The sequence below is a fragment of the Mustela nivalis genome (genome assembly GCF_964662115.1).
Source record: "Mustela nivalis genome assembly, chromosome: 18".
Classification (NCBI taxonomy): domain Eukaryota; kingdom Metazoa; phylum Chordata; class Mammalia; order Carnivora; family Mustelidae; genus Mustela; species Mustela nivalis.
This window is the reverse complement of record NC_139037.1, coordinates 60,075,872-60,147,960: the sequence shown is the minus strand read 5'-3', so window position 1 is coordinate 60,147,960 and position 72,089 is coordinate 60,075,872. Positions and strand designations below refer to the sequence as shown.

Sequence of the window (72,089 nt, the reverse complement as noted above, 5' to 3'; positions counted from 1 at the left end):
CCCCCTGAGATGCCAAAACGCACTTGGCAGTCAAATAGGTCCTTCCCACAGCCCACCTACATGATTCTTGAGGGCCTTCCTGGTGCTGGGGATGGGTGAAGGCAACACAGGCCCCTGGTCTTGTGCTCTGATGTCACTGGCTCTTGAGCAAAGGAAGGAAAATGAGAGGGTCCAGGAGACTGCACACAACACCATGTTCTCAGAACATCTCCCTGGCCCCCAAGATCACCTTGTCATGGCAATGTCAGCAGAGCATGGCAAGTGCTACCTCAGAAGTCCCTCTGACACCTCGGCAACAGAGAGAGAGCCCACCCATAAACATAATCCCTAGAACCAGCATCCTTTAGGAACCAAAACCCCTATAAGTCAATTACTTTGGTATATGTTAGTGTATTTTTACCTATGTAAAATATAAGAAAAAGAGAAATGACATACCTGTATGATTTGGGGCAGTACAGCAACTCAATTTTGAGTGTTTTGGATTATAGCTAGATACTTTTTTCCCAAAAAGAATTTTATAATCCATTTAATAAAAACAATGTGAATTGCCATGTATGGAATTTTTATACTATAAATGTTTTCATTGTCTTGAGTGGTAGTAATGTACATACACTGGCGCTGGTCTCAAATGGGGGATGTCTGGAAGGAAACAGAATACATGATTAGGGGAGTGAGTGTAACCCACCACCCTAAACAGTTCAAATTCTCACAAACATATACCTCAGCTATATATTTGGTTGGATGAATATCAACTAAAACTTTAAAATTAAAGTACCAGAAATTATTAGGGATGACATATTTTGGTAGACTTGTTTCTGATTCTGCCTTGTGACCTGACAAAGGTGTGATGGTGGCTCCTGTTACTGCTTGCTTATTACAGCTATGGCATACAGCGGTGGAAGTACTAAGCCACTAAAAAATTTGAGAAAGGATAAGCAATTCTAATAGTAAGGATATTTTCACATACATTATAACTAATTTAATATTTTAGGACTGAAACAAATCTAGAAGAATGTACAGACATTCTTCATCATTTCAGGTACTTTAACATCCAATACTACCCTAATCAAATCCATGGGACTTTAGTTTTATATAGCCTTTTCCTTGTAGATGAATCTGAAGAATAGAATCAGTATAAACTACTTTATGTCTGAAGGAATTAATCTTTGAGTATCATACTTGACCAGCTCCACAGAATTAATAACAAGTCCCTTTTTTGGTGCAGCCACATTGGGAAACAGTGTGGAAATTCCTCAAAAAAATTAAAATGGAGCTGCCCTATGACCCTGCAACTGCACTCTGTATATACCAAGAAGATACAGATGTAGTGAAAAGAAGGGCACATCTGTACACCAATGTTCATAGCAGCAATGGCCAAAGTCACTAAAGTGTGGAAAGAACCAAGATGCCCTTCAATGGATGAATGGATAAAGATGTGGTCCATATACAATATGGATTATTATGCCTCCATCAGAAAGAATGAATACCCAACTTTTGTATCAACATGAACTGGACTGGAAGAGATTATGCTGAGTGAAATAAGTCACCAGAGTCAATTATCATATGGTTTCTTACTTCTGGACCATAAGGAGTAACACAGAGGACATTGGGAGATGGAGGGGAGAAGTGAGTTGAGGGAAATTGGTGGGAGAGACAAACCATGAGAGACTGTGGACTCTGAGAAGCAAACTGAGGGCTTTGGAAGGGAGGCAGGTAGAGGGTTGGGTGAGCCTGGTGATGGGTATTATGGAGGGCACCTATTGCATGAAGCACTGGGTGTGGTACATAAACAATGAATTCTGGAACACTGAAAAGAAATAGAATAATAAAAAAAAAAGTCCCTTTCTCCTTCTTTAAATTTCATAATCAATACAAAATGTTACATGGTATTGGACTTGAGCTACTACTTGCTGTATGTCCAGATCTCTTACTGACTTTCTTTTTTTTTTTTATTTTCAGCATAACAGTATTCATTGTTTTTGTACCACACCCAGTGCTCCATGCAATCCGTGCCCTCTATAATACCCACCACCTGGTACCCCGACCTCCCACCTTTTATATACCTGGAGGCACTTGCATGAGGCAGACAAGTTCTCAATAAAGAACTTTAATTTCAATATATTAAAGTATACTATGTTTTCCACAGTGAATATAGACTATTTATCAAATCAGAAACAAGTTCTGAAAAAAATACCCATATACAGATAGCTAACAAATACACAGCCCGGTACCTCTAAAGGTTAGTACTTCCACATATTTCAAAAGGCATCAAGTTTCTGCTGTTTTCCCCTGATCCAAGCATGCACATTTGTGTGTATGTAAGTAAACACCCAAAGACAACTGAATTAGTAGTCCACATTCACCACATGGATTAATGCCTGTTGTGATCTCTTTCCCTCCCAAATTGTTTCTGATTATTCACTTTAACTAATTTTGCCTGCTTTCCAATAATAGGGAGAAGAAAATTTGCTTCCCCACCCCAGCACCAATCAAAGGGATACTTCTGTCCTGTGAGCCTTCATTTTTCATAGGGGAAAACAAACAAACAAACAAACATCCAAAACACCCTGAGCAGTGAAACTAGAAATTCCCTCATGTTTCCTTCCTTTCTGGAGCTTACTGCCCTTAGGTTGCACAGTTGCCCAAATATTGGCCCCTCCATAAGAAGCTGTAAGTAGCACCTAGTGGATGAAAGATCCAGGATATAAGGAAGGGCTACTCTGGGCAGTTGCATGGCCTGGGATGGTCTGCCTCACCACTGGGCAAGGTCTGGGGTCTGGGGTCACCATACCTCAACACCGTTAAGAGAAGACTTCAACAAGAATGTATATTTCATCATCTTTGCCTGAGAAAATAAACACTGCCTTCAATAAACAGTTTCAATAAAAAATTAAAATTTTAAAACTTAATTTTAAATATAATTATACCAAGAAGAATCATGACACATGTTGAATTATTTTAGGAGCCACAGTCTTCCTGAGGTACAAATAAATAGTTTGTACAAATAGGTAAAATCATTTATTAGGAACCTTTAAACCTCTTACAATAAAGTTACCATTAAATATAAGAATAAAGTGACTATTTTGCTTAAAAATAAACAAAGGTCACTTTGAACGAGAATGGCAGCTTCCCTGTGGACATCCTCTATACCCAGCCCAATCAGTACTTACCAAGTACAAGTTTGTAGATTTTGCTAACATGGTAAATGATGGAAATAAATGAGGAAGACAATATTTTCAAAACAGTGTAAAAAGAACTTTAAAACTAGTATCTTGGGGGCGCCTGGGTGGCTCAGTGGATTAAGCTGCTGCCTTCGGCTCAGGTCATGATCTCAGAGTCCTGGGATCGAGTCCCGCATCGGGCTCTCTGCTCAGCAGGGAGCCTGCTTCCTCCTCTCTCTCTGCCTGCCTCTCTGCCTACTCTCTGTTAAATAAATAAATAAATAAATCTTAAAAAAAAAAAAAACTAGTATCTTGATTCTCCTTATTCTTCCACTCTAATTTGTAGCCTTTGGATAATATGTGGGAAAGAACATATATACATTTAAATTTTAACTTAAATGTCTACTGAAATAAAATGCTATCTTATTAAAATTCCTATCCAAAATTAAAAAAAAAAAGTCATGGTGACAAATAATGTTGACAATCATGTAATGTTATCCTATCTTAAAACTCAAAACATGCTAAGAATGAATATTTCAAAACTAAATGGTTCACTTTGTTAAAAATATTCTTACTGAGTATTAAAAAAAATCACCCAATGGTATCATGTTTTTAAACTCATTCTACTCATCATGCCTGTATTTTATCCCACCAGTTTTCTCTAATGACTTAGCATTCTTTCTTGTCTGCTCTCCTCTCTCATTTCCTTTCGCCAGCACCAAAAACACAAAGACTCCAAAGTCCTGAGAGCAGATTGGAGTATCCCTTTGTCTTCTAGAAGCTGTGCATTTTGACCCTACTGGTCCATTCCACCTGCCCATTAAGCAAAATTGCCCAATAGGACAGTGCAGTCAAAAAGGGAGGCAAGGACAGAATCTTGAGGGATAGCAGAGAGAAAGAATCACCTTAAGAAAACTGGCAAGAATTCCTATCTTACATTGAGGTCTTTCATCCATTTTGAGTTTAGTATTTTGTTCTAATAACACAACTCTGGGTGGGCTCCCAGATGGCTCCTCAGTGGGGACACATCACCAGGAAGACCACACCATGATTAGAATTTAGAATCTTCGGCACCCCCACCCCAACCCCTACATTCCCCCAGAGAGGGGAGGGGGCTAAAAGCAGAGCACATCTATGTAAGGAAGCCTCCATAAAAATCCTCATAGCAGGGAGGCCTGGGTGGCTCAGTTGGTGAAGCAGCTGCCTTTGGCTCAGGTCATGATCCCAGCGTCCTGGGATGGAGTCCCACATCGGGCTCCTTGCTCATCAGGGATCCTGCTTCTCCCTCTGCCTCTGCCTGTGCTCGCTCTCTCCCCACCTCTCTCTCTGATAAATAAATAAAATCTTAAAGAAAAATCCTCAAAGCAGGGGTTTCAGGAAACTTCCAGGTAAGTAAACATATCCAGGTACCAGGCGGGGGATGAAACCCAGCTCCACAGGAATACATTCCTGTGCTTGCGACCCTCCCAGACTGTGCCCTTTGTGTCCCTGCATCTGACTGTTCATCTGTATCCTTTATAATACCTTTCATAAATTGTAAATGAAAACAAATGTTTCCCAGAGTTCTGCAAGCCACTCAGTTGAACCGGAGGAGGAGTTGAAGAAATCTCTGATTTGTAGCCAAGTTGTAGAGAAGTTGTGGGTAACATGGGCCCCTCCTACTTGTGACTGGCACCTGAATGTGATGGAATAGTCTCACGGGACTGAGACCTTAAGCTGTGGGATCAGATGCCATATCAAGGCAGACAGTGTCAAAGCTGAGTGAAACTACAGGACACCCAGCTGGTGTTGCAGAGTTGCCTGGTGAGGGAAAAATCCACAGCCTCAGCCTCAGTGTTAGAAGTGAAGTGTTCTGTGTGAATATGGTAATATGAAAGCAGATAGGAGAACTGAAATGTTTGCTTGACATACACTCTCACACAAAATATTATGTATGCCAGGTCTTTGCTGATGTGATATAGCACATATTCAAGTTCTAGTGAAATATCATAAAGAGTCAACTCAAAAAACAAACAAACAGACAAACAAGCAAACATACAAAATATGGATGAGCTGGGAGAAAATAAGTAATGTTTCCTCTTTCCTATCAAGAGAAAGACCATTCCTGAATTATCCAAGATTTTGCTTTTACCTGAATAACCATACAGTTCAATAGTACTTGAAGGAAAAAGCATGTTTGCTCCTCAGCGATCCTTTCCCCTGATATGGCCGGCAAGAGTGGAGTGATTCTTGTGGATATATCTTTGCTCCAGAGTGGGGAAAAAAAGGAGTTCTTTCACCAACGTTCAAAGGGTTTTTAAAAAATGGCCTTTATTAAAATACATTTGCCCCTCCTTTGGAACCTGCTCACACTACACTCCAGGCCAGCAAGCATCAAGGGGTTGGAAATAGGGTACAAAGTCCCATGAAGCCACCTCTCCCTCTAAACTATTCTTCTCTCTGCCAAATTCTGCTTCGGTCAGCCTAAGGATCAAATACCTGTCTTTGGGCAATAAAATGATGTGCATTAATCAATCATTGGCCCTAACTGGCAAGTTCCTTAAAAACTCATGGGACACAGATGGTTGCCATGACTTTCCCAGGAAGCAGCTACTGTCTTTCCATGAATGCGGCATAAAAATAAAGGGCTGGGTGAGCAGATGAATGTCCACTCGTGAAACAATCATGCTGAGGACAATAAACAGTAGTTTTGGATGGCAGATTTAAATTTCATTCACAGCCAAGAAAACACTCCAGATACATGATGTGTATCCACTTCCTTCTGTTTCCAACATCTGAGTCCTCCCTTCCATTCCTGTTTCCACCACTTCAGTAAATGTCTCCCGTCCTCACTGCATATGAAAAAGGCTCTGATTCTTTCTATTCTAATGTCTGTAAGACATTACTGTGAACAAGAGCAGGGGATAATTCCTCCTCCAAACCCATCTACGAAATAAAGGGTTCTATTCAGGATCATGACAAGCTGAGGAATCCCTCAAGAGAACTTCCAGAGTCATTTCAACCTGTAAGGATGGCTAAACTGTTCCTCACCATCCGCCACACCAGGGCTAGGACTGATGAGTGTCTCCACCATGCAGGTCCCTCTGGATGACATGATCGCTGGGAAACCAGGCACGAGGCAAGCAAAAATCAGCACCTGCTCTTCTGCAAAGTTTGTCTGAAGTGCTTGAAGCCACAGAAGAAACAGATTGACTCCTTCAGATCTTACCTAAAAACAAAATTAAAGGTGACAAAATTAAACACATGTTTATGCAGAGATGCACTGCAATGCAGATTCAGTTCTGAGAAAGAAAAACTAGAAGTTAAAGGTACTGTTAAACTCCTGCACCAAGTTCTTAATGACAAGGAAGCAGGCGTGCTGCAAGAAGCCCAAGGGTGAAGAGTTGGGGTCTGGAGCCACAGTGCCTGGTTCCAATGCAGGCTCTGCTTTTTGCTTTTTGCTAGCTTAGCTGTGGCCAGTGGAGAACCACCAAACTTCTCCCTTTGCATCAGTCTCTACCTCTGAAAAATAAGGATGATAAAAGAATTTACCACAAAGTGCTGGCACAGGGATAAGTGACTTACAACAGTGCCTGTATCAACAACTGTCATTTAATCACAAAAATAATGCAAAGACAATCGTCCTCCAAATTTACAGTGTGCTTTGAATAGTGTTTTTTTCTATAATATGCATATGTATCATGGAAAGTTCTTGAAAAATCTCAGAGCTAAATAAGACCTTAAAGACCTGGTTCAGTTATTTGACCTTGAAGCCCATTCATCAGGCATTTCTACCCCAGCCCTCCTTTTTTTTTTTTTGCCTGTGCAGGTAGCTACCTCGAGGGCTGCCACCAAATCATCACTTCCACAAAGAACCATTCAGAAATTTCTGGAACTCATATCATTGCTGGACTTCTGGCATAAGTCCATTGTTCCTGGTGGATGCTTCCAGTAGTAGGAAATGGAACATGCTCAATGAGGGCAGGGGGTTGTGTTTGACTTGCCCACTGCCATATCTCCAGCACCTAGAAAGGTGCCTGAAACACATAGCTGGCATCCAGTAAATGTGTGCAATAAATGAGTGAACTAGACAAGAATAGATATGCACTGGTAGATGTGGCCTGTGGAGTACAGCTTCAAAAGCAGGAGAGTATTGAGACTCCTACATGGTAGGTTGCATGGCACTGAGTTAAAGAAAATGGGTCCTACAGTCAGACCAAAGGTTAAACCTCGAAAGCTGTGCGATCTTGGACAAGTCACCTACAAGAACAAAGACCCCTGTCTTCTATTGATAACAGCTGGGAAGAGAGAATCCATTTCAGAAGGAAAGGGGACACAGGACGGCTATGTACGACACTTATATTGTGGTCAAGATGGCAGTGTAAATTCACTTCATGGGGTCCCACACCATCATCCCCCACTACCATTTGAAATACATGGTAATGATAGAAGAAATATATATATATATTTTTTTTCAGTGTAACAGTATTCGTTGTTTTTGCACCACACCCAGTGCTCCATGCAATCCGTGCCCTCTCTAATACCCACCACCTGGTTCCCCCAACCTCCCACCCCCTACCCCTTCAAAACCCTCAGATTATTTTTCAGAGTCCATAGTCTGTCATGGTTCACCTCCCCTTCCAGTTTCCCTCAACTCCCTTCTCTCCATCTCCCCTTGTCCACCATGCTATTTCTAATGCTCCACAAATAAGTGAAACCATATGATAATTGACTCTCTCTGCTTGACTTTTTTCACTCAGCATAATCTCTTCCTGGAAGAGATTATATATATATTTTTTAAAGATTTATTTACTTACTTATTTATTTGACAGAGAGAGATCACAAGTAGGCAGAGAGGCAGAGAGAGAGAGAGAGAGAGAGGAGGAGGAGGAAGAGGGCTCCCTGCTGATGCAGGACTCAATCCCAGGACCCTGAGATCATAACCTGAGCTGAAGAGACAGGCTTAACCCACCCACTTAGCCACCCAGGTGCCCCTAGATTAAACACATATATATTTTAAAGATTTTATTTATTTATTTGGCAGACAGAGATCACAAATAGGCAGAGAGGCAGGCAGAGAGAGAGGAAGGGAAGCAGGCTCCCTGCTGAGCAGAGAGCCTGATGTGGGGCTCAATCCCAGGACCCTGGGATCATGCCTTCGAGCCTAGCCTAAGGCAGAGGCTTTAACCCACTGAGCCACCCAGGCACCCCTAGATTAAATATATTTTTTTTAAGAGAAGAGAAAAGTTAGCAAGTGAACCTCGGTAAAAAACAAAACAAAACAAACAAAACCCCAAACTGACAAACATCTCCATGAAGCAGCAACCGCAGAAATTCTCAGTGATGCACAGATGTGTAGCGACAGGAAAAGATGTCTGGAGGCTGACTTCAAGGAGGACAAGTCGCTCCCACTGGAGATAAAGGCAGACAGAAAGGACTGCTCACTTGCTGCCTGAAGCCACAACTTCAACTGGGCTGGCGGAATTGATTGCACACCACTTGCTTCACCAGAACACTGTGAGGTTTCCAGTAGCTCATTACATCTAAACACTACTGCCTCCTTTCACAAGGTTTCCCTTCCGGATTGCCCCTGACTTACAGGGATAGGCAGTAGGTGTCCCTACACATGCTCCTTCCAAATTCTCTCCTCCCTTTGCGTTCTTCTGACCCACTTTTTATTTATGGGCTAGCTTTACAGGATATCCCTTCTGTGATTAAACAGATCTTAATAATTCTATCTTTTGTAAAGGAAGCCTTCCCCAATTATTTAGATGTTGATAAATATTTACCTCTGAATCTCCATAAATCATCACTTTATATGGCACCAACATGTAGAAAAAAAGAATGAAGTTACCCAATTTTCAGAATGAACCATACAAATTACAACCTACCATCTAGAGCCAGAGACAGAAAGAGAACATCTGCATAAACTAAAGTAATGCGGGCTCCTTATTCATTCATATTTATTATGCAAAATGGAAGTTTTAGGAAGATTAGAATAATGCATACTTGTTCTATTATATAGGCAACTAATCCTCTGTAGATGGTAATGTATCCATAACTCCATCTCCAATCTAGAATTTCTGAACACGAGGAGAGGGTATTAAAATCTCCTCTGTGGGAGGTAGAGCATTACAGTGTCTGGCTCTGGCCTTCCTGCTGCAGGATGAGACTTGCAATTAGTGATGGCAAATGGAATTCACAAAACATTTCTGGGCTTTAGAGGACATCGGAAAACTAACAAAGGACTTAGAAAACGGTAGGAAAAAAAGCAGGAAGAGGGAGGTGGCAGAAACAAGTGAGCCAAAACCTGATCTGTAAGCAACAAGCTCAGGAGAAACAAACCAGGGTGCCAGAGAACAAATGCCATTTTCACTGCAGGATCTCTACAGGCCTGTGCCCTCCAGACCCCGTTCCCACCACATGGTAAGTTGGGGGAACTGAACCTGAGATTTCCTTAATAAACCAGGACCCTCAAATGGGACCAAAGTGATCCCAACCAAGAACACTCCCAGCCTCCTGGCAAAGGAAAGACAAACCCTCCAGGAAAAAACAAACAAACAAAAAAACCACCAAAAAAACAGAATTAAAAGAGATTACATCTATGTTCCAATAAATCTGGTCTCAAAATCCCTTCCCAGAGCATGCAAGAAATGAGGCCACTGTGAGAGACAGAAGACTGAGGGAAAATGAAGACTTCAGACACTGGAATGATCAGATACAGAATAGAAAATATTACATGTTAATTGTTTAAGAACACAAAAGAGATTTAAAAATGAAGAAGGATCAAGAGCCTATCAAAAGCAACAGGCCAAGTGTGAACATGGAACTGAAGGAAGTTAAACAGGGACCAAAAATCACTGAGACGTAAAACACAACAGAAAACACACCAGAATGGTGGGGCAGTAGATGAGCCCCGAATGAAGGACTTCACAACACTGCACCAAGAAGTGAAGACATTCCCCAGAATGCAACACAAGGAGGCAGGAGAAGAGGATGAACGCCAGCTTGAGAGACACGAACAACAGACGGGAGGTTTAAATAAGAATCCTGGGAAGTACAGCAGAAGGACAGAGTCAACATTTCAGAAGAAAACAGCTGAGGATATTACAGAAATGATAAATCCAGAAATACAGGAAATGCACAGATACCAAGCAAGATGAGAAATCTTCAATTAAACATTTTGTGGTAAAGCTATAGAACACCAAAAACTAAGAAAAGGTTTTAAGGAAAGCCAGAGAGAAAAGGCATTTAAAGGAATGAACAGGGTGGAAACAGGGTTTAAAGCTGCTACAGTGGTAAGGCGATGCTAGTAAAATGGTACCTGTAAAGGGTGACAGGAGTATTTTTACTGCCACTACTGCTAATACTGTGTCTAATGCACATAACAACTGAAGACTGCGAAGGTTAAGCTGGAGCAGAAAAAAATTAAACGAATTATGACCCTCAAAAGAAGGATCATTTCAGGGCGCCTGGGTGGCTCAGTGGGTTAAGCCTCTGCCCTCAGCTCAGGTCATGATCCCAAGGTCCTGGGATTGAGCCCCGCATCGGGCTTTCTGCTCTGCAGGGAGCCTGCTTCCTCCTCTCTCTGCCTGCCTCTCTGCCTACTTGTGATCTCTGTCTGTCAAATAAATAAATAAAATCTTAAAAAAAAAAAAAAGAAGGATCATGCCAATGAATTTCACAACTCTGGTGATCACTTTAAAAGCATCTCCTCTTTTTATCATAGCATTTGTATCATGTCCAGGATGAGATATTACAGCACACATGATAGAATATTTTAAAACAATAGTCCATTTTGCTCAAACTCCATGTTGAAAGCAAACGACTCTGTCAAACACGTTGAAGAAGGTAAAAGTAGTGGAACCATGTTTTGTCAAGAAAGCCCAGGGAGAAAAGCAGGTAGTAAAACCAAGTAGCAGTATCGAGGAAGGGCAGCCTCAGGAAGAAAATGAACACCGTTTTCTTCTGCTTTGTTCTCTTGTTGTTGGTATCTTTTTTTTTGGGGGGGGGGGGTCTTTCCCAGAAATCACTTCATATATATACATTTATCTGTTCAACTTCAGTGAAAGTTGGGAGGAAAAGGTGCCAGAACTTTTGAATGGTTGTCTTCAGCTGAGTGCTTATTTTCTTCCTTCAGTTTCTCTGGGGTTTCCCACTATTCTTCAATAAACATGTGTTGCTTTCTGGCAGGGTAAAGCCAAATGCATTTTTAAAAGAAGTAATGGCAGGTCATCCGTCCATCCAGATCAGGAGAGAGCCCATACCAGGGAAGGCAGAGAGGGTAGTAGACTCCCCTCTGTGAGTTCCTGCCCTCTTGGTCTTTCCTCAGCCCTTGCTCTCTGCTCTGTCTCTCCAGTCACACCCCAAACCCAGAGAAACAAAAGGACTGTTCAAAACTTAAACCCTGTGAGAAGGGCCACGCAGAGGCAAGGAGAGCCCTGTAAGACTCTGAGCCATGTGGTCTGTATCTGAGACTGCACATCTCTTTGAGCCACGTTCCATTCCCTCCATGCCTAATGTTGGCCTCGCGTTCTACAGAAGCAGTCAGGGCATCCATACACTCCTCTCTGTGTGCTTTTCTGTATACCTGATCCCATCTCAACCCACAACACCCAGCAGCATGCACCATCTGTCATCTCCCTTCAGTCAACCTGCAAATAGGTAAACACAGCCTGTAAAACCCACCCTTGTCCAAGCTATGTCTGGAGTTATGATCGTCTGTGTCTTTACCATCAAACTTTCTAAAAGGCTATTCTTGTGTGTGACCTCCATGGTCTCACGCCCAGTCACTCTGTCTGTCTGGCTTAGGACTCCACTACTCACCTCCCATTTTCTTTCAGTACTCAGTGACAACCTCCTCGATCTACCCCCACCCCCTAATCAAGCTGCTTTGCAACTTTTCACATCATCGAACATTGCTGACATTTCATTCCTTGAAATCTCTCTTCTCTAGACATCTGTGCAAAAATGCCTTCCTGGCATCAAAGCCACGTCCCTCCCCTTCCATCCACTACTCCTTTATTCTTCCCCTTTATCTGCCCAAGAAAAGAAGGAATTACCCTAAATCCTTAACTGTCACTCTCTCTCCAAGGAATATATCCCTTGGCAACAGCATGATTGCATCTCTCTTCCCCCAAGCACCCATTCCTACATTTTGACTGTCCAACCAGAACCTACACCTGCGGGTCCCACAGACACCTCAACTCAGATTGCCTAAAGCTGCACTCCTCCTCTTACCTCCTGGACCCGGCTCCCTTCCTGAGTTGCTACGACTATTGTGGTAGTTGACACATCAGACTCAACATTCTGAAGGCACAGAGGCACCCCTAAGCCTACTGCAGCATTTTTTTTTCCATAGCCGAGGTATGGAAGCAGCCCAAGTGTCCGGCAACAGAAGACGAAGTGGTACATACACACAATGGTATATTACTCAGCCATCAAAAAGGATGAGATCCTGATAATTACAACAGTTTGGGTGTACCTAGAGGGTATTGTGCTAAGCAAAATAAGTCAGACAGAGAAAAACAAATACTGTATCTCCAGGGATGAATCCTTGAAAAATGCCCTACATATTCAAGTTTTAATGCAGGACCAGAAGCAACAGTTTTTGTATATATCACCACGATATAAAATAAAATCTTAAAAAAAAAAGGGGAAATAATAGGACAACAGCAATTAGGGTAAAAAGACTTAACAATTGTCTTGCTCATCATCACCAGCACCACACCAGTTACACGTCTGGCCCCCAGGCCAGCATAGCAGGTGTGAGGACAGGTCCAGGCAGAAAAAGTGTTACTTGTCACATTTTTTGAAAAATGATAAACAGAAGGGATGCCTGGGTGACTAGGCTGGTTGAGCGGCCAACTCTTGATCTCAGCTCGGGTCTTGATCTCACGGTGGTGAGTTTGAGTTCCACACTGGGCTCTGCACTGGGTGTGGAGCCTGCTTTAAATTAAACTAAACTAAAATAAACTAAACCAAACTAAAATAACACCTCTGTCAAAAGTACCTGAATTCACAACTTACATGTAAGTCAAGTTCTACTTGTTCTAAGACAGCATGAAAACCAAGGTGTCGTTATCAAGACAGGAAGCAAGATAAATTGTGTATTCCATGTGCCGTGAGATGACTCCAACTGCATCCAAGTCAGCCATGGCCCTCCACACATCTGCAAAAGAGGGTATATTATCCCCATTAGCACAGAGGAAACCAAGGCTCAGAGAGGTTAAAAAAAAAAAAGAGTCCAAGATCATAGCATCATTTAGCAGCATAGCCAGAATGTATAGGAATTACCTCAAAATAGGCCACACTAGTGGAAGAATACCTTAGTGTGGAGTTATGAAAACCTAGGTAGAACGCTGCCTCAGAAAGGCAGATAATCAATAAAGGAAAAATAAAGAGGCGCCTAGGTGGCTCTGTTGGTTAAGCATCTGCATTGGGCTCAGGTCATAATCCTGGGATCTTGCCCTATGTCAGACTTCCTGCTCAGCAGGGAGTCTGCTTCTCCCTCTGCCTCTGCTCCCCATTCATTCTCATAAACAAACAAATCAATAAAATCTTACCCCAGAAAAAGAAAAAATAAAGATTATAAGCTTACAATAAAGATATGAATGATGAGTCAAAGCTTTCAGTGACACACCCACACCTGCCTACAGTTCTCTGGCTAAAACATGGGTGGAATTGATGGGGTTAGAAGAACAGGAGGCACATAGGCCCGGACAGCACAGCCCCAGCAGATGCAGAATCCTGGTGTAGGTTTAGCTAGCTTTCATTGTCCTTTAAAATGTCAAAGCTAAAGAAACCTGGTAGGGTTATTGAAGACTGATCCTGGAGGATGCCTGGTTGGCTCAGTCTGTTAGGCAGCAGCCTAACATGACTCAGGTCATGATCACAGGGTCCTGGGATCAGGTCCGGCATCAGACTCCTTACCCAACCAGAAGCCTGCCTCTCCCTCTGCCTGTTGCTCCCCCTGCTTGTGCTCTCTCACTGACAAATAAATAATCTTTAAAAAGAAAGAAGAAAGAAAAAAAGAAAAGAAAAATTAAATCTGATCTACAGTATAGAACAACACAAAGGATGGTACTTTCTTGGGCTGATTTCTGATTGTTTGATTTTAAGTAGGCTCCACAGCCAGCACGGACACTAATGCAGGGTTTGATCTCAGGACCCTAAGACCATGAACTGAGCCAAAGGCAGACAATCGATTAAGCCACCCAGGCACCCTACCTTCTTGGGTTCTTTTTTTTTTTTTTAAGGATTTTATTTATTTATTTGAGAGAGAGAAATCACAAGGAGACGGAGAGGCAGGCAGAGAGAGAGAGAGGGAAGCAGGCTCCCCGCTGAGCAGAGAGCCCGATGCGGGACTCGATCCCAGGACCCTGAGATTATGACCTGAGCCGAAAGCAGCGGCTTAACCCACTGAGCCACCCAGGCACCCCACTTTCTTGGGTTCTAATGGGACTTTTCCTAGGTTCTAATCCTAGATGTACTGGCTGCCAGGGGCAATGAAGTCCAGCACCACAAGAAAAGCATCCCAAGGCAGCAGTCCTCTGCAGAAGATTTGCTGGTGGCTGCCATCATCAAAGAGTCAGTGGGTGAAGTTGTTGAAGCACAGTGGGAACAATGATAGCCACTGCCTTTTGGGTGTCACTGAATCATCCTACTCATCTTCAGGAAGCCTGGCCCTTCTCCAGTCAACGCAGCAAAAGCAAACTTGTCAGAAGAACAGGGGATGGGGTCATCTCCCTCCCTCTCAGAAACTGAAGCAACCAGCCAAACAGTGCAGCACTGGAGTAAAAAATAAAAATATGAAGGAATGGGGGGGCACCTGGGTAGCTCAGTCTGTTAAGCATCTGCCTTTGGGTCAGGTCCTGATCTCAGAGACCTGGGATCTGAGACCCACATCAGGCTCCCTGCTCAGTGAGGAGTCTCCCTTTCTTTATCCATTTGCCCCTGCTCCTAGCTCATTCTCTCTCTCTCTCAAATAAATAAAATCTTTAAAATAAGAAATTTAAAAATGAAGGAATGAATCAAAATGCAGAATTCAGAAACAGAACTACAGATATAAAAACTACATATAAAAACCTGAAATATGACCCAGTGAGTGAGGAAGGATTATTAAATCATGATACTGTATGAATTGATTGCCAATTTTTTCTTAGAACATAGAGCACACTGCACTACACGAAAACAAAAACACAAAATTAGGATTGAATACAAAAACAAAATTATCAGTGTTATTCCATCAAGTGTTTCTCTAACCTACTGATCAAAACCTCAGTTCATCCTCCAAAAGAATCTGGGCACCACCTCAGCACACACGAACACATTTTCAGGCCACAGTTCACATTGCTCCAGTCCCCACTCTAAGTCCTGAGCCATGGGCTCCTCCAGGCAAAGCCACCACCAACTATGTCAGGGCCCCTGCCCTAGAAATCCCCAAACCCAACGACTTCACAACAGGGAGACTCAGGGAGATTCATATGGGCAGAAATGTGGGACTTTGACTTTTTTTTTTTTAAATTAAAAGAAAAATACAGCAAGAAACATTTCTAGCACAAAGTGAAGAGCTAATCTCTCACAATGTCGAGAGTATTAGAATTATCAATACACCATCAATAGTTTGATAGGTCAAACAGGCCAAAAGCTGGAAACACAAGAGAAAATGCTCACAGCAAACAGACCTGAAAGCCAGGGCCTGGACCGGCTGACATGGCTCTGCCGCTTACCACAGCGAGAAAGTGTAACTTTGCTGGGCCTCAACTTCCCTCCTGGCCAGCAGGAAAGTGGCAACACCACAAAACTCATGTGTGGTCGGGGATTACGTGAAAGGAGAATGCTCGGTGAGAGCCCCGCCACACCGCCCGTCCAGCCACAGTCTGTGCCCAGTGAATGGGAATTTCCTCTACTGCAGCCACACGAAGAGCTGAAGGATCTGCACAGGATGCCTGTTCATTTACCACTCACAAAACCACGTTCTGCCATAAACAGAGAGGGCAAGAGACCCCAAGAGATGGGAATATCCCTCACCCTTGCCTGGACCAGGCTTTCAAGACAAGTTGGAAAGCCCACCGCAGCTCTCTCACTGACTCTGAATGAGCCTTTGGAAGACAACACCATCCCAAACAACAGTTTAATTTACTTCTCTTTAAAAAGCAGTGAGACAAGGTCTTGGCCACATCTTCATAAATTAACAGCTTAGGAGGCTAAACCCCAATGATTTAGTTATGTCCCCAGCAGGCAAACCTCCACTGGTGGGCAGCTTCAGGGAGAAAGGGTGCCTCCCCATCCATGAGGACACCCTCTGACATTCATCTGCCTGAAGATGCTTCCTACCCATGGGCATTTACTCCCTGGAACCCTCCCCATCTAAGTTGCCCTCTGGATGCTGCATGAGGCAACTTCCTCACACCCCCATCACCTCTGGTGACACCGCAGCTACCCCCGAGCCTTCAAGCAGGGTGCACTTGTCTTTGCTGCCAAGCGTCCCATTAGCCCAGCTCCATCACTGATTTCTGTACCCATAATTAATTAACTTATGCATGTATGTATTTATTTATTTTTACAGATTCATTTATTTTAGGGAGAGAGAGACAGAGACAGAGATACAGAGAGAGCACACACACACACAAATACAGGGGGATAGAACCTCCAGCAGATTCTACACTGAGAGCAGAGCACACCTCAGGGCTCAATCCCACCACCCTGAGATCATGACCTTAGCTGAAACCAAGAGTTGGATGCTTCAAAGACTGAGCCACCAGGCACCCCTCTGTACCCTTAATCTTAAGAAAAGACAGACGCCGCTTCTTTCTGTCAGCCACGGCCTCATAAGCCATCTGTCACACAGCCAAAGCTTCCAGAGGATAGGACCAGGTCTGCAACACCAGTGATGCCAGAGTATCACCATAAAACTACAATCTAGTGAGTACCAGGCTCTTCTCTAAGCTCCTAATATGGCCTTCTATTTTGTACCCCTCACAGACCTACATGCTAGGTATTATCCCCAGTGCACAGAGGGGGACACTGAGGTCCATGGCTTACCCAAGCGATCTACTTTTATGTGGCAGCAGCAGGGGCCTGAACCCAAGTCTGTGACTCCAAGGCCCCTCCGTCAACTCTGTTACTCATGCAGCCCTACACAGTCATCAAATACCTCCCTAAACCCTCATCCCTCCTGTGAAAAAGCATGGTCTTCTGCCATTTCCCAGATGGGAAGAAAGCCGGCGTGAGCCAGATATAGTGACCTGCCCATGATGGTACAGGCGATGTCCCCCCTGTTCTCCCTCCAACACCCATGTCATTCTGCATGAGGCCCCATGGGGTCCTTCATGCTTCCAGTGGAAAACTCTGGCAAGACCACCAGGCTCCTGGCAGGCCTTCATCTTGACCCTGGAGGACAGCACCAGTTAGGAGAAACCGGCTAGTTAAGCCTCTGAAATGGGGTCCTACCACCCAGGAAAACCCCCTTATCTCCAGGGCATCGCCCATGTGAATTAGCTGGCTTTGTAGAGGGCTCCACAAGCACCAGCCTTGCTGAGTCACTTTCTCTAAGGTGGTGGCTGAGACTAAAAGGACCCAGGAAAGAAAGGCATATGCTGTTGTGGAACTCCAGTGCCTTGGCATCAACAATTAATGTGAGCAGCTGCCTCTGCTCACCAGATCTGCATTTTATGTGGGGCACACTGTTCAAACTTTACACCCCCCATCTCTGTAACCTTCATGACAACCCCTGGAGCTCCCTGCACCAACATTACCACCTCAAAGACAAGGAGACAAGGCATGAGGGGAGTTTAGAATGATGCAGCTCTGTGCTGGGGCCAACCTGGGGAGGACTCCCACAGGCTTGCTCTTCCCACTGCTGCAGAAGCAGCTGAAAACAACGAGTTTTTCAGTTTGCATTATGTAGAGTGGAAAAGTCAACCATAAAGGTCATTCAATTTTTATATGGGTTATTCCTCAGGATAAAAACAGTTCCAAAAAATAATTTCCGAGAAGTTCAACATATTCCTCCTTCCAGGTGCCTGGAATGTGATGGAATGTTGTTAAAATAACTTCTGGCCCATCAGCATGCCAGACAGAAACTGGAAGTAAGCTGTTGCAGGTCCCCAAAGGCTCCGTCACAACCCTAAGGAGAAGACATAGAACTTTCACTGTCCCAAAGTAATTATGTTTAAAAAAAAAAAAAGGCACAGGTGGAACATTTTAAATTACAGACTTTCAATGCAGAGGCAGTCGGGGCAGGGGGGGTGTCCCCCCACTACCCCCAAATGTTTCAGCTATATATAGTGACTTACCAAATGACTCATCACAAGTACCTACAAGGTGACTGACAGGCAACTGACCGATGAGGAAGGTATTCTGACTGCTTAACAAAACCAACACAACTTAGAATCTTCATTATTAAGAAGAGAAAACCATTTATTAAACACTCACCAGGCACCAAACCCGCTAGGCACTGTCACACGATCTACTCATCACAAGGCTGCCAAACTCAGTGCAGAAACTGACGCTGAGTAAGTCACCTAAGGTCATGCAGCACCAGAAACTGGATTCCAACCAGGTCTGACATCAAAGCCCACCCCAGCTTGCTGCAATGCTTCAGAACCTAAGCTTTGTGATGATCAATAAACTACATGCTTAACAATGTTTACAAATCTCTGTTAGAATTCAGGGAAAGGTTTTTAAAAATGACATACACAAAGGGAAAAAATAATACAGGTTCTGGAGGCAGGCTGCCCAGGGTTCAAATCTTGACTCCTCCACTTGCAAGCTGTGTGACCTTGGACTCCTTTAGCTCCCCTGTGCCCATATTTCCATGCATTAAAATGGTCACCATAACAGACCCTATCTCCTAAGGCAAATAAAGCATTTTGGTGTTGTTGTTCTTGTTTTAAGATTTTATTATTCATTTGACAGAGAGAGAGAGAGACAGGGTGAGAGGGAACATACACAGGGGGAGTGTGAAAGGGAGAAGCAGGCTTCCCACTGAGCAGGAAGCCTGGGGAGGATTAGATCCCAGCACCATGGGGGCATAACCTCAGCTGAACAACTGAGAAACCCAGGTGCCCACAAATAAAACACTGAGAATCATTCCTGGCATGAGTTAAACCTCAGAAGGTGTGGGCTGGTATTACTTCTTGCTGGGCACTAGATAGGGTCAGCAGCCTCAGGTCCACTGTTTTAGCAACTCATTTGCATAAACAAAGCCCAGGCTCAGCCACTTTGTGCTTACCCTATGGTTTCTTCCTGTCACTAACATCTCTCCTCACTCCTGCTCTGTGGCACTAAGCTCTGGGCCTCAACTTCCCATCTGTCAAATGAGGTGAGGAGCCCAGCTGATCTATCTGAGGTCCTTCCGGCTGGGCAACCTAGGATTCTTGGTAACTCAGGGCCCAGAAATTTCAGAACCATCCTAACACAAACATTACCAGATGACACCCACTCATTTTCCTCAGATCTTCTCTTCCGTATTATGTATAAATGCTTATTTTCATGGCAAATCTTCTCCAAGATCCCAGAGCTCCATGAGCACCTAGAATAGGCTGGGCAGGCATCCCCAGTGCTGAGGCTGGGGACATGATGGTCAGAAGCTCTGACCTCCAGGGGAGACGGATTCCAAATCAAGCTGCTCTGATAAGCAGGTCCTCCCTGTTAGAGAGGATTTCAACAGAGCACAGTTAAGAGGAAGTGCAGGCAAGAAACTCAGAACTTGGCCCACTGGACAGAGGGTAGTAGGACAGTGGGCCGGAGGAGTGACAGAGGGATTGAGAGGAATGGCACGATCAACAGAGGCCAGCCAAGGCAGCACTGATGCTCAATGTGAGAGGGTGGGCTGGGGACACACTGTGAAAATGGCTTCACAGGCAGGAAGCGAGCCCAGCTCAGCACAAAGCAAAGTCCTGAGCAGGAACATTCTGGGACCAGGTTGGACACTAAGGTAAGCTGAAAATGGCTGTGGGACCCAGTACAGTCTGAATCTCACCCATGCCTCTCACAGGCTGGGTGACCCCGGACCAGTTATGCTACGTCCTTTAATGTTTCCTAAAGGGTATATTCACTCCATAACCCTGAGCCATGTTCTCATTTCGGTGAGTGTGGGAGGCCGCAATAAGGCTTGAGACGAGAACCAAACCAGACCCTGATTTGTGCCTCCTTTAAAGTCCAAATAACCTAACAAAAGGTTTAGGACGGAAAAAGTTCAGTAGCACTGGGAAAGAGTCTGTGCTATGTGTTGTGCGCTCGCCTACGTGACTTCCCACACGCTTACTAAACACATGAGAACAATTCGGTTGGGCTAAAAAGTTTGTTGCTGGTCCTTGCTGCCTTAGTACAGCCCATAAATTACTTTCAGGTTTCCTGTATTTGTACTGGCATCAGCCATTTGGCGTCATGAGGAACCGTAGTTGCTTAACTAAACACAGACGTAATGTCACTATATATATGGCCTTAATGCTTTGAATAAACTTAGCACTGCTGGACATCCTCCTCAGTGCTCCTCCTGCCCCCCATCTCTTTGCTTCTCGAGTTCTTTTCTTCATCCTCTTATCCTCATGTTCCTGGTTGATTTGTTGTGCCGGTCAAGACAGGTGAGGATCTGATAGTGCCCACAATCTACAGAGATCCAATATATACAACTAGGACAGCCTGGAGGGGGGTGGGCAACCCGGGCTGGACAGGGAGTTAGGAAGGAGTCAGGAAGGGCGCCTGGGTGGCTCAGTGGGTTAAGCCGCTGCCTTCGGCTCAGGTCATGATCTCAGGGTACTGGGATCGAGTCCCACATCGGGCTCTCTGCTCAGCCGGGAGCCTGCTTCTGCCTCTCTCTCTCTCTGCCTGCCTCTCTGCCTACTTGTGATCTCTTTCTGTCAAATAAATAAAATAAAATAAAAAATCTTAAAAAAAAAAGGAGTCAGGAAGAAGTCATTCCCACACTTGAGGCATGGGTTGGTACTGACCAGAGACTCTGGGCAAGAGACAGTGTCCTAGGACTGCTGTAAGACTAGCTGGGTCCAGGCAAAGCACCTAACAGTGTGTAGATGTAACCCGTCTGTAAAAGGGGTGCGGGGGGGGGGGTGGTTGCAGCTGGTTGAGCATCTTACTCTTTGTTTTGGCACAGGTCCATTCACCTGGCCCATTCACCTATGCCTGCATGTGTTCTGTGGTGTGCTCTTTATCTCTTTCTCTCTCTCAAATAAATAAATCTAAAAAAAAAAAAAAAAAAAAAAGGAAGTCAGGAAGGATCAGGAGACCTGCTGTTAAGGTCCCAAAGACTCCACCCTCCTCAACTAGCCTCCGGAAATAAAGTAAGTGGATGCCCAGGAGCCTCCTGGACACAAAACTTTCCAAAGCAAAGCTTTCAATTTCATACTGGAGAAAAGGTTGCTGTGCAAATTCAAGACAAAAAAGCCAGCCAGGGTGGGGTGGGTTTGGACGGGGTTGGCCCTGTAGGGCTCTGGCCACTAAATGCCCACTGCCCAAGCCAGGAGCCTGGAGTCTGTGCAGCCAGTGCTTCCTGAGGCTTCCACATCTTGGCCTCGCCCTGAAGTTTCCTCCTGGAAGCTCCTTACCCAGGGAGGCCACCTGTGAGCACCCCCTCACACACACCCCAGCTTCTGCCCCTCCATCCAGCTGGAGTGAAGGATCCCCAAGCCTGCTCTCTCTGGTCTCTCCTGCACAGAGAGGAGTATGTGCCCCAGAAAGGAGGGTCCCTGAGGATACCTGAGTCCCTGGCCCGAAGACAGCTGGCTTGAGAATGTGGGGTTTTGGTGCTCTAGGCACAGCAGTTCCTCGAGGAAACAGGGTAGGGAGCTCCAAGGTGGAGGGGAGTCCCGGGAGTCTGGGATCGCAGATGCCAGTGGCCCCCAAGTGGAAGGGTTTCAGTGACCCCAGAGGTGAGAGGGGCCAGGGGTCAGGCCTGGAGGTGGACAAGGACCGGTGGGCTAGGGGGCCGGAGATGGAAGTGATCCCAGGGTGGTCGCAGGCCCAAAATAGAGGTGTGGGGGTGGGGGTGGGGGGAAGGGGTCCATGGGCCAGAAAGGAATGGTATCCTGGGGCTCCTGGGTAAAAGGCAGTTGAGGTGGAGGGGGCCCAGTGGGGCCCAGGCTGCGCGGGCAGAACCAGCTCCTCTCGGGCTGGGGAGCCCGGCAATTCTGAGGGACAAAATTTTCCATCAAGTTCTGGAAAAGAAGCCTGTCAGCACAGGCGTCTCTCCGGGGGTCAGACAAGCCCAGTGGTGCTGGGCTCCTTGATGTCAGTAGGGCCCCACGGGTTCCCTGGATACAGAGAAGTGGAGCGAGGGCTGTGGGGCAAAGGCTGTGGGGCAGGGCTATGGGGCATAGGAGCACCAGGCCAGCAGCAACCTGTCTGCCAGGCCCCCCTCCCGCTCCCTTGGACGAAGCAGCAGGTGGCAGCGGGCAGGAGGAACACAGCCTTCCTCTCTCCCTAGCGCCCCTACCCCTCCCCAGCCCCTCAGTACCTGAGTCAGCGGGGCACCGATGCACTCCCCCATGCCCTGCCCCGCCAGCCCAGAACCCCTGCCTCCCCGGGAGGCGCTACTTGCGCAGTGAGTTCGCTGGGCCCGCAGAAGGCGGTGGGCAGGGCAGGCAGGAGCGGGCGCGCTGCGGCGGGTGGGGGGCGGCAAACAGCGGTGCAGGCCTCTGCAGGCCCGCGCGCCCTCGCCCAGCCTCCTGTCTGTCCTGTCCGGTGAGGGGCCTGGCTGCGCCCCCTGCCAGTTCCAGCTGCTCTTCTGCTGACTCCAGGACCCCAGCACCCCCGCCCAGTCCCGGCCTCCCTGCCACTGCTTGAGCTCCAGGCTAGGCCCGCTGCCGCTCCTGGGCGGCCGAGCTGCGGCCCCGGTGCGGTGTGGCTGGCCCTTTTCTCTCCCCAGGGCACAGTGGAGCCGCGAGGGAAGGCCTGAGGGGATCTTCCGTCTGCTCAGTGCCAGTGGACACTCTCCAGGGGCCTCTCTACCTGGTGGGCTCCACCCATGGCCATCTTGGAACCCCCAGAATCCCCTTCAGAGACCAGGTGAAGCCCTCCTTGGGGAATCCAGGCTCCTGGGACCAAGGTGAGTTGATCTTGTGTACTGCTGTGTTTGTTCCCTGGCCTGGCATGGATTGACAGTTGCTGAATTGATCTATTCTGGGGTCATCAAGGGCAGAGCAAAGAGTTCAGGGCTGGGATCCCCAGGCCTGGGGTCCACACAGGCTTGGAGCCCTCTTGGCTGTCCCTGACAGAATGACCAAAGAGGAACCCTCAGAAACATGGATCTGCCTTGAACTGGCAGAGCATTCAGGGACAGGAAGGGGAATGTCTCCTTCGCAGAGTATCTGGAAGCCTGCAGTGGAAGATGGATTTGTCTGAGCCATGGTTATTAGTGTTGGGCCAAGGAACCCCTGGCTTGCTTCTCCTACCTGCATCCTAGGTCTAAAAGGGTGTCTGGGTGGCTCCCTCAGTGCAGCATCTGTCCAGGGTCCTGGGATCCAGCCCTGCATCTGGCTCCCTGCTCAGTGCAGATCCTGCTTCTCTTTCATCCTCTCCCTCTACTTGTGCTGTCAAATACAATGAAAAAAAAAAAAGTTAAGAGGGGGAACAAAATGGCGCAGAAGTAGGAGGAGGCGTCTTTTCAACTTGTGCCCCAAAATGAGCTGATTACCTACCAATCACCCATGAACTCCAATCACCCATGAAATCAGCCTTAGATCAGAATTATACACGTCTGGATCTCTACAGGGGGAGAAGAAGCCAGTGGGCAGGTAAAGCGGGGTGGGAACTGTGAACTGATATCAGAAGATAAACAAAAGGGGGAGGGAGCTACCAGAGGCAACCAGTTGGAAAGTAATACCCCAATACGAGCGAGAGTGCCCTGCGTCTGGGGACCAGCATTAACTCGGAGACTGGTTGAAAGCACTCCAAAAGAGCAAAGGATCTCAGGGGAAATTGTAGGACTTTGGGCGGCTAGGGACAGGGGCTTAAGTCCCCGGTCCCAGGAAGCCTCCCGTGGCGCTGAGGCAGAGAGTGCAGCAGAGAAACCAGCTCTTGGTCCCTAAGCTGCCAGGGCACTGAGAATGCATGGGGTCCATTTCCTGTGAGGGGATGGGAGCCACACCAGGCGGCAGAATGCAAGAGTCCTGCTATAGAGCCTGAGATACTCCCCTGAGAGAGGTATAAAGGCCCAGCCAGTGCCCTTTGATACAGGCCCTTGTTTCAGAGCCTGCACCAAACTCTCGCCCCAGAGAGGTGTGCGAAGGCCCAACCTGGTGCTCTCAGACCTGTGCCCCATTCTCAGAGCCTGAGACCCGCGCGCGAACCTCTGCCTTCCCTGAAATTGGTGCGGGCAAGGTGGGCGCTCTTAGACCCAGAAAGACCAGGCACTCCCAGCCCGGGCCAGCGGGAAAATCTCAGTGTGCGATTGCTGCTTGGAACCTCTCTAGCGGTCTGGAGGTGCCCAAAGCTGCTGCTGCTGTGCTTTTGGGTACAAGCAAAAGATCCTCCATCCCCAGGGACAGCAACTTGGAACCTGCTCTGCCAGTGGCCAACGGGGAACTTATTTGGGCTCTGCAGCCAGACTGAGGCTTCTCTCTGAGAGGGAGATCAGGGTGCGGTTTGTTTTCCTCTAAAACTACAAAAACCATCAAAAGCGGTCAAAGTGAGAAAAAAAGTGAACAAACAAAAAACCGCCAGAGAACAAAAGCCTGAAAAAAAAAAGTTTCCTCAGAGCCCACCCCCTTGAGGGGGGCGGGATGACTTAAGTCAGGGAACATCATTGACTGAAAACCCACATGGCAGGCCACTTCCCCAGAAAACAAACCAAGAAAAAAAAAAAAAGAGAGAGAGAGAGAGAAAAAGTACTACAAGAGAACTACCACTACTTCATAGGAAAACTTTTATTTTTCATTCATTCCCACTATTCTGGTTCTTTTTCTAAATATATATAGGAAATTTTTTAACCCCAGCAGGATGGTGGAAGGGGTACATAGCTGAGTGCCTCCCGGGTCTGACCCTATGTGACGCCACCCGGTGCCTGCAGCTGCCCTCTGGAAGGTGTTGCTTTAGCGGCAGAGCCGGAGGGCACCAAGCGTGTGTCTGTCTCCAAAGTCCTGGGCACCACATCACAATGCCTTCCTGAGAAGCAGAATCAAGGACAGTTGCTGATCTTCATTCCTTCCCACCAAAGGTATCTCATACACCATCTTTGGAAGTTGGAGCCAGGGGGCGCCTGGGTGGCTCAGTGGGTTAAGCCCCTGCCTTCGGCTCAGGTCATGATCTCGGGGTCCTGGGATCGAGTCCCGCATCGGGCTCTCTGCTTGGAAGGGAGCCTGCTTCCTCCTCTCTCTCTGTCTGCCTCTCTGCCTACTTGTGATCTCTGTCAAATAAATAAATAAAATCTTTAAAAAAATTTATCTTTATTATAACTACTTCCTTTCGTTTGATTGAGCTGCCCTTTTCTGATGGGTTTAAATGAGTCGTTTCTTTTATTCAAAAAAATGTTTGAAATTGAAGACATTTGACACTAAAGTTTCCTTAGAGTAAAACATCTGGTGTCTTCTGTAAGTTTTGGTATGAAATAGTCTCCTTTCCATTGCTTTCAAGATTTTCTTCAGTCGTCTTATGATTTCTTCTTTGACTGAAGACTGTATTTCTTAACTTGTATGTAGTTTCAATTTTTTGTTACCAGGTTATCTAATTCTGATTATACTGGATTGTGATCAAAGAACTGTTCTTTAAATCTTTAATTTGGAAGGCTTGTAAAGGTTTCCTTTGTTGCCTAGTATGCAATTAATCTTTACAAATATGTCTTTCCTTAGGTGTAAGAAAGAAATGTTTTCTGAGGGAAATAAGGACGTCTATTTTCTTTTTTTTTTTTAAAGATTTTATTTATTTGACAGACAGAGATCACAAGTAGGCAGAGAGGCAGGCAGAGAGTGAGAGAGAGGAGGAAGCAGGCTCCCCGCGGAGCAGAGAGCCTGATGTGGGGCTCGATCCTAGGACCCTGGGATCATGACCTGAGCCGAAGGCAGAGGCTTTAACCCACTGAGCCACCCAGGCACCCCAGGATGTCTATTTTCTGAGTGTCCTTGTTTTTCCCTCCTTCTAGTAGATACTCCCATTTGAAAAGCTAAAATTTTACCTTGTTATTGCATTTTTAGAGTCTTTAGGTATTATGTTGTTAGATGTATACCTGCTTATACCTTTTACATCTTCTTTCCAAACTCTGCCTTTAAAAATGTCCCTCTTCATCTTAGTACCTATAGCTTTAGACCCAACTTGTCTGCGATGAATTTTGCCATTCCGGCTTTCTCTTTTGCATGGTATCTCCTCACCTGATACATTCTCAATCCCTTTTGCATTTTAAGTATGTTTCTTGAACAGCGTGGATCTGTAACCCCCTGATAGGTGCTTTAATAGAAAAAGTCAGTCTGTACACATTTAAATTAATGATAAACAGTCATGATTTTATTCCTTCCATCTTATTTTGTTTGTTTTTATTTTCCCCATTTTTGATGTTTTTAATCAAGTTCATTCTTTTTCTACTTGATAAATAGAGAAGTTCTTTGCATTTTTTGATGACAGCTTAATTGAGATATAATTCACAGGCCATACCACTCACCATCTAATGTGGACAATTTAATGGCTTTCACTATATTTAACTATACTATACTGAACTACCTACACATTTTCATCATCCTCAAAAGAAAACTTTAGCCATCACCACCAGTCTTAGGCAACCGCTAATCTACTTTCGGTCTCTGTAGATTTAGCTATTCTGGAAATTCCATATAAATCAAATTATGCAATATGTGGTCTTCTGTGACTGACTTCTCTCAATCAGCAGAATGTTTTCAAGGCTCCTCTGTGTTGTGGCACATATCAAAATTCTATTCCTTTTCAAGGCTGAATAATATTCCACTGGCTGGATGGATCACATTTTAGTTATCTCTTCATCAGTTGATGAACATCTGGTTTGTTCTCACCTTTTCGCTATTACGAATAAACCCTAAACCTTCATGCACAAGTTTTTGTGTGGGCATAGTTTTTTTCTTGGCTCTATACACAGGAGTGATATTGGTGTGTCATATGGCAACTCTGTGTTCTGCATTTTGAGGAGCTACTAAACCATTTCTAATGTGGCTGCGCCATTTTCCAAGCCCACCAGCAATTTACAGGTTCCAGCTCTTCACATCCTTCCAACACCTGCTTTTGGGTTTTTTGATAGTAGCCATTCACGTGGGTGGGAGGTGGTATCTCACCATGGTTTTGATTTGCATTTCCCGAATGATTAGTGATGTTGAGCATATTTTCACGTGCTTATTGTCCCATATATTTTATATATACCTTATATGTATCTTTAAATATATATATTTCATATTATATTTATATTTAAATACATATTTAAGAATGTAAATATATTTACATAAATATGTTTATATAAATATATGATCATGTAAAATATATTTATATATACATTTATATATTAATGTATACATTTGAATATTGGAGAAATGTATATTCAAGTTCTTGCTAATTTTTTTTAAAGATTTTATTTATTTATTTGAGAGAGAGAAATCACAAGTAGATGGAGAGGCAGGCAGAGAGAGAAAGAGAGAGGGAAGCAGGCTCCCTGCTGAGCAGAGAGCCCGATGTGGGACTCGATCCCAGAACCCTGAGACCATGACCTGAGCCGAAGGCAGCGGCTTAACCCACTGAGCCACCCAGGCGCCCCTTTGCTCATTTTTTTAAAAAGATTTTATTTATTTATTTGAGAGAGATTTATTGAGAGAGATCACAAGCAGGCAGAGAGAGAGGAAGAAGCAGGCTCCCTGCTGAGCAGCGAGCCTGATATGGGGATCCATCCCAGGACTCCGAGTTCATGACCTGAGCCGAAGGCAGCAGCTTAACCCTCTGAGCCACCCAGGTGCCCCTCTTTGCTCATTTCTTAACTTGGTTGTCTTTTTATTTGAGTTGTAAGAATTCTTCACACAGTCTGAATGCATGTTCCTTATATATGACCTGCAAATATTTTCTCCCATTTAGTGGCTTGTCTTTTGACTTTGTCAATGGGGTCCTTGGAAGCACAAAACTGGGATATTTTGGTTGAGTCCCATTTATTTGTTTATTATTTTTTTTAAGTTGCTTGACTTTGGTGTTTGGCTGAGGAGCCACTAACATTTACCTTTGTGTTTTCTTCTGAAAACTTTATCATTTTACTTTATTTTTATTTTTTAAAAGATTTTATTTATTTATTTTATTTATTTGAGAAAGAGACAATGAGAGAGAGCATGAGCGAGGAGAAGGTCAGAGGGAGAAGCAGACTCCCTGTGGAGCTTGGAGCCTGATGCAGGACTCGATCCGGGAACTCTGGGATCATGACCTGAGCAGAAGGCAGCCGTCCAACCAACTGAGCTACCCAGGCATCCCGAACTTTATCATTTTAATGCTTACATTTATGTCTTTGTTGCATTTTGGGTTATTTTCTCTGTATGGTGTGAGGCAGGACTCCTGTTTCATTATTTGCATGTGGCTGCTTGGGAGTAAAATACTGTTCTTACCCCCATTGAATTGTTTGGCACCCTTGTCAAACATTAGTTGACTGTAATTTATTTTCCTTTTTTTTTTTTTTTCCCATTGAGGCATTTCACGTGCCATGTATATTATATTTCTAGGAAAAAGGAATCCCAGGATTTTATGAAGAATAATTTTTCCATGCAGTGAAACCAAACTTAGGGGATGGAAATATTCTGCCACTTTTCTAGATCTTTCAGTTATACAAGTCTAGGGCTGGTCATGCCACACTTGTTTAACTTGCCCGTGAGGTTCACAGCAGTTTTCCCAGCTCTGTGGTCATCAATAATTTCAAATTTGCCAATGTACTCATGCTTCGTCATCACAGTGAGGAAACGGGATGAGGACTTTGGTGCATGGCCTCCTAAGAACCTGGCCTTCGCCTCCCCTTTCAGCAGTGTTAATGTTCTTGAGGGCATCTGTGAGACATTTGTTCACACTGTTACTGCGGCACAGAAAGATGGCAGAAAAAGCTTTTTTCCCTTTTATTAATATTTGGTCTTGTTCTCCTTCCCTTTCTCATAACCGAATGCGTATTTCCCCTCCGTCATTTGAAAACTGCATACTGTTCTCCAGCTGTTTTCCCCAGACGACACCTTGTGTATCAAGAATCCTTATTTCACGGTTATTATACACAATCTTAAAGATTTATGACTGTCCTCTTATTTTACACATGCATACACACGAAGCACTAAATACGGACTTTATCTGAATGGCTAAATGTTGGCCAAGACAGAAGCCAGTTTGTAGTGGGAACTTCTAGGATAAAGATATAGTCTGAAGTTTTTGTTCTTTAAAAAAAGCCTTCATGGGATGCCTGGGTGGCTCAGTGGGCTAAAGCCTCTTGCCTTCAGCCCAGGTCATGATCCCAGGGTCCTGGGATCAAGCCCCGCATCGGATTTTCTGTTCAGTGGGGAGCATGCTTTCTCCTCTCTCTGCCTGCCTCTCTGCCTACTTGTGATCTCTGTCTTTCAAATAAATAAAATCTTAAAAAAAAAAAGGCCTTCATATTTTATTAAAAATTTTAGGTGTCCAAATTCAAATGGTTAACAATATAGTACAATAATAATAATAATAATATCATCTAATAATAATATAATAATAATTTCTCCTGCATAGTCACTGCTGCACACTAGTAAAATGAGATGTTTCTTTTCTCTTCTTTTTTAAAGATTTTATTTATTTTATTTATTTGACAGACAAAGATCACAAGTAGGCAGAGAGGCAGGCAGAGAGAGAAGGAGGGAAGTGGGCTCCCCGCTGAGCAAAGAGCCCAACGTGGGGCTCCATCCCAGCCAAAGGCAGAAGCTTAACCCACCCAGGCGCCCCGAGATGTTTATTTTCATTTGGGATTATGGAGGGGCAAGGTGTTTTTGGCTCTCCTGCTGAAGGAGGGACTCAGTCAGTATTGTCTCCACCTTTTTCCCTAATAGTAGCTCTGGAAGATGAAGATGTCCCTCCATCTCCCAGACATGAGGGTTTGACCAGGACATGGGATGGTATAAACTCATTGACATAGTCTCATGAACTAAGCCCTGGTTTATTGGTCACAGTCGTTCTCCAAGTATTTTCAGGAGTAAACTTCAGGTGTTGCCCTTACTCTAATTTTTCTTTCTGAGACTTCTGACTGCAATCCCTACTTCCTGCAGTCACTCGAGGAGAAACGAGGCATGTGGCAGCGCAACAGTGTGTTTTTCTTTCAAGATGACAGAATCACTCTTGATTTCTGTACACATCTCGGATTTTCATATACGAACATGGATTTTGGTGTCTACCCTGAGGAGGTGATACGTACGGTGTGAGGCACACTTGTATTCTCATGACACGTCACCTGGGTTACCCAGAACTTTCTGGGCCCGGCAGAAAGGCAGAAACCCGGGTGAATTCCTCATTGTTCCAGCAGGCTGTCAGCCCTCAAAGGCCTTCTGGATGTGTTTGTGCATTGCAGTGTCTGCTGTGTAAGATACAGAAAGAGCACAGTAGTTCAGTTAGGAAAACATTTTCCAGGAGGAACCAGGATTCAGTTTGGGTGACTCTTGACCATTTTTCATCTTCTGATGACTGAAAGTGGTAGTTAGTCTACAGTCATGCTTTTAACATGCATTTCGAATGTAATGTTAGTTTCCATCAACATAAAACTATAAGAACTGTCTTCCTAAAGGGCATTCGTGTAAGGCCCGTTATTTTCCAGCTTGATTAATGGAAACAAAATTTTTCTGGAATGCTTTCTTCCTACTCTGTATTAGGACTGGATTGAAAGTGATTTATTGTGGATAGGGTTATACCTGGTCGTGGAATTTTGTTTCTGTTCCTGGGTTTTTAAAGGTGGCAGAGTTGACTTTCTGATTTTAATTCATCTTCACTAGATGAAGAATTCACAAATAGGACTTTTTCTTGAAATAAGCATAGCCTGGGGGCGCTTGGGTGGCTCAGTTCATGATCTCAGGGTCCTGGGATCGAGTCCCACATTGGGCTCCCTGCTCAGTGGGGAGCCTGCTTCACTCTTTGCCTCCCCCTCTGCTTATGCTTTCTCTAATAAGTAAATAAATAAATAACCTAAAAAAAAGAAGTTGTATTTGACTGGAGCTTCATGTGGAGTGACAGATCAACAGAAAGACAAAGGGATATGAGACAGGAAGCAATGAAGGAAAACACAGAGGCGCACAGTATAGACAGATGTTCCTCGGCTTATGACGGCCTCGGCTTCTAATAAACCCACTGTTCAGCTGGAAATCTCTTTAGTTGAAAATGCATGGAAAACACCTAAGCGACTGAACATCAGAGCTTAGCCCCGCCTAACTTAAATGTGTTGAGAACACTTACCGTATTGCACAATTGGGCAAAATCCCCTAACACAAAGCCTATTTCACAATAAAATGTCTGGTATCTCATGTAACTTACTGAACAGTGCACTGAAAGCCAGAACAGGACGGTTCAAGTGTGTTGGTTGCTGACCCTCGTGATCACATGGTTTGCCTGGGGGCTGTGCTCGCTGCCCCTGCCCAGCATTACAAAAAAGGACCCTACTGTAGATCGCCAGCCTGGGAAAAGATCCAAACTAAATGCATATCACTTCTGCACTATTATAAAAAGTCAAATAACCATAAACTGAACCAAGGTGAAGTCAGGGATCTTCTGTACCAGGTGTGTTAGGGAAGGTTAAGCGCTCCTGTCTGGCCAGGAACCATAGTGGTATGGGGTAAAGTTCCACAGTAGAAAGTTCTACAGCGGAGAACCACTAGGACTCAAGCACCAAGGGTCACAGGTTGCGCAGGAAGACTGGATGCTCCTCTGTGGGCGATGAGAAGCCACGAGCGACCCAGGAAGGCTGCAGAGCTCTGGGCAGGTGGGACAGCTGAGGGCTGCAATGAAGAGGGACAGGTGGAGCTGGGAGACCAGCTGGGGAGAGCCCGCTACCCTCGAACAAAAGGCGACAAAGGTCTGGACTGGGATGATGGAGATGGTGGAAGGTAATGGGATATTCATGAAACAGAACTGGAAAGCCATGGAAATGAAATAAGAGAGGGAGGGAAATCCGAACATGACTTTAATTGCCATCAGTATAAAACGTGTTGAATTAAAATGAATTGGTATTTCTAGACTGATGATGACATCACAATAATGGAAGAAAACCAATTTTGATTTTGAACCTGGTTAAGGAGAAAGTATAGACAAGAGAAAAGCAGAGGCTCTGGAGTCACACAAATGTCACCGTTGAGATTCGTCCCCACTCTTCATTCCCTTCCCTGTAAACCCAGGCAAGCGACACCTGCCTCACAGCACTGGTAACAAATAGGGAAGAGCACACGTTCCCAGGTCAGACAGGACAGCCAGGGATCAGCGGCACATGAGGAGGTGACAGGTGGTCACTAAACTGAGCTCAGGTGCATACACAGCATTTTACGTCACCTTGAGATGGCTCCTCCTGTGACCTCTCGAAGAAGGCGGCAGTGGTGAGGAACGAACTCCAGGAGCTTATTAGCATACATGATCTTCAGGCCGTCCGGATGAGACTCAACGATCTGCTCTACAATCACCTAGCAGAAGGAAGAGCGTTTTTTTTTATTCATTTATTTGTTTGTTTGTTTGTGTTTTTGTTTGTTTTTAAAGCACCTAAAAGAGAAGTATGAACTATACACTACAGAGAAAAGAATCGAGTAAACCTTAAAAATGCACTTCGTTCTTCCTCCTCCCCACTCAGTATGCTTTCTAAACAGGAGGTAAGTAACAACGGCATGAAAATCTAGGTCCCGGGATTTGGGAATACTGCTCCAACCCTGGGGGACACAGAGGCTGAGGGACAGAGACTTGCCTGAAGCTAAAACATCACACACACTCATCTGCTTCCCTTCTGAGCTTAAAAGCGAAATACTGTATCTGCAGACAACAGCTCTGTACCATCTTCACCCTGGCCTTATCCTCTACTGTCTCCAGAACAGGGAAAGGGCTGTGATGGAAAGTGATGGAAGAAAACACATCTTATTTTGCTTTAGTATTTTATTTTTTTTTTGGTGAGGCTGAGTTGCAGGAGGTGAATGACAAGCATACAAACTTAAAATACAAACGTGGCCACAGTTCATTTAATGACATGGAAACGTAAAGTACTTCCCTAATTTAGCATATTAGATTCAATTCAATGAAAAGGGCATAAATTAAATAACTAAAATATTTTCATTAGTGACAAAGAATAATGTAATCTTTTTCACCCCCACAGAGAGAGCTATGAACTATAATAGGATACATACAAAGAACTGACAGATCATTTACTTTTAGTAGTCTTAATGAAGCTGAGATTACTGAAATTAATCCTTCAATTTACTTCTATCACTGGGATACTGTCTCGTTTTAAAACTGGAAGCCTTTCATCCTGAAGTCATGGTGGGTAGCTTTATACTTACTGGACAGAAAGAGCACTCGCACTGGCAGGTGACTGGAAGAAAGCCCTCAAACGCTGAGACTGGCTTCATGACTTCTGTCAGCCTGAACTAGATGAATCCGTCGCTCTCTAAGTTGGAAGCTGCTGATTGCTGGTGGCCTCACATGGTGCAGCCCATACTCCGGCCGCTCAGAGGCAGGATACACTGACTCCCTGTATTTAACTGTATCCTTATAGGTCAAGAACACTGGGTAACCAAGTTCCAGACTTACGGTACGACTCCGCTAAATCACCCTTCAAAGCCCTTTATCTTTGAATATTCCCTCCCTCCCACCTTCCTAGCCTGGCAAACTCCCCCATGGTCTTCAAGACTTAAGCCACATCAATTCTGCGAAGACGCCTCCCCTCACAGACTTTCCCTGCGCACAGAGCTGTCTTCCAGCTCCTCCAGTGGGCACGGGCGCCTTGGTGGGGTCACGCTTTTCGGCAACTTCATTAACGTATAACTTATGGAAATGGAAATTGACCTGAAAATGTTCTGATCCGTACCTTCTTCCTAGGCAAGTCCCTCACCCCTACTAAATTAAGACGATCCCTGAGTTATGGCATCACTGGAAGAGACAAGAGCGCATGCCTGATTCCTGCCATGCTGATGGGCTCCAAGCGGGACCAACCTTTTCTTACAACCAGAGGAGCAGGAACTAAGAGAATCTTCAAGGAAGAGCCCTGAGCTCTCTCGCACCCAGTCAAGAAACGAAGCCAGATTAGATGCTCTGTGTTTGTGGAATGAGGTGCATGGGGGCACAAACCTCATCCATGTACGGTTTCACCAGTATTTGACCAACTGACGCCTCTGCATCCCGTGTCTTGTCAATTGTAGCATAAGTCTGGAGGCAGTGCCGTATGATGTCCACATTGGAAGTCTGAAGCCCTTCTAGCAGCAGGCCTCCCAGGGACTGCTGCAGCATGGCTGTAATGTGGGCTATACGCTGCAAGAACAGAGAGACCAGGGAAGAAGGTCCAACAGTTTCTAAAAGCTCAAATATATGTGTATAATTTATATACATATGTGTTATATATATAAAGCGAGCCTCTAATTCTACCAGAATATATGTAAGATTAAAATCCCAACATTTCCTAGAGAATAACAATGAATCTCTTTCTCCCCATGATTGCTTTCTTTCTTTCTTTCTTTTTTAAAGGTTTTTATTTATTTATTTGTCGAGAGAGAGCACAAGCACATAAGGAGGCATAGGCAGAAAGAGAAGCAGGCTTCCTGCCAAGCAAGGAGCCCAAGGTGGGACTCGATCCCAGGACCCTGGGATCATGACCTAAGCCAGAGGCAGTGGCTTAACTGACTGAGCCACTGAGGCGTCCCCTCCCTATGATTTCTTTGAAAGTAAGTCGGCTTCATCAAAGTGAAGTTTAGACAATTACGGAACGACAAAAAGTTATTTGCCTCTTAAGCTACGGAGTAAATCTGACAAACGTGCATTTAAACCCAGTCAAGGGCTTTGGATAAATGAACTCTGACTACATCATATGATGTGTCAAGTTACATGAAATTCAGAATTAATTTTAATTGCATAGTTTGGAGACTACGCTTGTGTCTTTACACAAAATCTATCTAGTGTGACATAATGGAAGCAGGGTCCCAAGCAGGAGATACTGAAAAAAAAAAAAAATTCAAAGCTAGCTTCAAAATCCTGTAGAGTAGCAATTATCAGGGGCAATGCTAGGTCAAAGCAAAATCATCCAGGAAATTCGCAAACAGCAAATTGAAAATCGAAACCAACACTTACTGGTCTTACTTTGTCCAGAAGAGGCATGCCTTTGCTCTGAACAGCATGAAAGTGTAACTGGTTAAATTCTGTGGCAATTCTCTCCAAAATCTGTCTAGTCCAGAGAGGGCTAGTAGAGACAATTAGAGAAGTGTAATTCCCAAAGTTAAAACCTGCCACCCCTACCGCCCCCCCATGCCCTACAGCGCTCAGGCACCTGCAAATGCACGCCATCAATTTTCAGGACAAACTCTCTGTGCAGCAGGCCCCTGATGCGAGGGGTGAGGAGCGGGGAGGTCATAGAAGCCACCGACGCAGCCTGGCCCGGGCCACAGGGCCCAGGCAAGGGGATGGAGCTATTTTAGGTCAGTGTGGATACAGCTGCATGTTTCCACCACGTTTCTCGGGCTCTCCCATTCGTGCCCTTCTTCTCCCATTCCCTAAGCCCCTCCTCTCTCTTGCCCTGTCCTACCGTTCATACGCGAATCCCCCTCTTCTTCTCCGCCTACCTCATTCTCCCTCCCAAGTACCTCCCCAGTACCAACTACTGCTGTCTCCTCAATCAGCTAAAACTGACCGCCTAGCAGCAACCTGGGAAATTTCTCACAGCAGAGGACTCCAAGTTTACATTTACCCAACGGCAGAAAGAGCAAGCTCGGTGCTCTGGGAGCTGGTGAGAAATCACTCACAGTGCATCTGCCATCAAGTGGACTGGATACACTTCCCTCTTGCCCCCCACATTAGAAAGCGTCAACCCCACTCAAAAGGAAGCCGAACAGTGAAAGAAAAAAAAAAACACAACAATGGCCCCAAAGCCCCTGCTGGGCTCTATGAGGCATCCCACATCTGAGGATGGGCAGTCAGGTAGTGAGGAAACACACTGTAAGGAAACCCAAAAATGTCTGGAGACCTGCCACGGTGTGCCCCATCCCAGAGCATCAGAACTGGTGTGGAGGGAAGGCAGGCGCTGGGCATGACCAATGCAGAAGCCTAATCCCAACCTCTACTGACTGATCCCATGCGCATTTCCTATTTATGCTTATCTCGGCATTTCTGGGCCTAGCAGAGCAAGATGGATTTACCATTCACTGACACTGCTCTGGCTTTCCTGACTCCAGAGCTCAGAGCTGCTCTTCTGGAGAAAAAAGTCCTCCAAGGTAATTCTGAGCAAGAAAGCGCACAATGGCTGTTTATCAAAGACAGTGCGGCAAAGGGACAGGATTGTAGACACAGAGCTCACTGAGGTGTTTCTATCCGAGGAGCACAGCAGCAACAGCAAAGACGAGAAAAACACTGGAGGGCCAGCTCCCCAGGGGCCGAATGTGGACATGGCTGGAGGGGCTGTAGGTGCTGCCAAGGGCCGCAGCAAAGCAGAGCCGCTGGAGACACACGGGCAGCAGAAGGGCCGCGTACAGACTGTCTGCTAAGTGTGGACAAACCGGGGCAGAAGCACGAGTGCAACGAGCTAGAGACACAAGCACAGTGGAGGCTGACCACTTAGTTGAATGCCTTGATGTGAAGGTCCTAGAGACCTAGAGACCTAGGACCAGAGAATCGCTTCCTTTGGGATGTGTCCGTTCTTAATCTCCATCATGAGACATGTGGAGCATATGGTCTCTCAAGTTCCTTCCAAATCTAAAACCTTAATTCCTAAAATTTAGAAACCTAACTCCGCCTGCAGGGGGAGGGACTGTTAGCCTCACACAACAGAGCACGCAGGGCATGCAGGGCAACAGGCGACCTTGACGCAGGCAGCCCAGCTGGTATGTGCAGAACCAGCCCGGGCTACTCCCACTGCACCACTGTGTGTCTCACGGTGCTGACAGGACCTAACTACTCATTTTCTGAGTCACTCATCTACCCTGGCTGATTGAAAATTCACACCAGGAAGGGAACAAGACAATCACAGTATAACAAAGAGAGCCATCATCTTTTTCCTATTTCATAAGCTTTTTCTTTCCTGTTTGTAAATTTCAACTGGATGTGTCCTATACTGTTTCATAATAATATAATGCTGGTGCAAAATACATCAATGGTAATACTCTGGGCATGTCTAGGAAAAAAAATGAGATGGAGAAAAACCAAGATGAATGGTAGGTATGCCTTAAAGATCAACAGGACTTTGCTAGTCCTCAGGGAAGGTGGTTCCAAATATACTTTTCCACTGCAAGCATAATGAAGTGTTGGAACTGTGGTCTATAACCAAAGGGTTTATAGGAACGTGTTATAGATTTCACCATTTCATGCTCTCCACTCTCCTGGAGCTACATTCTAGCCACAAACCTGGATTTTCTTCTTGTTTAGAAATGAATTCTAACTAAGCGGTCCCCGCCTAATTAGACTGGATGTGAAATATTAATTTATGTGCTACTTAGTTAAAAAAAAATGCTTACCTGCTTGCTTTTAGTGCAGAGGTTTCTTTAGAACTTTGTGAATTTAAGATTTTTTCAATCTTTTCAACTGATCAAATAACTTGTATAAGCCTCAACACACACATCTATAAAAATAAAAATTAAGCAAACAAAAAACGTCACCATCTATACTTTTAATCATCGTTATTTCCCATGCTAAATACAGGAAAATATAAGACCAAAAGTTAACTTCAAATATATAGGGCATGCTATATTTTGAATATTTCTATAAAACACAGAATTCTCAAGAATGCAAATCTTAGTTCTAGAATAAGCATACTTCCATATTCTATTGCAAGTTTATAGAGAAAAAAACAAACAAACCCTAGACTTTGCTTTCTCATATTCTATACTCTTATTTCTTCTTTTCCCCATCCTGAATCTTTCTATGGGCATTTCTTTCCTATTTTTTTAAAAAGATTTGTTTATTTGAGAGAGAGAGAGACTGCATGTGCGCGTGCAGGGGAGGGGCAGAGGGAGAGAGAGAATCTCGAGCAGACATCCTGCTGAGCATAGAGCTCAATGCGGGGCTCAATCTCATGACCCTGAGATCATGACCTGAGCCAAAATCAAGAGTCGTTTAACCAACTGAGCCACCCGGCACCCCTCCATTTGTTTTCTTATGGCCCTCTATTCATGTTTTAACTTTGGCTTCCGATCGTACTGACCCTCTCAGTTTACATGTGCATATACCTATATGGCCAAGCACCAAATCATTAAAGACCTTTTACACTACAAATATTATCAAAGAGGTTGAGGGACATTATGAAAACTCTCATCCTTAAAGAACAAAAAAATACAAAGTCATCCATTCAATAAATAGTTACTGAACACCCCTGGGAGCTCGACATTCATTCCGACGGGGGGTGGGGGAGGAGGGGGACACGAGAAAATAAAGCAAGAAATACACCCTGCTCTCATAAAGCTTACTGTTTTGTCTGGAAGCGCATGACAAGCATTCTTTGGACAAAAGCTGTGAGGAGATCCAGAGGCGAATTAAACAGAAGGTCCCTCAAACAGGCTTTCTCCCCACTGAGATTTTAACAAATATCCTAATAATACACATAGAAAACATAGTACAGAGCAGCAGGCGAGAGTCAGAAGCCCAGACTCCCAATGCCCGCTGTGACCCTACATCGTTATGATCATGAATGACATCGGGGACACTTGAAACTGGAGATAGCACTAAGGGGCACACTCCCGGGGTGAGCCCTCAGATGTACAGAGACGTTGCCTGTCTCACACACCTGAAACTAAGCCAACATCACATGCTAACTATTGGGAATCGAAAAAATTAAAGTGAACACCAGAACATAAAGAACACAGGATCAGAAAATAACAACAAACCTACGGCAGAATCCTGAGTTTGCTTTGGAAAGCCCACTTCTCCCCTAGTCTTTAATATAGGCCTATTTTCTTTACAGGGCCGCTGACAATTTATACAGTCGTTAACTGTCAAGCGCTGCACCGACAACAGTTATCACGGTTCCTTGTTCTGCAAAAAGTGAGTGATCTTGAGATTGTGTGGGTACCTCTGAAATTCTGTCTTATTATTTCAGGTAGATAACGTGACATAATGCATAAAATGCACATGCGTGAGAGCTTTGAAAAAAAGCTGAATAGTGCTGACAAGTTCGTGGAGAAAAGAGGAGAGGGCTTCAACGGGCATGCAGCATAAGAAATCTACTGGAGGGTACCTTTTTCTTCCTTATGTCCTGTTGTTTACACATTAGTTCATCTACTGCCCGAATTCCTTCACTGACTGATGACCTGAGAGTCTTTAAAAGAATAAAAAATAAAACGTATTACAGACATTGTTTTGTCACATTATCAAGTTCCTACATCTCATTCAATTCCACAGAACTTAATACCTGTGCACCAGTACTATGCAGATATTGACCAAAACAAACAGACAAACAAACAAACATGATATACCAGACATAGTTACTGTTGAGGGGACTCATGATCTGGGGGCATAATGACACGAAGGCAGGGTCGCACGGCCAGAAGAAGAATGACACATATACAGTGAAAGTTATGGGGATGAGGGGGCTTAGAATGGAGAACAGATAATATGAAGCAAAGTGCAGGAGAGTCTGGAAATGCGACGGGGCTCGAATTGGACTCTGAAAGCCATGTGTACACAGCTGCCGAGGTGGGGAGGGGATGGGGGGCAGATGTAAGTGCAGACATACTCAGGGGCAGGGGCAGACAGGCACACAGCCATGTGCACTGCAGGCTTCCTTCTGGAGAGAAGCAAAAATAGGAATGGAGGGCCAACTTCACTGAGATGAGGTCTTTAGATTCTGCATATTTTGGAGAATGAGAGAATGTCAAAGCACTGATGCATGATGATGAAATGTGGGTATGGAAATACCAGGAATCAAGAATGAACAGAAGACCAGAAAAAGGCAGAGCACAGAGGTAGAGAAACATGTCCAGAAGCTAATGAATAAAGAGATAATTAGGAATTAGGGCCAAAACAAAGGTTAACAGAAACAACTAGAGTGAAGTAGGCAGATCACAAAAGTTCCACAGGAAGGTGAATTAATTCACTCCACCAACATTATGAAACACCTCCTGGACGTCAGTATTGTGGCAGCCCACAGGGATACAATGAAGACAGATATAGTCGTATCCATCAGAGGTCTGAGAATCTCACAGAACAGCTTCAGAGTTGGGACCAGAAAGGCAGGTCAGGCCTGTGGCTGAGCAGGACCAAAGTGGCCATAAAAACAGGCCATGGAAAAGGGAGGGGATACGGTGATGGCAGGGGGTGAGGTGGGACGGGAGCCTGTGTGAGTAGAGCAAATCTGCCTCCCGGGAGAGAAGAGTGGGAGGCCAAAGGAAGGCTAGGCTTGGGAAACAACACCACTATGAGGCCCCGGGAGGAAGAGGCACACCAAGGAGGCAGTGGGAGAGAGCCGCACAGTGGCTGGTGTGGAATCCAGCAGCGGACCACAAAAATCCCTTCCATTCCAAGGAAAAGTACATTTAACAAGATTTTGTAAAATTCAAATGAGACATAAACCATGGAAAGTATTGGCTACCTCAAGGCACAACTCAAGATTTTTACCTGTTTCACGAAGTCTTTCCTGCCTGCCCCTCCCCTAGGCTTCTCAGCACTGATATTTCCATTACTCCGCATTTTTCTTGGTTCTAACCATGTACTGTGTCTTCCCTTAAATTATGTTCTCCTTATATTCTCTCTAGGATGCAGGCACTGTCTTAGGGGAGGGATGCACGAGGCCACTCAAGCTAGAGGAGATAGACAAGGAAGGATGGTGTCGTTTATGACAAGTTTCGACAGGGCATCAGAACGGACAGAGGCCGTAAGTCAGGGCACCAGACACAGACAAGGGTTGGGGGGAGACAGGGCAGCACAGTTTTCTGTTAGAAGTGATGCCACAACTGCCCCTCCACTGTTCACCCAGGTGGAGTTCCTATTCCCAATGGCTTAGAGGTGGGGAGTCCCATTCCCACAACAGAGATTTTTCTGAGAGAACATTCAAATGTAACATTTATTAAGTATTACATTTTATTTATATTATCCTTCAGTTCCATTAGGGATTACACAGTTTTTGTAGATCAGCCCAGGAACATAACCACACGTAGATTACGTGGGGTGGGGGGGATATTTACAAGATTACAAACTGTTAAAATACAAGTCATTCGTAAGTTAGAAACCACTTACATATGACCAAAGTGGCATTAATAAGTTGAATTTGGAAATATGCTTGCTCTCCCCTGACATTTTAAGGTTGTCTACTCTGAGAATATGTCTTCTTCAAATCGAACATGTTTTTTTAGGTTTTTAGCATATGCAAAAACAAAATCATTTACAACTCTTCTGAAGGTGAATATTATAATCATGAACCGTTAAAATACAACCACCAGTACCACCAAACTAACAGATGAAAAGAATTCTTAGAGAAAAGCCAACGAGGACAACTGGCGTCACAGCAGACTGTTTTCATTAATTGAGGACTTACCAGAACTTCTCGTAACTGTCCCAAAGGCACAGAAAGTTGATTGAGGTCTTTGTCCATGCCAACCTAAAGGCAAAACCAGGTTGGCACAAACACATCACGATAAGGAGTAATAGTGACGTATCTATTTAACGATCAAAGCAGTACCAGATTTAAGTTATTTTTTTGGCACAACCGTATTTTGCTACATAACTAGCTAAACAACAGAAGTGGTATTTGGCCATTAATGTTCATAGAATATGAAAAAAATCTGTTGAAATACATGAACCTATAAAAATAAGGGAAGTCATGAGAAACAGAAGTTTCCTTAAGAACAATTTGCCTTTAGATGACATTTTAAATGAATGTGAAAAATTTTCACAGAAGGTGAACAGTTCTCTGTCTGTAATTGATGATACTCAGCCAGCTGATGTGAAAGTCTGACGGGCTACGTCTCTCTTAAACATTATTATAAGCCTTGCGAAAAATAGAAATTAAACAGAAGTAAAATTTTCTAGGTTTTTAATCCTATTGGGATATTTATCTTAGTGGTATATTTCCCAAAAGCAAATGTGCATCATTAATTTTAATGCTTCTTGAAATTCCCACGGAGCTGCAACTTTCTGTGCTTCTCTGGACAAACAGATTTAAAACAAAATGAAGTATCAACAAGGAGACTTTTCTGCCAAGTAACAAAATTCAACATTTCTAAACGGCTTTTACAAACAATTGATAAGCTCACTGCAAATCATTCTTATATTTTTATAAAACCAAACTTTTTAAATATCAATATTGGCCAATGTTCCCTCAACCTAGCTCTGGCTAACAGATATACCTGGGAGTAAATTAAACATTGTAAGAGTGGTGGACATTTGCTCCTACAAATTAGTCTAAATCAAGGAAGACTTCAGGGTAATCACTTAGCAACTAATAAAACAACCCCTTGGGTATTATTATCCTTTACTTTTCACTGTTGACTAATGAATTTGAAACATAATCAAACTAGAGCAACCTTAAATGAATAAAAACTAAAACAAACAAAAAAAATGTATTCCAAAAAGTTTAGTTCTTTTATTAATGAAATTGGTAATTTCTTCAAGTTTCTGGTGGGGTTGGTGGGGTAATCAACTGAAAGGTTTCTAAAAAATATGCCCTTTTAATAAATATGAAGGAGAGAGAAAATGTGTGTGTGTGTGTGTGTGTGTGTGTGTGTGTGTGTGTGTGTAGGACTTGTGAATTTCAGGTTTACCAAGTTTGTGGAAAGGTTGACAAAATCTGCATAATCCTTGTTGATGAGCTCGACCATGGCTGTTTTAAAAGTTTATAGTAGAGTTCCAGATCTCCTCTTAGTTCCTCCAGCTGGACACGCTTCCTACAGTCAGACACAAAGTGATCGACGTCGAAATCTTCCTGAAAATCAAACCAGAAAGAAAAAATGATTGCACTGATACCAGATTTTACATAGAAAAATAAGATCAGAGAAAGAATAAGAGGCCGTATTACTGCAGGGGAACACACACAGGGACATCATGGGGTCTGCTCACTTCCTAAGATTATGGGAAAGGGGGCCCCTCACCAAGACCATTCTCTCCAGTTGCCTAACTCTACAGGCATTTTATTTCTTTTAATTATACATTTCAAAGAGGGTCTTCTCAAAATAGAAACACCTTTTTCTTCTTAATTTTAAAAGTAACAAATGTTCACTGTCAAACTTTCAACCAACCAAGAAATACTTATGTAAGAGAGAAAAAAAAAATCACCCACTCTCTAATGCTCTGCAGTTAAGCACTGTTAATGTTTATTTTTCTTCACTATTTAACACAGCGATTCACATCCTTCCAGACTTTGTTTTGGTCTTTCTCTTTACTTTTCTTTTTTTAAAGATTTTATTTATTTGAGAGAGAGAGATGGAGAGAACAAGTGGGAGGAGGGGCAGAGGGAGAAGCCGGCTCTCTGCTGAGCTGGGAGCCTGATGCCAGGGTTCATTCCAAGACCCTGAAATCAAGATCTCAACCGAAGGCAAACGCTTAACTGACTGAGCCACCCAGGTGCCATAGTCTTTCTCTTTAAAATATAAATTACTTTTGGGGTGCCTGGCTGGTTCAGTGGGTTAAGGCCTCTGTCGTTAGCTCAGGTCATGATCCCAGGGTTATAGGTTCAAGCCCCACATTGGGCTTTCTGCTCAGCAGGGAGCCTGCTTCCCTGTCTCTCTCTCTGCCTGCCTCTCTGCCTACTTGTGATCTCTGTCTAATAAATAAATAATTTTTTAAAAAATAAAATATTAATTACTTTTTAAAGAAACTGACATATAACGGACACATGTTAGTTTCAGGTGTACAACATAAAAATTCCATATTTTTATCTGTTGTGAAATGATCACCCTAAGACTAGTTAACATCCATCACCAAACATACACATTTTTTTCTTGTGCTAAGAACTCTTAAGCTTTAGCAACTTTAAATACATAATAATATACGGCACCTGGGTAGCTCAGTGAGTTAAGGCCTCTGCCTTTGGCTCAGGTCATGATTCCAGGGTCCTGGGATTGAGCCCCACATCAGGCTCTCTTCTCAGCAGGGAGCCTGTTTCCTCCTCCTTGCCTGCCTCTCTTCCTAATTGTGATCTCTGTCAAATAAATAAATAAAATCTTAAAATATATATATATATATAATATACTATGCAGCCATCAAAAGAAATGAAATCTTGCCATGTGCAATGACGTGGATGGAACTAGAGGGTATGCTGAGTGAAATAATCAGAGAAAGACAATTATCATACAATCTCCCTGATATGAGGAATTTGAGAGGCAAAGTGGGGGGTGTGGGGGTAGGGAAGGAAAAATGAAACAAGATTGGATTTGGAGGGGGGCACCTGGGTGGCTCAGTGGGTTAAAGCCTCTGCCTTCGGCTCAGGTCATGATCACATGGTCCTGGAATTGAGCCCCACATCAGGCTCCCTGCTCAACAGGGATCCTGCTTCCTCCTCTCTCTCTGCCTGCCTCTCTGCCTACTTGTGATTTCTGTCTGTCCAATAAATAAATAAAATCTTTTAAAAAAAAAGATTGGATGGGGAGGGAGACAAACCATAAGAGACTCTTAATCTCACAAAACAAACTGAGGGTTGCTGGGGGGAGGGGTGTAGGGAGAGGGTGGTGGGGTTGTGGACATTGGGGAAGGTATGTACTATGGCGAGTGCTAGGAAGTGTGTAAGCCTGACAATTCACAGACCTGTAACCCTGGGGCTAATAATACATATTTCTAATAAAAAATAATAAAATTAATATACAATAATACACAGTATTATTTACTACAGTCACTATGAGGTACATTACATCCCCAAGGCTTATCTTATTAACTGGAAGTTTATACCACTGGACCCCTTCATCTATTTCCTCCACAACCTCGCCTCTGGCAACCACCAATCTGTTCTCTATGACTTCATTTTGTTTTGTTTTTTAGATTCCACATGTGAGGGAGATCATACAGTATTTCTCTTTCTCTGTCTGACTTATTTCACTCAGTACAATATCCTTAAGGTCCATCCATGTTGTTGCAAATGGCAAGACTTCATTCTTTTTATGGTTGAGTAATATTCCATCATATACACACACATTTTCTTTATCCATTCACCCCGTTGGTGGACACTTTAGTTATTTCCAAGTCTTGGTTGTTGTAAATACTGTGATCCTCACTACCGTGAGTGTGAGTCTTGCTGGCCACTAGAGCCAGGTGATCTAGAGGTATACCCTGGGTAGCAACTGCAAACCTCGGGGCATCATACGAGCATTCAAGCTCCTTTCCAGGAGATACCAGAAAGCAGAAGCGAGGTAGAGGGACAGCGCAAAGATGGTACCCATCAGCTCCATCTTTGGAGAATACCTTACTAGGCTCCCAGATCCATGTTAAATTAGATGCCTGCCCCTCAGGGCTTTAAGATAAGCAAATGAGCCTCTTTCACAGAAATCTGAACCCATTTCAGTCTGCTGCTTCTGTGCTGAGTTCCAGGGTGGGTCAGTCTACTCGCACGACTGCTTTAAGAACTGTTTCTCAGTTTGCCTTGTGGGTCTCATGGGTGCAAGCTCTGATGGCTTTCAAAGCTGGATGTTTTGGGGTCTTGTCTCTTAGATGTATGTCTTGGAAGTTGGGGTGCCAGAAGTGGGGCTCAAACCGTTTGCTCTTCAGGGAGAAGCCTGGGATTTTGAGTACCCTCCCAATCCCAGGACACTGTACCAGGGGTGGGGTTTATGGCAAGACTGATTCTTACTTCAACATAGGTTTTTTTCCTTACTCACCTAATGTGTAGGAGTCACTCAGCTAGTTGTAGGGTTTTTTCCACAGGAAATTTTTCCATATGGAGCTATAGATTCAGTGTGTATTTCATAGAAGAGATGAGTTCAAGATCCTCCTATGCCACCATCTTGAATGGAAACCCCAGACCTTCTCTATGTATGTGTGTACACACACATATGTGCACACACACACACACACACACACACAAATATTCATGCTCTTCTAAACTATTTCCCAGCTAGGGGCACCTGGGTGGCTCAGTGGGTTAAGCCTCTGCCTTCCGCTCAGGTCATATCTCAGGGTCCTGAGATCAAGCCTCACATCAGGCTCTCTGCTCAGCTGGGAGCCTACTTTCCCCCCTCTCTCTGCCTGTCTCTCTGCCTCCTTGTGACCTCTCTCTCTGTTAAATAAATAAAATCTTAAAAAAAGAATAAAAAAATAAAAAATAAAAACCCATTCTATTAAGAAAAAATTCCCATCTAAAAATATAACTTGAATGTCTTTACGTAACGCACATACATTTCTATTAATATTTTATGTGCATGCTGAGTGTCCCATTGAACAGATGTTCCAAATCTTTCATAACCTATTTCCAAGTATTGGTCTCACAGGATTAGCTATCCTGTGTTTCCCCTTTACAATTCTGTGATACCCGGGTAGGCTTATATGCTTAGAGGCAATAAATTACTATCTACTTCACCTGTGACTCTGCTACTCCATGACATGTTTAGTCAGCAAGAATCAAATGTGATGATTCCCAAACTAGTTAAGGACACCTACACTTACTTTGTAATTATACAGCTTCATTAAACTTTATGTAAACCAACAAAATATGACTGCAAAAAAAAATCACTGTTCTTTTGAAAACTAACACAGCTACTTTGGAAAGATTTGATACAAAGAAATCAATAAGAAAATTTTTGCTAAGTTAGGTATGGGTGAGATGACCAAGTACCAGGCAGGGAGGGAGTGATCACAGGATTCTCACTCAATTCAGTTAAAGAAACTGAAACTGAATGCAAAAAAAGACAACATAGAAAGCTTTTTTTAAAAAGATTCTTTTTATTTATTTGAGACACAGACAGACAGTATGAGCAGGGAAAGGGGCAATGGGAGAAGGAGATTCCCTGCTGAACAGGGAGTCCAATGCGGGACTCCATCCCAGGACTCCAAGGTCATGACCTGAACCGAAGGTAGATGCCTAACCTATTGAGCGAACCAAGTGCTGTGATAACTCAGAAATCTAATCTGCAGGCCAGTTTCCAGAGAAAGGACCTGGCACTGTTTCAATGGAGAATAAATGTACATATATTTTTTCCAAATAAAATGCTAAAAACTGTATGTACCATTCCCTAAGAGTACTTGTTTAAACTGACTTTTTTAGTTAATCAACCAAAGACTGACCCTGCTAGTGTCGGAGAGAAGGACTTCATACCAAACCGTAATTTCACAGTCATCTACAGAAAGCCACCTGCTTCTTACACTGGTGACCAAATGAGCCTGGACCTTTCTCTCCTGAGACCATCTCAGACCTTATATCATAGTTATGTAGTACATCACGGGAGGGGGTCTCGGTTCATAATCCTGGCCATCCTACTCACCAACTGTATACCTTTAGGTCGATCACTTTCCCTGCCTCAGTTACACATTGTTGAAGTTCTTGAACTTCATGATGGCATTCTAAATTGTATAACTGGGGTGCCTATGTGATTAAGCATCTGCCTTTGGCTCAGGTTATGATCCCAGTCTCTTGGGTTTGAGTTCCACATCAGGCGCTCTGCTGAGCAAGGAGCCTGCTTCTCCCTCTGTCCCTTCCTCCTGCTCCTGCACTCTCTCACTCTCAAATAAAATCTTAAATAAATAAATAAATAATATAACTTAGCCTCAGTGAACAAATGCTATTAGGTAATATTAGTACTCAACTTACCATTTATGCATTTGTTCTCAGATAAACAAAAGTTGCATAACACATGACTAAATAACTCGGAACATCTGTGAATACTGGGTTAGGCAGCGTTTGCTGTGAAAAGCAAACCCAAACTCACAGTGCCATAATAGAGACCCATTTCACTTAACCAAGAATGGTTTTACTACTTTAGGAATGGTTTTACTTTATAGTGTAGATTTCCCAAGTATTCAAAAAGAAAGCATTTACAATCCATACATTTATGGTCAACTGATTTTTCACAAGGATGCCAAGACCATTTAATGGGGGGAAAAACAGTCTTTTCGAGTGCCTACTACTGGGACAAGTGAATATCTACATGCAAAAGAATGAACTTGGAACAGCAACGTCACACATACACAAAAATATAACTCAAAATGGATCAAAGATTTAAATGTAAGAGTAAAAACTGTAACACTCAGAGAAAACAGGTGAAAATCTGTATGACTTTGGATCAGGAAAAGCTTTCTTAGACATGATACACAAAGCAATAAGAAATATTAGATAAGCTGAACTTGATCAAAATAAAAACTTTCGTGTGTCAAAGGACACTACGGAGAACGTGAAAAGACAACCCACAGAATGGGAGAGAGTACCTGCAAATCATTTGTCTGACAAGGACCTAATGACCAGAATATGCAAATATACTCTTAGAACTCAACAACAAAAAGACAAATAACCTAATTTAAAAACAAGCCAAAGACTTTTGAATAGACATTTCTCCAAAGATGATACACAGATGGTCAAGAGCACATGTCGGAATGTTCGACATTCTTAGTCATTGGGGAAATGCGAATCAAAAGCACATGCAGATGCCACGTCACACCCACTAGGACAACTATGGTAACATAAGAAAAAGAAAAAGAGAAAAAAAGGAAGAAAAGTGCTGGCAAGAAGGCGGAGAAGCTGGAACCCTCCTGTATTGTCGGTGAGAATGTAAAACAGTGTGGCTAAGGCAGCAAACAGCTCAATAGCTCCTCAAGAAGTTACACACGTACAATTACCCAGCAGTTCTACGTCTAGGGGTATGACACTGACAGAACTGACAACAGATGTTCCTGCCACAACCTGTACATGAATGTGCACAGCAGCGCTGCTCATAACAGCCAAGAGAGTATATACCCAACGTCCATCAACTGATGAATGGATACATAAAAAGTGGAAGAGCCTCTTACACAACCATAAAAAGGAATAAACTGTTACATGCTACAACACGAGTGAAGTCTGAAAACATTCTACTCTCAGGTTAAAGGAAGCCAGACACAAAAGGTCACGTGTTATACAATTCCACTGATATGAGATGTTCCAGAAAAGGCAAATCCATAAAAACAGAAAGTAGATTCATGATTGCCAGGGAATAAGGGAAGGGGAGAATTGGAACTAAGAGGTTTATTTTTCGGGTGATGGAAGCATTCTGGAATTAGACAGAAGTGATGTATGTACCATATACACAGTAAATATACTAAAAACCAGAGAAGAGTACACTTTAAAATGGCAACTATTATGCTTTGTGAATTATATTTTGATGAAAAATGAAACAACTTAAATATCAACAAGTTAAATGCTAGGATACATTTAAAAAAATCCAAAGTAACACTAATCACAGGAACTATGGTATAGCTACATGAATTTCAGACAAAGCAGATTTCAAAGAAGGAAAATTATCAGGCATAAAGAGCAGCATTACATAATGATAAAGAAATCGACTGACCAAGAAGACACAATTATCCTTAACGTATGTGTGCCTGATCAACACAGGTGAGACACAACCTAACAGAACTGCAGGGAGAAATAAACAATTCCATTATCACAGCTGGTGACTTCAACACTTCTCCATCATTAATGGGCCGATCCAGCAGCAGGGCAACAAGGATTTGACAGATGTGGACATTCAGTCCAGACATGGCACACTTAACACCACCATCAATTACCGTACAACAGATGTACACAGACAATTTCGCCCAGTAATAGTGCAACACACATTCTTCTTAAGCTCATATGGAACACTCATCAAGACAGAATAATTCTGGGCCACAAAACACAACAAATTTTTAAAAATAAAAATTATACCAAGTATGTTCTCAGACCGCAATGGAATTAAAAATCAGTAACAGAAGATAGCTGAAGAAGTCCAAAATACATGGAGATTAAATGACACACTTCTAAATGACAGGAGACCAGTCTCAACTAAATACAATGTAGCAAAATGTGTGGAATGCTGCTTAAAGAAAAAATACAGTACTGAATGCAAATATTAGAAAAAAAAAGATTAAAGTCAATAATCTAAGCTTCCATTTTAAGCAACAACAACAAAATCAAATCTACAGTAAGGAGGGGCTCCTGGGTGGTTCAGTTGGTTAATCATCTGCCTTTGGCTCAGGACATGGTCCTAGGGTCCTGGGACAGCGCCCTGCATCAGAGCTTCCTGCTCAGGGAGGCTGCTTCTCTGACTCCCATTCCTCCTGCCTGTATTCCCTCTCTCACTGACTCTCTCTGTGTCAAATAAAATCATTAAAAAAAAAAACCCTAAAGGAAGTAGAAAAAAATAAAAATTAGAGCAGAAATCAATGTAATTAAAACCAGGAATTTTTTTTTAAATCAATAAACCCCAAGTCTGTTTCTTTGAAAACATCAATAAAACAGATACACCCTTAGCCAGGCAAACAAAGAAAAAAGGGTAGAAGACATAAATTACTAATATCAGATGAAAGAAGGGATGGCTACTGCTAACAATCCCAATCACTGTAAATTCAACCAAACATTTATGGAATACTACACAATTCTCTAAAATCTCTTCCAGAAAGTAAAACTAGAAGGAATACTTCTTAAATCATTCTAGGAGATCATTATTACCCTGACACCAAAACCAATACTACAAGAAAAGAAACTACAAACTAGTATCTCTCATAAACACAGACACAAAAATCTTCAACAAAAATTAGCAAATAAAAGCAAACACTATATTAAAAAATTATACACCAGGTTCATGTAGGATTTATTCCAGGTATGCAACATTAGAAAATGTTCAACATTAGAATATCAAAGTGATCCATCATATCAACAGGAAAAAAAATCACATGATCATATCAATGAAGGGAGGAAAAAAAAAACATTTAACAAAATCCACACCTCTTCATTATTAACCTTCAGGAAACTAGGATTAGGAGGACTTCCACAACTAGATAAAGAATAACTCCAAAAATCCACAGCTAACATGATATTAATACTGAGAAAATAGAAGACAGGGAATCAAGGCAAGGATGTCCCTCCTACTACTACTATTCAATACTATACTGGAAGGCCAAACTAATGAAATAAGGTAAGAAAAGGAAACAAAAGGTATACAACCTGGGAAAAAATAAAACTTTGTTCACAGATGACATGACTGTCTACAGAAAATACAAAGACTTCACACCCCACACCCTCCTGAAACTAGTCAAGTGATTATAGCAAGTCTGCACAATACACAGTTAAAATACAGAAGTCAATTGCTTTCCAATGATGTATCAGACAAAGGGCCAGTATTCAAAATTTATAAAGAATTTATCAAACTCAACATCCAAAAAACAAAAAAATCCAGTCAAGAAATGGACAGAAGACATGAACAGACCAAAGAAGACATCCAAATGGCCAACAGACACATGAAAAAGGGCTCCACATCACTCAGCATCAGGGAAATACAAATCAAAACACCACCTTACATCAGTCAAAATGGCTAAAATTAACAGTCAGGAAACAACAGATGTTGGTGAGGATGTGGAGAAAGGGGAATCCTCCTACACTGTTGGTGGGAATGCAACTCTGGAAAACAGTATGGAGGCTCCTCAAAAAGTTAAAAATGGGGCGCCTGGGTGGCTCAGTGGGTTAAGCTGCTGCCTTCAGCTCAGGTCATGATCTCAGGGTCCTGGGATCAAGTCCCGCATCGGGCTCTCTGCTCAGCGGGGAGCCTGCTTCCCCCTCTCACTCTGCCTGCCTCTCTGCCTACTTGTGATCTCTCTCTGTCAAATAAATAAATAAAAAAATCTTTAAAAAAAAGTTAAAAATGTAACAACCCAACGACTTAGCAATTGCCCTATTAGATGTTTATCCAAAGTACACAAAGTGATTTGAAGGGGCAAAAGCACCCCGATGTTTATAGTCAAACTACTGAAAGAGCCCAGATGTCCATCAACAGATGAGTGGATAAAGAAGATGTGGTATACACACACACACACACACACACACACACACACACACACATTACTCAGCCATCAAAAAGAACAAAATCTTGCCATTTGCAAGGACATGGATGGAACGAGAGGAAGACAAATACCATATAGTTTCAGTCACATGTGGAACTTAAGAAACAACAGATGAATATAGGAGAAGGGAAGGAAAAGTAGAAACAGACAGGGAGGCAAATCACAAGAGACTTAACTACAGGAAACAAACTGAGGGTTACTGGAGAGGGGAAAGTTGGGGTAACTGGGTGAGGGGTATTAAGGAGGGCACTTGTTGGGATGAGCTCTGGGTGTTGTATGCAACCAGTGAATCACGAAATTCTAACCATGAAACTAAAAGTACACTATATGTTAAGGAGATTGAATTTTAATTAAAAAATTTAAAAAGTCAATTGCTTTCGTATATACCAGCAATGTACAAGTGGAATTTGAAGTTAAAAACACAAGACCATTTACATTAGCATACCAAAAAAAATTAATACTTAGGTGCAAATCTAACGAAATATGCACAAGATCTATATGAGAAAAAGTATAAAATTCTGATGAAAGATAACAAGCAAGGTAAGATGTGAAGTGGAAAGAAAGTCCATAATCTTGGGTAAGAACACTCAATACTGTTAAGAGGTCAGTTCTTCCCAAACTGATCGACAGACTCAATGCAATCCCAATCAAAATGCCAGGAAGTTATTCTGTGGATACCAACATATTGACTCTAAAATTTGGATGGAAAACTGGAAAACCAAGAGTCCCAGAGTAGTCAACAAAATATTAAAGAGCGGGGAAAAAAAGGAAATTGAGGACTGCCACCACCCAATCTCAAGACTTACTATTAAAGCTATAGTGATTAAGACAGAAGGTGCCTGGCAAAAGAGACAGGTGCTTGGAACAGAGTGGAGAGCCCAGAACAACATCCACACACACAGGCAAAGGCAACTCAATGGCAAGGACATTCTTCAACAAATGGAACCGAACAATGGGACATTGATAAGAAAAAACAAACAAATGAAAAGAATAAAAACAAACTTTTCACACCTTTCACAAAACCTAAACGTAAAATGCAAAACTTCTTAAAGATGACATAAGAAAAAATGTAGGGATCCTTGGATTTGGCAATGACTTTTCAGATATAAAACCAAAAGCATGATCTACGAAAGAAAAAAATGGATGAGAGGGACTTTGTTAAAATTAAACTTCTCTGTAAAAGACACTGTTAAGAGAATGAAAAGACGGGAGGCCTGGGTGGCTCAGTTGGTTAAGCAGCTGCCTTTGGCTTAGGTCATGATCCCAGCGTCCTGGAATCAAGTCCCACATTGGGATCCTTGCGCTGCAGGGAGCCTGCTTCACCCTCTGACTCTGCCTTCCACTCTGTCTGCCTGTGCTCACTCTTGCTCGCTCTTTCTCTGACAAATAAATAAATAAAATCTTAAAAAAAAAAAAAAAAGAGAGAGAGAGAATGAAAAGACCAGTCACAGAGTAGAGAAAATATCTGCAAAACACATCCATGGTAAAGGACTTAAAATAAGAAATATAATATAAAGATGTCTTAGTAGCAACAAGAAATCAAACCTAATTTAAAAATGTGAAAAGAGCGGTGGCTGGGAAACCCAGTCAGTTAAGCATCTGCCTTTAGCTCAGGTCCTGGGACTGAAATCCACCCCCGGCTCAGCGAGGAGCCTGCTTTTTTCCCTCTCCCCCTGCCTGCTGCTACCTCTCCGTATGCTTGTGCTGTTAATAAATAAATAGAATCTTTAAAAACGAAAAAAAAAAGGATCTGAAAAGATGCTCAACTTTGTATGTCATTAAGAAATTGCAAATTTAAACAAGGTACTATTACATATCGCGTAGAATATAAAAAATCCAAAGCACTAGTAATACCAAATGCTAGCAAGGATGTGGGACAACCGAACTCTCATTCACTGTTTGGTCAGAATGCAAAATGGGAGGCACTGTGTGAGACAGCTTGGCAGTTTCTCACAGAACTAAACACATTCTCACTATAAGATCAGTAATTGTGCTCCTTTGTATTTACCTAAAAGAGCTTAAAACTAGTGTCCACACAAAAACCTGCACAAGGATATTTACAGCAGCTTTATTCTCTGAAGTGCCAAAACTTGGAAGCAATCCAATCTCCTTCAGTAGGTGAACAGGTACACTGTGCCACACCCACACAATGGATTATTCGACAATTAAAAGATGAATTATTAAGCCACAAGACTTCGAAGAACCTTAAATGCATATTGCTAAGTGAAAGACCAGTCTCAAAGGCTAAATACTATATGATTCCAACTCTATGGCATTCTGGAAAAGGTAAAAATTAACCAACATTTTTATTTTTATTTATTTTTTAGGTCATCTCTATACCCAATGTGGTGGCTAGAACTCACAACCCCGAGATCAAGAGTCAGATGCCCTAGCAACTAAGCCAGCCAGGTGCCTCTGAAAAGGTAAAACTCTAGACAGCCCAAAGATCCCGGGCTGAGGGGTGAGCGAGGAGGGTGCAGAGAGAGGAGAAGAAACAAATAGATGAGGTACAGGGTTTTTCAAGGCAATGAAACTAGGCTGTAAGATACCAACAGTAGGTAAATAACATTATACATTTGTCAAAACCCACAGAACTATAGAAAGAGGAGTGAACCCTAATGTAAACCATGGGTTATTAATTAATACTGTATAAATGCTGGTTCATCAGTTGTAACACATGTACCACAACAATGTAATACATTAATAATAGGAGATAGTGAAGTTAGAAGAAAAATATCTTCTCTTTGTACTCAGGGGTATTTCCTATCTGAACCCAGTTAAAGTACAAATCCCCCAAAAGGCCAGAAGTTGGGAGATCACAAGAGGTGTTGGAACACAGGAAAATAAATGAGCAAACCAGACAAGCTGCAGGTAATTAAGAACCATTAACCATGAGAGAAGCAGTGACATCACTCAAAATTAAAACCAAATAGAGTTTAAAAGTTTAGCTACTTTACTAACTAGCTGCAATCAGGGATGGCAAACAAAAACTAATTCAAAGTAACCTGGGAATTAATCATTTAAAACTTACCAATAATCTGAAATTAGTAGCTTTATTGCTCTGAAAATTACATGGAATTTGGAGATTGAAGTTCTCTAAGCTGCCAAGAAGTAAAACACTCCTTCCCAGATACGTGGACTTATAAAATCACTATATACTATCGTCACGAGAAGCAGAATCCCCCAGAACCATCACTCTGTAATGATGAGAAGTACTAAGAGGGCATATGAAATTTATGAAACATGTCCCATTTCATCGAGACAAAAAACCAAAATAGTTAAGCACTAATCTGCACACTACATAGGGGTTGAAAGACATAGAAAGTTTGTGTGAGCTCACGTATGTGTGTGTTTCCAACCATTCTTGAAAACAATGGACAACAGAGATGAATAAATGTCCCTGTATATCCCATAAATATTCCTCAATTATTTATCATGCAACTCCAGCTCTGCTCTAAGACCTGGGGACACAGTCATAAAAAGAAAAGACAAGGTCTCTGCTTTTAAGGAGCAGATATTCTAATGCAGAAATGAGAAAATAAATATGTAAACAAACATTATATTAATGAACAGTGATCAAATAGTGATTAATGAATAGTGATCACAGCTAAAAAGAAAACAGGACACAGTAAAGGTTGAGTGACAAATGGCATGTATTTTAACTTGGATGAACCAGGAAATATAGAACAATGAGTTGAGATCCAAATGACACAAAAGAACTAGCCACAGGAAGTGTGGGAAGAGTGTTCCCGCCCAAGGTATCAGCATGTATACAAAAATGTCCTTGGAGCTCTTCCCTCCAGCCCCTGCTCTCAAATCTCTGACCCAGCTAGGTGGGGACATAATCTAGGACTTGTGTCTCCCAAAACTCATTCTAAATCTTTGTTCGGTGACTAAATTATTCAAGCTTGAGAAATTAAAAACATATGCTAACAAGATCTTCCCACCATCTACAGAGAGATCATCTTAAAAGCATCATGAAATAGTAACACTGAAATTCTAAAAAACTTCTGTTCTAACATTTTCATCAATTTTATATCAAACTCCTTTCTTGAATTTATATACCCATTTGACATATTTATGAAGAGACAAAAAAAAAAAATAACACCTACATTCCGTAAATGTATTTATCCATCTAACAAATATTTGAGTACCTAATTACACTCTGTTCCAGCTGATTTCTTCTCTTTATCTCTTTTTTCCCCTCAATTTAACACCAATCATAATCTATGTAGGCTTTTAGTTCACTTTTCAAAATTAATTTCTTGAACTATTTAAAGGAATTATCCAGTGCTAGAGTTCTCAACACTTGTCACACATTAGAATCACTTAAGAAACTTTTTTTTTTTTAAGATTTTATTTATTTATTTGACACAGAGAGAGAGATCACAAGTAGGCAGAGAGGGAGGGAATCATGCTCCATGCTCAGCAGAGTGTCCCATGCAGGGTTCGATCCCAGGACCCTGAGACCATGACCTGAGCTGAAGGCAGAAGCTTAACCCTCTGAGCCACTAAGGCAGCCCCTCACCTGAGGAACTTAAAAACAAAAAGCCCAAAGGGCACCTGGCTCATTCAGTCACTGGAGCGTGCAGGTATTGATCTCAGGGTTGTGAGTTCAAGTCCCATGTTGGGTATAGAGATTACTTAAAAAAAAAAAAAAAAGAAAGAAAGAAAGAGCCCAAGCCCCAGTTTGTGATTAATTTGTTTAAATGTTTCAAGAAATTTGATGCTAAATGTTGTAAGAGTAGTTAAATAACAAAAAGATATATTTACATAATACTTCTTGCTCTCAAATTTTGAACAAAGAACTTACTAATAATCAATAACTTAGTAGGCCAACATTTTATTTAAATAAGTTTTATGGTACTACAAAGAGTGAATTAGAAAATCAAAAGCTCTTGTCCCACTTCCCTCAGTTCCCACCTGTGGCCTCTGGAAAGGAACATATTACAGTAGGATTTCCAAGGACTGATGCGTGGGGGTCAGGAGATCTGGCCTGTGATTGGCCCCAACTAGCTGCGTGGCTTTAAAGGAAGTCATCACACCTCAGGCCTCAGTTTCCTTTCTGCAAGCCAGGATGGACTAGAGTCTTTTCAGAGGAGCTGGCAAAGATCAAATAGATAAGCACCACCTCATTATACTAACAAGCAAACAGAAGGCCGGAGGCAAGTGATTTGCCCCAAGTCAGACATAAGCAGGCAGAGAGCAGAGCCAAGGATGGGACCCACATCTGCAGGTCACAGCTAATCAACCAGCACAGTACAAACAGATCTGAGCAGCTGCTCATTCTTCCCCTTTTCCGTTTTGTCCATCAGAATGCATGCTCCCTGCAAACAAGGACACACAGGACCCGCTTCCTGTCTCAAAATTCCCAGTTCAGGGGCGCCTGGGTGGCTCAGTGGGTTAAAGCCTCTGCTTTCGGCTCAGGTCATGATCCTAGGGTCCTGAAATCGAGCCCCGCATCGGGCTCTCTGCTCGGTGGGGAGCCTGCTTCCTCCTCTCTTTCTGCCTACTTGTGATCTCTCTCTGTCGAATAAATAAAATCTTTAAAAAAAAAATTCCCAGTTCACCCACTTATAACAGGGAGAAACCTCAAGGACTTACCCCCCCACCCCCACACACTGTTCTTTTACCTATGGAACATGAGGGTACATACATTCACCGTCCAGAGGGCTCCTGCCTTCACTTCTCATGGAAAAGGTCATCCTGTGCCTACCCGGGGTGCCAATGAAGCCACAGGTTCCAGAGAGGAACTGACACAGAGAAGTTTGAAGGAGGCAGATGGCTCAGTGCAGAAACAAACTGTCTACCAAGGAAAACTACCCCATGGGGGACTGATTCTCTTTGAAATACGTTCGAGTGCGTGGGAAAATGGTTTTTCAAGAGCTGGTGGACTGACCAGTCACCTGGTACATACAAGACCACATCCGCATTCTGACAAGAGTGGCTTGCCTGCAGTGTAGACCAGGGGCCAGAAAGACAAGGAAGGCGCATGGAAACTGGGTGAGAAGCTTCTATGGTGTGATGGCAAGGGCGCATTGCAAAGGTACGAGAAGAGATGGAAAGAAGTATATGGACTCAAGAGGTTTAGGAAGCGAAATCCACAGGACTTGGTGTGACAGACTAGATTTTGGAAAGGTGACAGAGTAGTAGTTGACTTCTGGTTTCCCGACTCCAGGCTAAACGTATGAAGTGTTTACCGAGAGAGGCAATAGAATAAGAAAGGTGGTTTTCAGTGGAGGAAGTGCTCATGAATTTTGTCTTGAACCTGATGAGTCTGAGGGACCACAGACACATCCGAGAAGAAAGGTCAGCAAGTCCGATACACAGAACTGGTGCTCAGGAGGCGTGTGGGCCAGAGACAGGAATCTGCCTTACCTGCTGATAGGTGGTCATGAAGCTGCACAAAAGGTCATCTAGGGAAAGAAAGGAACACGGGGCTGAGCCCATAATCAGCATTCAGTGGCTACCAGAAGCATGACTTTGCACAGGAGACACATCAGAGAGGCAGAAAAAAGACAGGAAGCAATGTAGAGCATTTGGTCTACTGCGATGTCGAGTAAGGAGACAGAGAAAGGTCAGGTGCGCTGACTTAGAAACAGTTTTGGTAAGAACTCTTTAGTGGAATGACAGGGCCTGAAGGGTGGAAGGTGGGAAAGTCAAGTCAACCTCTGAGCACTGGCTGTGATGCGCGACAGTAACAGGGCAATACCTAGAGGTGGGGCAGTCAAGTGGGAGAGGATCAAACAGGAGCGCGTGATGGGAAGGAGTGCAGGGGAGAGGATCCTCCAGGCTCCTGGAAGGGCGGGAGGGCATGGACTCTAAGCCAGAGTGGAGACCGAACCCGAGGAGGAAGGAGAGCCCCTCCCCGTACCAGGCGAGGAGGAGAAGGGGACAAATACAAGAATGGGATCATGATCAGCCGGATGGAGGAGGTCCCGTGGGATGGCTGCTAATTTTTCTGTAGACTGGAGATGAAAGAGGAAGGCTACTTGTGATGTTAATAGCACACCCATGTAAATGGTCTAATTTATCTGTTATGCCACTTTCTCCCCCTACTACCAATACCTTATGTCCTGCTCATCTATTAGTTGGCTGTCAACCCAAAGGATTTTCATATTTCTAAGCCGACAAAGTATGATGTTGCCAGTGCCTCTGCCCCAGGTGACCCTTCCCCATCTGCCATTCCTGCACTTTGATCACCTACCTCTTTTGCATACCTTTCCTCTTCTATTTCTTATTAGATCTCATAAACATGACTTTTTAAGTAGTCTCCTGCCACCAGTCAGCTCGCACTCAACAGGTATGACCATGCAACTTCCTGCTGTAAACCTGACTGCAGCTCTACCATGAAGACTGCATCAACGTGGATCCCTCAATGTATGCAGTGTCCAAGGTGCAACCCGCAGCCCCACCCCATCTCCCTTTCTACCATCCCAGTCTCATTCCAAAATGTGCCAAACAATACACCTATGTAGAAATACAACCCCGACAGCAAGCTCTCCGCTTATTTCTGCCTCGGAACTGTAACTTAACAAAACATCTCTCTGACGGAAACACAAATTGCAAATAACCTTTATCTCCAGCTCCCACATAGAAGATCAATACCACTTTACACAGAACAGCTGTTCCATGTATTTTCCTTCTATGTATAAAGGGGTCATGTTCATTAACACTACAAATTGTACATTATATTCAGAAATTTCAGAGCTTTGAAAGAATATGGAATTGCTGGCATTCTAGCCACTTTCCCAGTTTGCTCTCTCCCTACCTCTAAGTCCTACTTTAGAACTGCTATTTTGAGATTTCTATTTTCTGAAGCTGCTTTGGCCAAAGGCATTCTGTCAGCTCAGAGTGAGAAAAATGGCAGGGCTAGGAAGTGTGAGAAAATGCTAGTGTTAGGCCCAAAGAAAGCCTGACGAAGTCCAAAGACAGACAAGCTAAAAAGACTTCCGTGCTTTGACATTCTTTAAGTCTATGTGTGTGCCTTTTCTTCTTCCAATGACCTCTCTCCTCATCACGTGTCCTTCGTTAACAAAAGGTTTCTGGATCCGAGAATTCACTCTGTGCTCTCCTTCAGACACTCCATTCACTTTACACCTTTTATTACAGTGGCTTAACATCACCATACAAGAACAAGAGTACAATATACCTTCATCTAGACATCCCTACATATTAAAAATGATATAGCCACACCGCAGAGGATCCAGACATAAGCACTTTTAAAGCCAGAGTTTGGGAGATGTGATCTGAATGCTGAAAGACCCGTGGATCCCCTTACCCAAGAATTCAACACTGCCACAGGATGCAAACAGCAAGAGTTTCTTTATTGTAGCACAGGCGCCTGCGGGTGGTCAGCAGCTCCTGCTAGCTGAGCACACCTGGCTGGGTGGTGCCGGTTTTTTATAGACAGGTACAAACAAGTCCCGGATGGGAAGGGGCCGATTGGCTGACAATTTGAACATTTGAAAAAAGGCATACTTGGTGTTAGCGGATTGGCTTTGGAAGACCCCCTCACGCGAAGAGAAAGGTGGGAAGGGGAAACAAAGAGGGGAAGTTTGACCTTATTACTCAGCGGAAAGACATCCTGCATACCTGACTATGCAGCCCCTTGTCTACGTGACCTACCTGACCATGCAGCCCCCTTGCCTGCGTGACCTTGCCTCTGCTATTAGGAGAAGGTATCTTGTTCAAACAGGAGACAAGTCTCATGCCCTAAAAGCCAAGTGGTTACAGAAAGGCAAAAGAGCAGTTACATTGAATTCAACCCTGGGGGAAGGGTCTTTTCATTACAAGGGGAGGAGGGGTACTCTTACACAACAAAAGAGCAGTTAATTAGTTAACGACGGGGGGGGGGAGGGTCTTTCAAATGCAAGTATCAAAAAGGAACTAGCTGGTTAACCCAAAAAAGAAAAAAACATATTATGACTTGAAGCCATAAAAAAGTAAGAAATTCAAACTCTTTTCAGAATTTTAGGTACCTACAGAGCCAAAACTTTTTAACACTGAAACCAGCTACTAAATCCCAATCCTTAGAAATTAAACATATATGTTTTGATAGTTTAAGTACAGACCCAGAGGGATACAGAAAACAGATAAAGCTCCTCCTGGCTCTGATTCAATCCTTGGGACATTTTCAAGGCTATGTCTGATGATCTTTTCCTGTCAGTAAAGTCTTTTCAGTTTAAATTTCTATTCTGTAAGTTTATGTCCTACAGTTATCTGCTGCCAGCTTCAGGCTGACCTCACCAAGAGAAGTAGGGCAACTTTAGAAAAGGAGCTTGGTATGCTTTGTAGTACTGGACCAGAACCAGTAAAGACAGTACAATCTTTCAGATTTCTCATTCTGAGCTTAAGACGAAAGTCAGGCATAAACGTTAGGTTAAGTGCCCTTTTTTTTTACATTTTTTTTTAAGATTTTTTATTTATTTATCAGAGAGAGAGAGGGGGAGAGAGCTAGCACAGAGAGAGAGAGGGGGAGAGAGCTAGCACAGGCAGACAGAATGGCAGGCAGAGGCAGAGGGAGAAGCAGGGTCCCTGCCGAGCAAGGAGCCCGATGTGGGACTCGATCCCAGGACGCTGGGATCATGAACTGAGCCGAAGGCAGCTGCTTAACCAACTGAGCCACCCAGGCGTCCCGGTTAAGTGCCTTTTTGACCCGATTCCTGGTAAGTACGTGCGTTCAGAGATGTGTTCAACGCACAGTCGCTGAGCTTCTAGGCACAAGGCACTGGGAGGCTTCTGTCAGGCTGGGGGAGTGGCGGTCTGACTGTGCCGCACGGTACCAGAGGCGGGTCCTACGGGTCCGGGGCTTTTACGTTTAGCTCAAAACCACTTGCCCTGAACTTTCAGGCCTTTTCTTTTCTTTTTTTTTAAAGATTTTATTTATTTATTTGACAGAGAGAAATCACAAGTAGGTAGAAAGGCAGGCAGAGAGAGAGAGAGGAGGAAGCAGGCTCCCTGCCGAGCAGAGAGCCCGATGCGGGACTCGATCCCAGGACCCTGAGATCATGACCTGAGCCGAAAGCAGCGGCTTAACCACTGAGCCACCCAGGCGCCCAGGCCTTTTCATTCAATGTGCACGATTTCACAGGAGTGCTTTCTCCAGGCTGCACCTAGCCCACCCGAGGCCAAGAGACTCACTGTGAAGTGCAGTGAGGTCCCCGCCGAGGACCCGTACGGGGCGGGGAGGGCCCAGGAAGCCCGCAGGAGAAGCCCGAGGAGAGGCCCCGGAGGGCCAAGGAGGGCAGGCCACCCACGGCCCAGCTCCGAGGAGCAGAGCCCTGGCGCGCACCTTCATGAACGCGTCCTTGTCGAAGCAGAGCGTGTCCGGCCCCTTGGGCAGGTTCATCCTACTTCTCTCCATCCCGCCGGCCGCCGCCTCTCAGCACCGACGACACTCGAGCGAGGAGGAAAGGTAGGAGGCTGCGCTCCCCGACGCTACCGGTGAAGCCACCGCGTTTCCACTGTACTGAAGGCACTGCTTCCTCCAACATGGCAGCGTCCGTCCCCCGGCCAATGAAAGAGGACGCCGCAGGCCCGCCTTCGCCTGCCTCCGCCAAGAGAGGGGTGCGGACCGCTGCCGCCGAGCCAGCAGGTGATGCTGCCCCCATGCGTCGGGAGGGCGACACTACAACCTCGCGTAAGTTTCTGCGGAGCAGCCCCGCCGCTGGTGATGTGGGATGAGCGGGAGAGGGGAGGGCGGGGAGGGTCAGGGGCGCTCCCTCCCCAGCCCGCCGTTTCCCTCGGAAAATCGGCCTGCGAGCCTCTTCCAGGACCTTCTTCCGAGATTGTCCCGTGGGAAGCATAGCCGTGGCGGGATGCTGTCCCTTTACTTCTGCGGCCGGTTGTCCAGAGTGGGGGGCGCGTCCTGGTGTCAGGCCTCAGGTCCCCGTGCGCCGCCACTGCATCCGCCTGGGCGCAGAGTCCTCTGTGGGAACCCGGCTTCCGCCCTTAGCCCCCGCACCCACTTGGGAGCGTGGCTTCTCCCCCGCCGAGCTTGGCTCCAGCGATCAGTAGGAGCCAAGAGAGTCAGGATGGAACAGTGAAGACCCCATACAGTGCACTGCCACTTGGAGCCCTGGCTGTGGCAGTGGTGTGGCCCACCAAAGCCAGGAGCAACAGGCAAGACCCCAGACCCCAAATGCTAATGGAACACCCTGGGGAGGATGAAGGAAAGGCAGAGAGTCAGCAGAAACCTTCCCAAAGGACATTTCCCTCAGTTTCATCTGGGAGCTGACATTCAGCTGGTACACACCCCTTCAGCCACACAAAGTTTGGTGACTGGCCTCTGGCCAGAACCTGCTGTGTGTCTCCCTACCCTGAACCCTTCCCAAGATCCCTACCATGGCCTTGCGATCCAGGCACTGGGCGTGTAACACTTGACTCTGCAGGGATCCCCATGCCAGCTTTTGGTTAGTTAGTTGTCCGCGCTGTTAAAGATTTGACTACTGTTACATGTTTGACTCTCGTCTTTGGTGATGGTACCTATTTCATAGGAAATAGAAGCTGGAATCCAGGAAACAGGCTGGAAGATGAAATTAAAAAGTGGATACAAAGCTTCTAATCAGAGCCAGACACAATCGGCGATCAACTATATCCCAGTCTCTCCCCTCTTCTCTGATCTGTACTTTCCTTAATGAGGAATGAGACTTTAAGTTGACTTTTTTTTATCTTCAAGTCTCTCTCTCTCTCTCGATTCCCTAACTTGCCTCTCTTGCCTTCATTTCATCCTAGAGCTTGTGCCCACGACTTCTTTTCTAAGTAAATATTAACCCCCTTTGACTCTGAATCTCTGGAAAATTCTCAGTTTCCTATTTTTCCTGGCACTGTGACAGGTCCTCATTTCTTCTTCCCACTCCTCTCTATTTATAGTTTTCACTTTTTTTTTTGGCAGGTTGGCTACAGAACACTCAAAAATTGCAAAGAGAAATATTGTGTTCTGGAAATTCGTCCGAGCATTTTTTTCCAATACCGTCCTCATGCTCTTTTGATCCTCTCTTGAACTGTTGGACTAAAGCAGCTGACGCTTCCACCAGCAACCAGAGTCATTCTGTCCACTACTGTGGGAACAGAGGGTTTCCATTTGGAACTGCAGACTGAGCCTAAAGTCTGGTGGCCCTTTGGTGCCAGGATAGCAGGTATGGGACGGGTGGGACATGGAGGACAAGCATCATGGTAGAGGTCTCCATTCGACCAGGAAAGCTCAAAATGAGCCAACAGGTCCATTTCAACATCTTCTGTATTTTCCTTATAACCTGTTTCATTCCAGAGTGGATTTGAGATCATTTAGTTTGATTCTTAAATGTTTCCCATTCCAACCGGAAACAGACTCATTTTACGGGCACCCAAATTCTGCCTCATCTTCCTAATCAGTTAGTACCCCAAATTGGGTATGATAGTGCCAGAACATTCTTCCATGTGTATTTTATAACAGACTAGTACTTTATTAGTTTTTTTTTCAAACTAATAAGAATGATAAGGGTAACTTTTTTTTCTTTTAAAGCATAGGCAAAATCACGAAAGACATTGAAATGAACCTAAAAGATTATAGTGTCTTCCAAGGGAAAACAGGTGTTGTCTCATGTACCCTTCTGGGCTGACCAATTCTATGGGATATTCTGTGCCTTTCTTGTCTTTGAGCTATTTTGCAACTCTATAGATTGTACATAATTGATGTGGATGCAGATGATCTTGTCTAGCTATATGTAAATGTATTTTGTCCACTGGAAGTACAGTTGACCCCCTTTCCTTTGGTAGAAGGCAGTTTTGCATCCATTTGCATTCTATTTGCATATCTATTTGCATCTATCAAAGCAAATTCGTTTAAGTATTACTGATTGTATATGTGTCTGCCTTGAGATTCTTGCTTGAAGTGGTGGTAACATCTTAGTGGTTCCCGAGCTAATGAATGAATTAAACAAAATCCCTTCAGGCATTCATCTCATATTTGTAAAATGGTCCTTATTTAATCTTTTTGAGAAAATGATACACTAGCAAACCATGACAAGATTCTGGTAAATGAAAAGTACAATGAAATCAAATCGGAATGAATTTTAGAATTACCTTCAATGTGGCCCACGCTATGCCAGAGGCAGAGAATGAATGAATCTCAAAGACATGGCTTCTGGCCCCCAGGAGTTACAGTAATCTGTGTCAACATTGGCATGCCTGAGAAATGCATGTGACATTCCCATCAGGGTTTCCCTGGGGGTTCAGTTAACCTTTCTCTTCCAAGCTACCCTCTCTTGTGGTGATATCAACTGTGCCCTTGGTTTCAGCTCCCATTCCCTAGCCAACATCTCTCCCACTGATACACGACCATCTGTTTCTTTCCTACCCACCAGGCCCGTGTAACTGACTACCTACTCATGCTATTTCACTGATGTCCCACCTGTGCCTCAAAACCCAGCATGTTCAAAACTTGATTCATCATCGTTTCTGAAAGAATGGCTTATCCTCTTTTGCTTTGTTTCTTTACAAATGATTCTACCAATGCCAGCGGCATGCACCAGAAACCAGGAAGGAATCATACAGCTGAGCCAACCTGCTGTACTTTAAAACACTTGACCACAATTCTCCAGTGGATAGTCAACCCTGGCTTCAAACTCCCTTGTCTCTCCGGTGAGTTTGCTTTCCCTCTAATGGATGACCGTTTCACACCTTTAAGACTTGCCTCAACAATCCCTACCCCCACCTCTTCTGAACTATGTCACCTCACTCCCAGCTCCTGTCCCAGGGATGAGGGAGCAGAAGGCAAGCTTAGGACAAAGCAGAAACTGGCACCCTACACCCTCTCCCCATGCCATATGTGTAACATTCCTCATGCACTCCTGGCTGCCCTAAAGGAAAAACGATGCTTAACTGATAGAGATCCCAGTCCTGCAGGACAGGAGTCTACCTCCATCTACGAATGTCCTAGCGACTTACAAGGAAGGAAGAAGCTTTCTCATCAATAGCCTGACTTCCAGAGACCCATACCTCAGTTTCCGGAAGCCCTAACATCACCCTCCCCTCCATAAAATTGTGGGAGGCTAAGGGGGAGGGAAGTGTAATAAAACTGAATTTCTTCTAAGCCCAAAGCCCACTGACAAGGATGTGTGATAGGAGGAATGTAACATATCTCCAGGAAACTCCCGACTGTCTTCATGCTTTCCCCCATGAGAGGCAAAAACAGCCTTGACTTGACAATAACCAGGTCTCCCTTATCCTGAAATTCTTCTTTAGCATATGACAGTCCTTCTGGACACCCCCTTTGTCCTCACCTTCCTCAGCTCCCAGTCAACCATGCCTCTGTCTGAGCAGCTCTTTCTGCCCCTGGGTCCTGTCCCTGTGTTTTAATAAAACCACCATTTGCACCTAAGACGTCTCAAGAATCCTTTCTTGGTCATCGGCTCTGGACCTCACCCCACCAAACCTCACCTGTGTTCCAAAACTTCATCACTAGTGTCACACTTCAAGAAAATAAAATCCCTTTGTGTAGGAATTTCCTTATCTTACCACCACCCAATCAAATCTATACCTACATTTCTATCCATTTTTAATTTGTTTTTAGACATTTACTCAACAAATATTTAGTCAGTGCTACACACTGCCCTGAGTGTTTGTAAATCTGTGGCGAACAACACAGAAAAGTCCCTGGCATCATGGAATTTACATGGTAATTGGAGAAATGTACAAGAAACACAGAAAGAGTTGAAGACAGAGCAGGTTTATTGAGAAGAGCAGACATCCCCAGCTGGGGTTTGTTCTTCCTTGTGTCTGGGATTTGTTCCCTCCAGCCCTCTCCAGGACTCCACTCCCAGGGTCAATATCAAGTTCTCGTTCCAATGGATCCTTCCAGTCAGAAGACAAATGACCTTTTTCTTAAAAACAAAAGGAAAAAAAACAAAACAAAGACTTCCTTTAACCTTCTATCTTCCTATAACAACCTCCATATTTCTCTCCCCACCTCATTCCCAGCATAGCTTATAAAATATTTGTCTACACCTGAGGGTGTAGGGTACCATGTCCCCAAGGGTAGTTGAAAAATCTCTATAAAGAATCCTTATGTGCAGATCATTTTAAGGGAGTCCATTTCCAGATCCAAACTCCATGTGTGCTCTGTAGGATCGATGATAAGCCCATTCTTGGGTCTGATATCAGGATACTCCTCTTCTTCCTGGAAGATCAAGACACTCCTCTCAGATCTTATTAGAGTGTAGGACTTGGGCTGATACCAAAGTTGAAATACCAGTTATGTTTCAAATAATGCCCTTCTGTGGGCAGTCCTGGGGCTCCACCTTTAGAGCTTCCTCTCCTTATTAAGGGTAAAGGTTAACATCGGAAAGGGGATTAGGGCAGATGTTGGAAGTGCTCTGACATCAGAATAACAATCAGTTTTGGTTAGTGACACTCATTCCTTCATATTTAAATTAAACTACATATTTTTAGGGACATAATAGGGAAAGGCACAAGTAAGGATTTCAATGGTTTCATTCCATTCCAGTGTGGTTTGGGAAATAAAATAACAAAAAATGAGACTGTTCTGCTTTAAAAAAAAAATCAACTTGTAGCAAGCAAATGTTATTCCAATGAAGTCGATCCTTTCCTATCTCATTTTCTTTTTAAAGATTTATTTATTTATTTGGTAGAGAGAGAGACACACACACACACACACACACACACACACACACACAGAACACAGGTAGGGAGAGCCCGGAGGGAGAAGCAGGCTTCCTGCTGATCAGGAATGTGGGCCTTCATCCCAGGCCCCTGGGATCATGACCTGAGCCAAAGGCAGCTGCTTAGTCATTGAGCCACCCAGGTGCCCTCTATCTCATTTTTTAAATGTTTAATATTTTCAACACCTAGTTAATAAAATATACATATATTGTGATGAAAAGTTTATGATTAAAAAGTTTCAGATTCCCACTTAAAAATGTGCAAGGTGTGTGAATTCTCATAGGCGGTCCATGCACCATACACGCCTATCACTAGCAAACGTGGATGTACTCGGTGTCTCTAGGTTCCCGCTTCCTTAGTGCCCTCTTAATCACTTGGTTTCTCTTCCTACCATCCTGGACCTGTATTCTCAATTTGCTTCTCTATTTCATCTCCGCCCCTTTGAAGAGCTTGATTCTGGGTCTTCTGTAGCTATGCGTTCGCTCTCTCTCTCTCTCTCTCTCTCTCTCCCTCGATCAGGCTTTCGCAACCTAGCACTATTGATACCTGGTGGTTGATTCTCTGCTGTGGGGCTGTCCTGTGCCCTGCAGGACAGTTAGCAGCATCTCTGGTCTCTAGCCACTAGATGCCAGCAGCAACCCCCCCAAGTGGTGACCACCAAAAATGTTGCCAGATATTGTTCAATCGGCCCTGGGAGCAAAACTCCTTGCCTCACAGCCCCAGTTTAAAAACCACTGCTTTCGCCGATTCCATTCAGCATCATTGATTTAAGTTCTTTGTAGAAGCTGAAGGCTCTGAAGTTAACGTCTTTAATCCTAACCCACCCTTGGAGCTGAGAATTACATGGCCAGCTGCCTGGAGCATATTTCTCCATGAATATGTAACAGGAGTCTTATTTTCACCATGATTTCTATCCTGCTCCCTCCTCAACATTCTCCTGTCCCAGTCTCCCCATCTTAGTAAACAGCATCCCCACCTCCTACTGGCTAAAGCCTCAGCCCCTGGGATAAATTCCCCCTTTCCATTTTCTCGTATCTAATCCATCAGCAAAACCAACTGATTTGATCTCCAAAACAGAAGTCAGACTTGCTCACTGCTCTTTATATCCACTGCTCCCATTTGAATCCAAACCCTGAAATTTTTTTTGCACTTCAGACACTGTTAACAGTCATTGGTCCCATGACTACACCTACACAGATATTTTACAAGATCGCTAATCACCGCCAAGTTGCCAAATCCAATGATTAACCCTCAGATCCAAATGACTCAACCTGTCAGTCCTATAGACATAGAAGTCCCTCCACTTCTCTGGAAATATTCTATCTTTTTCATCGTGATGTTGGCTCTCCCTTCCTCTTCAACACTGGTGAGTGATGATGGCTCCTTTCCTGGCTGGGTTTTTTTGAGCTTCCTGACCTTTAGACATCAGTCCTATGCTCTGGGACTCGGACCTTCTGCTTGAGTTTTCTGTTGTGTTAAAAAAAAAATTCAGCTGAGTACATTTTAAAGAACCTATTGGCTTTATTCAATGATTCACAAAATGGGCAGCATCCTGCTTGCAGACTGAAAGGAGCTCGGAGGAGCAGTACAAAATCAAAGACTTTTATAGGCAGAAGAGAAGAGGAGCAAGGAAGTCACGTCAGGCAAACAAAGCAGGTTGGTTATGGCCAGGTGACTTGGCTTCTGGGGATGGCAGGGGTCTGAGGGAGTGGGGATCAGGTGGTGTCTGCTTGCCTGGGCTCAGATTCCATTTCTGGGACAGCTGAAATCATAATTAAGTCTGGTTTGGGGGACATGGGGTTTAGCATAAGCAACTCCATTTTGGGCCTCTTGTTTTGTTTTTAGTAGTTACTTCATAAAAAATAACAACAAGTTTAGTAACTTTAAACAGCTCAGTTTACTATCCTTCCATCTCTAGCTGTCAGGAGGCCAGACACAGCTTAACCCAGGGTCCTCGGCTCTGGGTCTCACTCAAAAGAGGAGAGAAGGCACCCACCAAGCTGTGTTCTCACCTGCAGGTTCCACTAGGGAAGGCTCTGCTTCCAAACTCACTCGGGTGTTGGCAGAACTCATTTCCTTGTAGCTGTGTGATTTGGGGGGCAGCCCATGCTGGGGCGGGCCAGGGAGATTCTCCAGGCTGTTAACTGGAAGCCATCCTCAGCCCCCAGAGGCTGCTTGCAGTTTCCTGCCGTATAACTCTCTCCACAGGTGTTTCCAAACTTGGCTCTTTGCTTCTTCAAGTCCAGGATAGCCTCTCACTCCAATCCGTAAAACAGTCTGATTTAATATAATGAGATCATAATAGTGACATCTTCTTACCTTGCCAAATTCTACTGGTTAAAAGCAAGTCCTAAGTCCCATACACACTCCCATCCATACTCACAGGACAAATACTGGGGGACAGATATCATGAAGCTGCCTTATCATGTTGCCAAACACACCTCTGTCCATACTCACTGCGTAGGTAAGCCCACTTCTTCTCAGAGCTTGAACCCTATGTCCTAACGGTGCTCATATTTGTGCCTCCAGCCTGGACCTCACCCATGAATGCCAGACTCGTGTGTTCAGCTGCTGGTTGGGCATCCCCATGTGGATTCAGCCACCATCTCCAGAAACAAACACCTGTTGCCCATCAAACTTGCTTCTCCCGTCGTCTTTCCCATCTTAGCAAGTGGTAATGTCACTGTTCCAGGGCCTCGGGCCCCCAAAATTGAAAAATCATCCCAACTCTTGTCTTTTCCGCACACTCCACACTTAATATATTTACAAATCCTGCGTGTTTTGTCTTCAATATACACCCAGAATCTCCCCCCTTCTCCCCACCCCTGCATCTACTGCTCTGGTCTGGGCCAATACCCCCTCTCACCTAGATCAGTGGTCCTCAACCAGGAGAGTTTTGTGCACCTGATCTCCCCCAGGGGATTTTGACAGGGTCTGGACACACTTTTCGTTGTCACAACTTGGGATTGTGAAAGGGCGCTCCTGCGATCTAGTGGTCAGTGCACAGGACAGCTCCCCATAGCAAAAATTAATGTGGCCCCAAATGCGAGCAGTATAGAAATCTCAGTCTACATTAATGCAAGTAGCATCCCCACCCCACAACCCCACAAGTCTGTTCTGCACACAGCAGCCTGAGTGATTCTTTTCTTTTCTCTTTATGATTTTAGTTATTTATTTGACAGATCGAGAGAGAGATCCATGTAGGCAGAGAGGCAGGCAGTGGGAAAGGGAGAATCAGGCTCCCTGATGAGCAGAGAGCCCAATGCGGGGCTCGATGCCGGGACCCCGAGACCATGACCTGAGCTGATGGCAGAGGCTTAACCCACTGAGCCACCCAGGCGCCCCGATCCTTTTCTAATCTAAATCAAGTCAAGCCTCTTCAAAACCATCCAAGCTCTTCCCATCTGGCACAAAGTTAAAGGCAAATCTTGACAATGGCCTTCAAGACTTTATGTGATCTGACCCCACTACCTTCCTTACCTACCTCCTACCACTTGCCGTCTTGCTCATTTTTTGCCCAGCATTATTGGTCACCGTGTCATTCTTTTAACACCCCAGATGTGCTCCCACCTTGGGCTTACTGTTTGCTCTGTGTGGGATGCTCTTCTCCAAACAGCACAACTGCTCGTTCCTTAATTACCTCCAGGTCTTTCCTCAAATGAGGGAGACTTCCCTGACACAGTCCCATAGAAAATACCAACCTGCTCCCCTAAACCCTCACACCCCATGTCCACTCACTCAGCTTAGTTTCCTTTCTACCCCACATCAACCCCTGATATGTATGTATATTTATTTGCTTCATTTCTCACTCAACAACTAAAATGAAAACTCCAAGAGGACATCAAATTCATTTTGTTTCTTGTTAACTATTCTGTCTTTAGGGTTTAGAACAGTACCTGACACATAGTAGATGTTCCGTAAATATTGGAGAATGATTTGTTTCTATTTTTGCCTTTTCTCTATCCATTCTTTACACAGCAGCCAAAAATGACATTTTAAAAATGCAAAAGGAATCCCACGACCACGCTCCACCCACCAGTGTAAAACCCTTCAACAGCTTTTCGTTGTGCTCAAGCCACAGCTGACATTCTACAGCCCAGGCCAGATTAAGATTTCAGAGTTCTTAATCACTGGAAAGACGATGGTGTTGTCACCACCAGAGATATTTAAATATTTTTGAAGATTAGATCCCAAAGTAAGTGTGCTAAAAGC

The 72,089-nt window shown here is 43.9% G+C and overlaps 1 protein-coding gene and 1 long non-coding RNA gene across 19 annotated transcripts in view; both read right to left on the bottom strand.

The window, feature by feature from the left end:
- LOC309853134 overlaps positions 1–23,687 on the bottom strand; it is a 31,134-nt gene extending 7,447 nt beyond the window's left edge. Inside the window, exons 1-5 of one of the 2 annotated variants that reach the window (XR_014305529.1) lie at positions 23,555–23,687; positions 13,170–13,311; positions 6,474–6,662; positions 6,192–6,369; positions 512–639 (exon numbers count right to left, since the gene is read on the bottom strand). This is a non-coding gene — a long non-coding RNA (uncharacterized lncRNA). Of the gene's footprint in view, positions 1–511; positions 640–6,191; positions 6,370–6,473; positions 6,663–13,169; positions 13,312–23,554 lie in introns of those variants that run through there. The other variant, XR_014305528.1, reaches the window with a different exon arrangement.
- Positions 23,688–28,400: 4,713 nt separating this feature from the next.
- Positions 28,401–62,709, bottom strand: LOC309853124 (conserved oligomeric Golgi complex subunit 2-like). 17 transcript variants are annotated; one of them, XM_082710918.1, is made up of 9 exons: positions 62,509–62,709; positions 42,989–43,149; positions 41,764–41,826; positions 39,469–39,549; positions 37,754–37,857; positions 35,382–35,490; positions 34,389–34,568; positions 32,613–32,740; positions 31,411–32,065 (listed from the first exon to the last, which is right to left on the bottom strand). In XM_082710918.1, the coding sequence occupies exons 6-9, from the start codon at positions 35,406–35,408 to the stop codon at positions 31,963–31,965; spliced, it is 438 nt and encodes a 145-aa protein (XP_082567044.1). In that variant the 5' UTR covers positions 35,409–35,490; positions 37,754–37,857; positions 39,469–39,549; positions 41,764–41,826; positions 42,989–43,149; positions 62,509–62,709; the 3' UTR covers positions 31,411–31,962. The 17 variants fall into 17 exon arrangements, 15 of the variants coding, with proteins under 15 accessions (XP_082567051.1, XP_082567052.1, XP_082567044.1 ...); XM_082710923.1 differs by lacking the exon at positions 35,382–35,490 and having other exon boundaries at positions 31,834–32,065; XM_082710919.1 differs by lacking the exon at positions 39,469–39,549 and having other exon boundaries at positions 31,834–32,065.
- Positions 62,710–72,089: the final 9,380 nt, after the last annotated feature.

Bases quoted from the DNA above. Each gene is read 5' to 3' on its own strand.
- LOC309853124 (XM_082710917.1), bottom strand. From the start codon at position 62,580: ATGGAGAGAAGTAGGATGAACCTGCCCAAGGGGCCGGACACGCTCTGC. The intron at 43,150-62,508 runs GTGCGCGCCAGG...TTTGATTTTCAG, and splicing joins ACAAGGACGCGTTCATGAAG to GAAGATTTCGACGTCGATCA. The intron at 34,569-35,381 runs GTAAGTGTTGGT...CTGTTCTTGCAG, and splicing joins TTCTGGACAAAGTAAGACCA to CGTATAGCCCACATTACAGC.